The 72,089-nt window shown below is 41.9% G+C and overlaps 2 protein-coding genes across 5 annotated transcripts in view; both read right to left on the bottom strand.

Annotated features, from left to right (window-relative positions):
• ptp4a2b (protein tyrosine phosphatase 4A2b) overlaps nt 1–12,905 on the bottom strand; it is a 22,109-nt gene extending 9,204 nt beyond the window's left edge. The window contains exon 1 of one of the 4 annotated variants that reach the window (XM_020090573.2): nt 12,698–12,905. The gene's annotated coding sequence lies outside the window, so the exon portion shown is untranslated. Of the gene's footprint in view, nt 1–9,799; nt 9,935–12,514 lie in introns of those variants that run through there. The other 3 variants (XM_069516075.1, XM_069516077.1, XM_069516078.1) reach the window with 3 other exon arrangements.
• A 2,702-nt stretch (nt 12,906–15,607) lies between these two features.
• Nucleotides 15,608–62,634, bottom strand: col8a2 (collagen, type VIII, alpha 2). The gene is made up of 3 exons (XM_020090569.2): nt 61,815–62,634; nt 26,744–26,935; nt 15,608–20,892 (listed from the first exon to the last, which is right to left on the bottom strand). The coding sequence occupies exons 2-3, from the start codon at nt 26,904–26,906 to the stop codon at nt 18,989–18,991; spliced, it is 2,067 nt and encodes a 688-aa protein (XP_019946128.1). The 5' UTR covers nt 26,907–26,935; nt 61,815–62,634; the 3' UTR covers nt 15,608–18,988.
• Nucleotides 62,635–72,089: the final 9,455 nt, after the last annotated feature.

The following is a 72,089-nucleotide window of genomic DNA, read 5'->3' as shown; positions in this document are numbered from 1 at the left end:
CAAGAGAGATTGTTTACTAAAGACTTGAAAGCTGTAGTCTTGTAGACAATGTTACTTAACTGTTTCATCACTAACACTAAAAATAAACAACCAACAGTCCAAGCCACATAGGGAGCCGGTTTTCTGTAATGTTTCTAAAAAAGTACCCCAGCAATCATTAAAACTACTATTAAGACTTTTAATTTTCATTCTTAAGCCACTGTATTGTTAATCTAGGGACAGATGCACCAGGCGGAATGTCAGAACACAATGCGATATCTCAATTTCACCTGAAGTAACCAAATAAAATTCCAGTACACAGCCACTATTATCAGGTCAAATGTAGGTATGACATGTGAAAACTGATCTAAAAGCAATGTACAGCATCTTATCACCACCCATCGTATTCTATTTTGATGAAGTTACAGTGATAGGTGCCAATAAAGTCATCCTTTTTTGTGTGTGATGCATTGCACAGCTGTGACCAGTAAACCTCAACTAAACAAGTCAGTTTGCAGGAAACTTCTGGGGAACTTCAATATATTTTTGATCCCCTGAAGTATCTGCAGAATTTGCACTCCTCGCTTTCACACCGCTCTCTGGGGTAAAACCATCCCACTATATTAGAGTCAACATGTCTACTCTGAAAAGATGTCTTTGAGGCGTACGAAATTAACCCTGGTTGAATCTGGGACGGAGGCCCAGTTAGTCTCATAGAAAACTTTATCTTCTGCTTAGAGGTGGTGAATTTACAGCTCAAAGCAACTTAACTGATCATTAGCTGAGTTAGCAGACATTAGCTCAGAGGGATACCTTGGCTTGTTTACTCTATTCTGTGACCTTTGCAGTCACCTGGAAAATACAATCAGGCCCCAGTCAGAAACCTGGCATTCAATAAGGCACTGCTTGATATTGAATATAAAAAAGATTGGGCACACATTGAACCGCCAAATATGATTAAACACCCCCAATGATGTACTTCTGGTAAAGTACATTTGGGCCATTAGTGCATGTCTATGTACAAGTATATATGCTCAACTGGGACAAAGGTCATGGAGTGAAGGCAGAGGCCCGCCCTGCGGCCCAGAGAAAGCTCCCTTGGTGCTCTGTTACTCATCACGTGTTCCAATGTTGGAGTAGAGCTGCAAGTGGAAGGGTGGGTGAGTGAGTGGGAAGGAGGACCCTTTGATAGGGAGACTTTCCCAAATCAGCTGGCCTCTCCCAGAAACCACCTACAGTGACTAAGGAGAAAGAACAGAAGGAGAGAGAGAATGGAAGTGTGAGAGAGCAGAGGGTAGCAGTGCGAGCTGATAAGGACAGCAGTATCTCAGAACAGAAGAGGGACACGCAAACCTAAACAGGTGATAAAGCGGCAAAGGAATGGGAACTGGGTCATGGGTATAGTGTAACTGCTCATGCCAACTCATCATATGAGAATGACTCATCAATGTGTCCAGGAAAGTATCACTTTAATTACGAAAAAATACATTGTGGTGTGGCTTAAGTGCAAGAGAGGAGGCAGCTGTTCACCATCATGTTCATACAGCTGACAAAGTAGCAAAAGGTTGGAACACAGCCACGGAAGGTGTAAAGTGCAGAACGAGAAACTAAACTGCTACAGTGGGAGTGCCAACTGAAAGCCTTTTACTTGTTAAGGAATTCTCTACCAGGGGACTCTAACTGTACTAAATAGGCCGTGGGCAGGTTGTGCGGACACCTGATAACTGTCAGGAGCCTCATCTTCAATCAATAGCCTATAAGGTGCACTATTCACATTATTTGCGATTTGTAAATAGCCACTAGCTGGCTGGGGCAATATATTCACCAATAGGACAACAGGGTTGTTCTAAAATTAGTGAGAAAAAAGACACAGACACAAGAGCAAATGAGCTCCAATGTGTGGATATGGCATGTACAGGGGCACTGTGGCAAAATGTCAGGCTGTTGCACAAAATGTGGAACGTCTTAGTCTGACTTCTTCCCCCATAGTGAAAGATGTTAGTGTTACATCCAACCATGTCTGGTGGTCTGAGGTCGTGCCTGAGTCTTACTGATGTTTTGTCTGGAGTCAGGCTGGGCATGACCAGACTGTACTGCCTTGAAGCAGCTTGAGGGCTAATTTGATGTGTGGGAGCAGAGTCATGGAGCTGGGGGAGTGCCTGTCATCCATGGCAGGATGGACTTTGAGAGGAGGAAGAGGGAGGGAGGGAGGAAGCCCCTGTTCTCCTTGGAGTGAGAGCAGCATGGACAGCAAAAGAAAAGATTAAGGCCCTGATACACTTGCCCCAGATAACCTGCTTGCAACACCCACAGCACACACCTCTCCTTTGAGTTTTTAAGGGCTATTGACTCAGGCTTCACTCTTTCATTAACAAAACCACACATGCATACACACAAGGTGTCTCAAAGTCAACGATAAGAGTTAAAGGGAAAATACTGAAAACCACATTCAAATGTAGAGAAAGCACTATTTGGTGGGAACTGAAATAATGCCAAGTGTCATAAAAGCATTTCTTCATTCCTGCGGCCGCCGTGATTACCAAATAAGAGATAATTGATACACACGGAAATGTCAAGGGGGACAGGGACAAAGGAATTGTGACACAAGAAAGCCGGTAAGATTTGAAGAAAAATCCTCAAGAGGACATAACAATGGATAAGCAAAATCAAACAGAAAATAGCAGCAAAAAAAGTAAAAGAAAAACAACAAAAACAGTCAGGCCAAGAGATCGGCAGTGACAGTCGCTGAGATGCAACAGAGGATCACACCTGCTGAATGGTCCAGCTGGTTCTCTGCAGTGACGTCAATGCTGCTGATGGGCTGAGTGGGTGGATTTCTCAAATTGGAGCCATCCTCAACCCAACTCAGATCTCACAGCAACACGAGATGAAGGAAGCACCATTCATTCATTTCAAACCAATCCTGGTTTATGAGAATAAAAAAAGCAGCTGCTGGTTGAGCAGAGCTTAGGGATTTGGTGACAGATAAAAGTTGAGCAGAGGCCAGCTTTATATTAAAAGCCTTGTTGACACACAGATCTTTTCAGGGTGTTTTTCACACATTGAACAGGGGATGTTCATCTGCGCCTGAGGGCATTTTGCACAGACCTGGGTGTACATTTTGTGAACCTTGTTTCAGACACTTTTCAGACATGACCAGCGGGTAAAATCCAGAGAATTGGCTAAGGAGTTAACCCGCAGGCTGCCTTTCCCACATGCCCCACGCAGCGGGAGGTTGTCTTCACAGATGCGTTCAGAACAGCAGCAAATCCTCCACATTATTCAGTTAAGAGGTGGAGGAGACGGACAGCAGACAGAGGCAGGTAGCAACGTATTAACTCAGCTGCGGAGATCACATGATTTTCTCGACAACACACAGTTGTCTTCCACGTGTGTGTCACTGCTTTTTCACAGGGAGTTTGTTTATTTTGTATGTTGTTGTTTTTTTTCATTTTTAGAAGCATCATCAACCCCCACCCCCCAGCTCGCTCACAGAGAATCCAGTGGGGGATCCCCCGCTCTGTTCTCACATAGACTTCTCCTGGATTTCTAGGGACATTATACTTGGGGTCAGGGAGATGAAGTCCACAGAGAATGCAGAGCGCCTCATTCCTACATTTATGTTTACACATGCACCTCCTCCAGAGAAAATATGGAGGAGCTGCTGAGTTTAGTGCATGTCTGAAAGCAGCTTTGGTGTCAATCTTGGGCATTGTGCCCTGCAAGCAATTGAAGAGTTGTGTGTGTTAGTATTTTGTGCTCTAAACCATAGAGGATGGTAACCAACAAAGGAAAGGCACAACTTTATAACATGCAACTGTCTTACTCTTCAATGACAACAGATTGGTGGGCTCACCAGCTTTCCACCCAAATGAGGCAGCCCAGGAAGCAGAAAAAAACGATCACTGAGTTGACTTTCACAGTCTGAATACAGGCCTCAAGACCACAGAACAAAGCACATGTCATGTAAAAGCATTGAAGAAGAATCTAGCCTTGTGTGAAGGTGCAGCTGCATTGTGAAATGACACACACCCACAAGCCACACTGGTTTCCCTCCTTCACAAATTCAGTTTGACTTCAAGTATTTGCATGTGAGAAGCCCTCAGTAGGTCATTAGATAAGATAATTAACTGTGCTTAATAAAGACAAACGCGTTCTCAGAATTCCCGGGACACAGTCCAGGACCGAAGGGGCCTGTCAATAAGGGGTATGGTGACAGGTCACCACAGCATTCCGCAAACAGTGCACACATAAAGGAAATAGTGTGCATGCCTCACTATTAGGCATACTTGAAAACGCAAAAAGACAAACAGACGAGCAACAGAGCAAACACACACTCAAAAATGATAATACGGTGCACTAGTTAAGCCTCTGCCCTTTTTTCTGAGCCTCACCAGTTTGTCTAGTGTAACAAGTGAAACACTGAAATCCCTAGGCATGCCTGGACATGACAGTATTGAGAGATGGAGAAGAGATGGCTTATATGCAAAAAACCTGAACTCCAGTAGCAATCCCAAACTGTTGCTGTGCCTCCCTCTCATGAACTGCACACTCCCGGGATTCGCAAACAAGAGCCTCAGGCTAAAAGTGATACTTTAAGTCACTAGATTCTGTGAGGCCTCATGCTTTGTTGACTGAATTCTGATAACGTGCCCGTCTATGGGTTTCTGAGAAGAGAGCCATGGCTTAGGGAAGAAGTGATACATGCTCATTCAAAACTGTTCTAGGAAAGGCATCTTTACTTCACCTGCTGTGCAGGTAGAGCAAGCAGAATGTAGCAAAACTTAATTATAACTGTGTGGGGAATGCTGCCACAACTACAAGCATCTTGACCAAGAATCTTGACTTCTAGCCAGGATAGGACTTCACTACATGAGGAGCTGTTAGAGTTATTATTTTAGTCATTTTAAGGCAAAAATATCAATCATTCTCTGGTTTCTTTCCTAAATATCACAGTAAATTTAATATTTTTAGTTTAAGGGCTGTTGATCAGACAGCAAAGTAAAACTGAAGGTATCAACACATGCTTGGAGAAAGCTAAATGCTTTAATTATTTTCATATTATGATGAATTACTGGCACATTAATTGATTATGGAAGTAATTGTTAGTTGGAGAACCTGCTGCCTGTATTTTCTTTCTTACAAAGGCTGTGGAGAAAAGATTTGTTTGATAAAGAAATTAAAACCAAAGCTTAATAAAGTATTTTAAACCATGATTAAAGTAAATGTATCGCATGTTGTCTAAAAAGTTTCCCCTGTCTCTCCACACATTTTGCATAAACACCCAAAATTATCAAGAACAATCATTAGTGGAGTAGGTACATCTTAGTGGGTCTATTTATACATTTCCAAAACAAATGTTGTAATTTCTTGTCCCAGTCTAACTATGATTTAAAGTGGCTGTGCTTCCTTTCTAAACTGGAAATGTCATGCATTTTGATAGAAAGACAGCTTTAGTCATGGACAGAGTCACAACTGGTAATGTCTGTGTTTACATGCGTCAAGGTAGAACCATGCACAAACACTCTGGCTCAGGCTTGTGGTTGTCTCAGGTTGAAATATAACAAACCTGTGTTTCTCACAGAACTATTACTGCAGGTCCCTAAGATATACAGCCTACCCACTGTGGGCAGTAGTATTTTGAAATTGACTCAAAAGAAAACCACAGGGCAAGACATCTCTGTTGTGGAAGAGACAATATTAATGTCCGTCCAAATTTCAAACGTAGCATTGCTGACAAAATTTTACCTGAAATGGCAACACTATATTTAAAAAGAACTTTATTGAGACTCGCTTGTAAAGACAGAAACAGTCCTCCTGTTTTAGTTAGTGTGAGGGCGGACCGCGTTTGATCGAGTCTAGAAATATGTTAGGTGTACAGTATGACTCTCTGTTAATGCAACAGTCCAACCCAACAGACACACAAAAACCCTGAGGGCTGCCTACAACTCAAGTCCATCCAGCCACAGCAGACCTCTTTGAATTAATAGATCTACCACAATGTCTCACCTGGCCATGCAGTAAATACAGACAGATGATTTCTTTGCAACAACAACCTGCCTCCGATGCAGATGTTTTAATTTGACAGGCTAAAAATAATAATGTGCTTTACACTTCATAAGAAGTGTAACTACTAGATTGTTCCCTGAAGAAGGATTAGTTATACTGTCCACTAGGTTTGGTTGAAATATGAAAACAGTAGAAAGTAGGATTGGATCCAATTTTTTTGTTTCCAGAGAAAACATTTGTTAGGTATAGATACTGCAGTAGTGACACACCTTCCAGAGAGCACACTACCACACCTCAGCCAAAAATCCCTTCTTTTTTTTTTTCAGTTGGCTAACCTTACAGAATTTTTTGGGCTACAGCTTTAAATAATTGCAAGCAAAAGCAATTATTATCTAAAGATGACAGATTTTGTTTATCTACCAGTTGTGAATAACACAAAGGTACCAACTATCTACAGAAGAGATTATTATTAGTATTAAAAGCAAATTACTAAATAACTTGACGGTTACGCTAATCAATTCTCTGTAAACATTTAACTATGTCAACAAACGTGTTTGCAGTGTTTGTCAAAAACACAAGGAATGTCATTTTATCATTTCATTTTTTCCACTCATCATGTTTGCCTTGTCAATGGCAGCACAATATGTCATGTTGTTGTGAGCCTGTGTCCACCTAATTGTAATTTACATTTGACAACTCAATGTCTCAAATTAAGTTGTCAAATTATTTAGCTGAAATAGGTTCAACATGCTAATATAAACACTAAATCCATACTACATACCTAGGGAGTCATCCTGTTTGCTGTTTACTGCCCCCCTTCAGCAATGGACTGTGACACCATGCATTCTGTTGCCTTGAGACTCAAAACTAACAGCTTAATCTCCAGGGACATAGAGCATGTGACAGTGGACACATTACTGTCTGCACATTTACATTTGTTTATTTTTTTATTCATTTCCTGTGTGACTAGTATTGCTACAATTTAATACTTGTCAATTGTTACTTCTTCTTACCCAATTGTATATTGAGGAAGTGTAACGCAAGCATCTTGACCAAGCTTCTAGCCAGGATAAGTCTTCAGTTATCATTTTAGTCATTATTAAGCTAAAATACCAACCATTCTCTGGTTTCTTTCTTATATATCACAGTAAATTTAATATTTTTAGTTTGAGGGATGTTGATCAGACAACAAGGTAATTTACAGACTAAAAATGGATAAAGTTTTTTGAAAACCTGAGAATTGGACATCCTCATTCCGTCCCCTATTCAGCACAACGGGTTACCTCTTCTGCTCCCAGAGGACAGGAGCTGATCTTCCTGTGAAGTACTCGGTATTCTGGCCTCTGCTGTCCATGTAAAGCAGCCTTGAGAGGGGAGGAATATGTAACCCCCCCACACCACCACCTCACCCCATACACACGCCTATTTCCATGAAGAGACGAGCACCAGCTACATGCGCACCCACACACGGCGAAGCCCACTTATCACACTGCTGTGCTGCCTCTGAGCGAGCACAGATAAACAGTGTGACCATCAAAGGCCTCTGATAGCGCTCTGGGGGAGGGCAAGGGGGGACAAGGACTGATCCCTCTCTGGAAAAGACTGAAAGAGACCAGGGCTTGGTACCTTAGAAACGGGACTGAAAAGGGGAAAAACATTTCCTGACAAAGGCCCATTCTCTCCTCACTGTGGCCTAATTGCATTTTTAATCACACTTAACAAAAAATTAAATTCCAGCACCTGAAAAACAATTACATTTGAAAGCAAAACAAAGCCAGATATAACACTGACATTTGACTATGATTTAAATAAGGATTTAGAGTGACGACACAAACTGATTATCTGCTGACAACAGAGTAAAAAATGAGGGCAGGTTCTCAACACAAACAAGTGCTTGGGCCGGCAATGTGGTTCAAAAAGGTAGATCAAAATATTAACTATTCTAGCTCATTACTTTTGTCAACATATACATAGAAGTGCAGTTTTATGATTAGGTAAATATTTTTTTAAACTAGTTCAGAGGTTTTTGAAAAATGGGGCAGTTTTTTATTGTAAAAATCACTGACGACCACTAAATGCTTTGGAGCAATTTCAGCCTGGAAATTGTCACCGCTGATGAGAATTTGCCAACAGCCAAAAAAGACAAAAGAAACAACATTCTGTCCTTAAATTTGCACTGTGATTTGAAGGCAGTAAATTATTTTATGCTACGCCTTTACAGCTAAACTATTGTGAAATAACTTGAACATATAACAACCAATTAATAACGAGAGCAATAGTTCCCTTTAAGTCGCACTTTCTCAAACCGATTCTCTCATTCACCTAGCTTGAAGTGTGTCTGCGCAATCAACAATGAAAGATGATGATTCTTTTGTTTTACCTGGTATAAAGCTATGGGGGGGTTTGCCCAAGTAGCGGAAATGGTGGTTTCCAGTAAAATCTGGGATCAAATTTTAAAACATCCGACTGGAGGCAGACCTGGCTTGTTAAGAATCACTTTTCACAAGTGTATGAAAGTACCCCCTTTAAAATATCTTTCTGTGTATCAAGATTGTTGATTATTTTTTAGTACTACTGCATCTTCCCAATATGATAGTGTTCTACTTTAATCTGTAATATGGTCGAGGGATCTGAGATCAATTTTTTTTACTACTGTGGTTAATCTCATGTCATAATGGCAGAGTCACACCTCTACCTGTTGGCCAACACACCTCTACCTGTTGGCCAACACATCATTGAAGCTGAAGCCAGGACTCAAAAAGAAAGTGAAGCACAGATTAGTCAATCACATAAGAAGGTTTTCTTGTCACATTACAATTCACCCATTCTTATATTCTAGCAAACAACATCCACTTACACTGAAGTAAAACCAGATTGTCTGTGCCGACAAAAGCTACTTGTACGTAGGTGTGGATTGTTGTTTGTCAAGTTAATTCTTCAAATGTCTGAAATAAGTTTACGGAGGCAGAAACTGAACTGCAAAATTCCATGACAGTCCAAAGTAGAAATAAGTTTCGATGCAGGAGGCAAGAAGACAGAAGAATGTCTGATAACATTCCCACTGTGACATCAATTCTTCTGACATTTGGAAACTAACGTGGCCTTCTGACAGCAGCACAGGGGATACCTGTTGCCATATCAACAATTGTCCCAGTGGTAGCAACAAGTGCTCCTGGGGGAATTTTGGTGCTTCTCGTGAAGCGATCAGAGAAGAGCAATGGTGCTCTCTTTAAACATTCACAAAGCCAAGCTGAAGAAGCGGCAGGAGGTACAGCCTTTGAGAGGGTCAGGGTTCAGAGTAGATGGCAGCACATATACACTAATCTAGGAACTTTTTAACCTGTGGAAGCCTGCAACTTTACCAGAAGCTTAAAGTACACCCTCTGATCTCCGAATAGTTCCTTTAAAAGATTATGGCCACAGTGAACACAAACGTTCGAGGTCATGTTGTGAGAGGTACCCACACATTTCATGCGTTTACTAAGCTGCTTAAGAAAATTAAGGAAAAGTCAAGCTCCACCGAGAAACAACACAGTTCCCAGGCAGTAGGAAAACACAGCAGGCTTGTTTATGTATAATAACCCAGCTTTTTCTGGACTGTAGTTGCTTCAAACATGGAACATTTTCTGGATCAGTAAAGGTGAGCATACGCCTAAAAACAACAGCTCTAATAACAACAACACAACAACAACAACAACAACCGTCACTATAGCGTGTTTTGGCAAAGGACTGTGTTTTCTGAGGCTCTGGGAGCTTTAGCCAGACTAGGTGGCTGAAAACACTAATAACAAAAGGTAAATCCTATGCCTACCTGTTGCTATAGTTTCAGTAGGCAGCCTTGCAGCAGCATCTAGAAGAGGCATCAATCCGTCAGACACGACCAGCACTACAGAGCTTGTGCCTTCGCCTTTATCCCAGCACTGTGGCAACAACAGTAAACGAACACCTTGCCGACCAGAAAATGATTCATTAACAGACACAAGCACAAGCAAAGGAAAAACACAAAGTGCCCATAGTGACTGGTGCATAATCATATAGGGTTTTTTCACTTAAAATGCTTAAAATGACAAGAAAAAAGTGTTGGCATTTAATCCAAGCTTTCTTCTTGGACTGATTCGGAAAACAACACAATTGCTTTAAAGCCAAGAATCTTGAACACAACCAAAGCTTTTGTACTTTATGCTCATCACAGCCAAAGACCCAGGGGCATAACTGGATTTTAAATTGTCTAAATCTGTACAGCTGGTCACTGTGGAGCGGACCCCAGCTTTCAACACTCACAGCCGCCCTGTGGTGAGATGGGCTGAATGCCAGCAGTATACAACATAGGTGTTCCTCTACCTCAATAATTCTCCTTGGTAAGTTGGTGTCATGTTACTGTAAACTGGAATCACCTTTCACAGTTACGGTAACCAAGGCCAAGAACTTCCTCTCTTGTCACATAGCCCTTTTTTAAATGTTGCCTGTAGACAGAGGAACCATCCATTTGCTGGGGTAAAATCGAGCTATATTAAAGCCGACTATTACACTTTAACTCTAACAGGAACAAATGTATTCATAAGCAGAACATAGCAATGTATATCTAGACGTAGCAGCTGCCATCAGCCTGATTCTTAATAAAGATCTCTTAAATGCTTTTTTTGCAAACACAAAGACTACAAGGCCAAAATTGACAATTATATTAGTTACAATTTTCTTCAAACAAAAATATTACAGAGTGGCGTATGATAATGTTTATTTAGGAGTGTTACACAATGAAATTGTGTGTTTTGTATTTTAACACTACTCAGAGACTGGGCCTGGGGATGATGGGGGTCTCACTTGAGGAGTGGCATCTCGTGAATGAGTGCCTTCCACTGTGCGGGGCCTGCCTTTCACCACAGCCTCTGCTCTGAGTGGACCGAGCAGAATTATGCTATTTCTAGATTGAGTTGTGCATCATGTGTCAATTGACTATAATATAAAGCAGGTCACTGGTTCAAGTGACCTACTTCGTTGATAAAAAAATGTGAACAGAGCATAAAGACTCAAGTGAACGTCGTTGTTAGCATTAAACAAAGTGCTGTAATTGTCATTTACATCATGAATACACTAATTACAACAAGAATCTCAAATGTCAAGTCTGCTGTACGTTGGCATGGCCTCAAGTTTGTTTTGATGACCGATGCATCCCATGTTCTTCGCTCAGTAGCTGTAATGTGGGTCACCTTGCAGTGACTCATGAGCAGGAATGTATAATTAGCTTACCTGTTACTCCAGTTAATCATTGACTCATACACTAATGTGGGTGGGAGTGTTCGGAGCTATTCTTTTGTGATAGCCACCCATGAGAATTTACTACCGGAGAGGAGGCTCAAACCATTGGAAGGTCATAAATTGAAAACTGAGAGGCATGGGAATGTGCTGCGGCCTTTAGTGTCACAGCTGCTCCAGTCAACTTCCTCCCTGAGTGCGTTTCCTCATTTCACTCCAGCCCACATGGCTAAAATGGGGTTTTGGGTGCTTTCTGTTATAGGGAAGCAGACAATGCAAAATTATAGAACTCACCTAACCCCGGTGTTAGCGGCATTTCCACATGGTCAAACCGCCTGGTAGACAATGGAGGCAGTCTGACTTATCAAATCATGACACTAAAGTCAGCAAAACAAAGACCACACATTACATAGCTTGCCTGATTATTGTTATGTGTTGACGTCCATGTGTTAGCTTAGCATACGGCTTCGTAATAAAAAAGTAGACCGTGCTGTGGATCCAGATTTGTCACAAAGGGCGGAAGGCAGCTCGCTCGGTCGCCATCTACCTTTAAGTCAAAGCTTCTCCCTGCTACCGACGCCTGTCGAGACCACACCGTGACCAACACTGTGACAGAGCCGAAAATGCTCAAGTAAACACGGGCACTAGTTAGAATTTAAACCCCCTCGAACCACGGTGCTAAACATTAGCCAAGACAGCTGTTAACATGTCAACCACGTTGTTCGTTAACGCGGAGCTAGATGTTGTCCAGGAGGAATGCTACCTTGACGGATATACCCAGAGCTCATTGTGTAGCTAAGGGTTAGCTCTTATTTTACAGGATTGCAGTCGACGTCAAGTTTAGACAACACCGCAATACTAACAGACACACAATGTCGCTGTGTTTCACGACAACACACAAAGCAAACAAGAGCATGTCGGGGCAAATCTACGTTCGCCGTGTGACATTTTCTTGAGCTTCTTCTCCATCTAGGAAATAGCCCTAGCCCTGATAGCAAGCTAGCATGGCTACATCAGCTAGCAGGCTAGCTCAGCTCCGTACTTTGCATTTCCCGGCAGCGTTTAGCAACAAGCCCCAACATCAACTATCGTTAGTTTACACATAAAAACACACGAGTGACTGATAGCAATGTGCTAACGTATGATTTATAATACGAATAAATGTCAACACCATTTTTTTAAAGCGTATGTAGCCCAACACTACCGCCCAAGCTTTGCTCGGTGAGCTAATGTTAACGTGGCTACACACAGACACACACACACACTCACTCACCATCCACTTTATCTGCCCCTGTGTTATCATAGCGATCATAATATAATCCAACAATATGGAAGACAACTTTTAATCGTCGGGCTCCGGCGGGTTAGTGTCGCTGCAATCGCTTCCGATCGCACGAGAGAAGACAAGCTCCAGCATCTCGGTTAGTTTCAGTTCGGGGTCATTCGTGCTACTTACAAAGAGCAGGTTGAACATTGAAATCCCGTGACTGCCCCGGAGAAAGTGGAGGGAGAGTGGAGAGCTGTCAGGTCGCTGTTTGTGTTCCTCTTCAATGTGGCAGCTCCTCGGCGGAAGTGGAGAAGTGTTGTCGAGGAGGAGCCTCCTCAGCCCGGAGACTCCCTCAGGGCCAGTGGGAAATGTGGCTTTCAGGGGGGCCATGTCCACACTGCGAGGGGGGGGGGACATCTTCCCTTGTAAGATTTGTAATTGTGAAAATGTACAGTTTTTTTGTTCATGAAATGTGTAGATCTGCACAATTTAACAGACTAGCTGCTAACTAGGCAATACACAATGTCATCAACACGAGTTGAGGTCTCTTATTTAGACTACTGTCCTGATCTGGGATTTAACTTGAATTTCTTTCATTTTTAAGGTTTTTTTTAATTGTCAAAATTTGTAGTTTTGGCAAAGTTTTTTAACAGGGATTTTTTTTCATCTGTAAAAATGTTGTGTGTCTTGTTGATGAACATCTTCAACATGAGTTGTTGTGTACACACCACTGTCTTATTACACTGAATTTGTAAAAATGCACACAGCGAGGTACAGGGTTCACTACAGTGCTGTCAACATGTGTGTGAGGCCGTTTGAAACGTTTGAGCCATATGCACTGTATATGAGAGAAGAGTTGTGCAATCAAAAATGTAATCAGAAAGACAGATTTTAATAATCCTAAAACACATTTCCTACGCATTTGTTCAATGCTTTTGTCACTCCCTTTGCTCCCATGTTGTACAACAACTCCGTTTATTAATTATAACAACATAACTAAACAGCATCTGTTATTTCACTCTGCTACAAAAGCAGATGTATGCGAGTCAACTCACATCCTCAAGCACCGTGAAGGCAAAGAAGTCGAGTTTCCGGAGATCAGTGAACGCAGCACGGAGGCTCTGGCGTCAATACTACGTAAGAAGAATCCGGGTGCGTGATGACAGCTCACCATGGTGACGACAGTTCCAGAAAATAAGCGCACAATATTATCCCTGCCCTCGTGGCTTGTTTTGTAACATACATATTTTAATACAGTGTCTCTGTCAAATCACATGTCGAGTAGCTCTGTTAGATGAATAGATACAGAATCTATATAGAGACAACAACACCATGGTGGGTCTACTGTTTATTAAAAGTTAATTTATTTAAGATATTTCAATGTGTGTGTGTGTGTTTGTTTGGACTACAAACTATTACAGATGGATACCACTATCACAGTAAAACCTCATCAGATTCAGCGCACCTAATCTAAAACAAGACAATCCCGTCAAATGGAACAGAACATAGCAAGCACAATAAAAACAAACAAACATTTTACCCTGTTCCAAAGGTTTCTCTCTGAAGTAATGTGCCCTGACTCGTCTCTTTGCCTTGACTCATCTTTTTTTTAATGTTTACACATTCTAGCTATTGGTCCTATTCTGAATAAAATATTATTCTGATTATGTTTACATAGTTGCTAATAGAATATTCCATTCAAATTCACATTTACATGTTACAGAAAATTGTCTGATTATGTCACAAAATGCTGTTAACCTCCAGCAGGATGTTGTAATGCAAATAAGATATATACATGTCCACATAATGTGACTAAGGTCAGAATGCTATTTAATTTGAGCTTTGCTTATTCTAGGTATGACCTCTTTCAGGTTCAGGTCATGAGATAATGCTGTTTACATGGCAGGATCTTATTCAAACTGTTGTCTCAATCGGGTTTATATCAGTTACTGTCCACATGAACACAAATTTTAATTGAGGCATAAGTGTTGAGAGCAGACAGGCTGGTTTCTGAAACTGTTGAACTGAGGTTTTCACACATACTCGTCTTTAGAGTTTTCATACAATGGTGTGAAAAACCCTGTTGACAAGAGAGGTCAGTGAAAGAAAGATGAGATGACAGAGAGGCTGCGCCAGTCGTTTATCTACCTTACACAATTTCTGATGGATACGTAATGTACCATGTCACAAAGCAAACATTGTCTCAAACCGTTTTCATGAATATGGGAGTTCAGCGGCTTCCTCACTCGTCAGATCTGAATCCAGCAGAACACCTTTGGGATGTGGCAGGAGCAGGAGATTAGCAGAGTGAATGTGCAGCTCACAAATGTGCATACATTATGTGACGAGGTTACGTCAGCATGGATCAAAATGTCAGTGTTTCTGCCATCTTGAGGAGACAGTGCCATGAAGAGTCCATGTATAAGATGAACCCATGTGATGTTATTTGCAAAGATTTGATATCCCACGTGTCCGTCTCAAAGTGATCTGAACTGATTAGCAAAAGCTTATCTGAGCTCAACAGCAGATCAGATATATCAGAGGCCTGACACAGTGTATCCTATAATTAAATATCTCCCTCTAGTGTCTTTTCCTATCACTTGCAACAGAAATCTTCACCAAAAGTACCACACAGATATCTTTACCCGGAAAAATTATTGTTTGACATATTCCCTCAGAATACACCAAAATAAAATTTAAAATTCTAATTCAGTATGTGGTCGAGGTGGATTGACTTTATCCAGTTCTTAAGACAAGATTTTACATGAGAGATAGGTGCATAACTGATAATTGATTTCTGCTATTCCTCCCAGTTTTCTTATTATTAGTATTTTGTGTTGTTGAGCTTTGGACCATTAATAGTAATATGCAACTGTTTTTGTTGTTATATGATTGTAAATACAGGCATGAAGTAAAACATTTCTAATTGACTTTTATAAAAAAATTTGACTGCCAATAAAAAGCAAAATAAACAACAAACTTTTAGTGGCCACTGAAAAAAACACTAATCTGTATGGTAGTGACTCAGTGCACTTCATGTTAAATTCATATTACCAACATATAGATGTAAAGGACAGAAACAGGAGCCGGACACCAACATACAAGAAGGTTTTTATTGATGTGGTATCAATACAATCAAGTACTGTAGATTTTGTATAAGCAGACAAACATTTTTCAATCAAAAAGAGTGCATTTTATACCCAAATTCTATTGCATAGAGTGCACGCAATAGCCTTGTATGACAAAAATCCTATACGTTGATACATTGTAAATGACACAAAATAGAAAATAAAAGTCCACAAAATAATCCTTCACAAACAACACTAGAATGCTAACTAGAAAAAAGTAAATGCTCTTAACTCATCAATGCCGTTACATACCATTTTATACGTTCTAGGCTTCGGTGGTCGGTTTTGGCATCCCTATTAAATTATCATAAATGTATAAATACATCTTCATTAATTTCATGTGCAAATGGGAATGACCGTTTGTGTTACTTGAAACTAAGACAAACAAATATCCCTTAAGAACCGAAGCGAGGCTGGGGTTTTTTTCTCATATTTTTTGTTCATTTTTATAAAGAAAAACAAAACAAAAAAACACTTAAAAGCAGTTTTGTGATTGAGACGGTACACTGATCTTACTGACACTTCACTATGATTTGCACACGGGGCAAACTCTGCAAGCAAGTGACATTGTCTATGAAAACATAAGGACAGCGAGTAATAGCCATGTGTAACTCACATCACCATGTCATATGTTAAAAAAAAAAAAGAAAAGAAAAAAGGTGACAAAAAAAAGGCAACATACAGTACATAACGAGCCTCGGACTTCCTTGTAGACCCACGTAACAATAATGACACATAGCAGTTTTAGGTGTGTTCGTGTTAGTAGACGGAAAAGGGCGTGAGCGAGTGCATTGTCTGCATTACATAAATGTCAAATACTGATATGGCCTCCTCCTGGCACTGCTTTCCTAGAGCAACTTTAACTGTTTACATGTAGTGATGCAGCATGATTTGGAGAAACCACTGGTAATGAGTCAAACAGTAGACATTCATTTTGATTGCAAAGCTAAGTTTGGCACAATCCTTCCGCACATTGACATTCCCTCCATCAGGGTGTAAGGTAGTCAGAATTCAGTGTAATGATAGGGTTATTGGGCGGCACAAGTTTGATCGCAATCCTGCCTGAGCTTAGGCATGTACAGGTACAGATATGATCATATAAGCACTGGCTTTTCATCGTTTGATCACAGCAATGTTGCCCAAATCTCTTCTTTAATGGCAATATTGAATAAAGAACTCGCAACACTTCCCTTACTATCTTTTTTTTTTGTTCATGACTTGGTAAAACACAGAATTATTGCACACCATTGGAGCAACATAGCCCATTCAGTGTTCACCAGTATGTTATTTTCTTATCTCATTGTGTAAATTTAATTCCAGGTTATTTCTGTCCCCATCATCTATCCTTTACATTCATCACCTGTTCCCTTACTTTGCAAAGGCACTATTAGAAAGCATGGAATTTCCTTAACCCCCCCCCCACCACCCAAAAGGATGCAGCACCATTTTAAAGTCAGATTTCTTGTGGAACATTAACAGGATTGTGAGGTCTTCCTAACATTTTGTCACTTTGTTCAAGTTTATTATTACCTTGGCCGATGTGTTCAGGACCTGAATGCCAGGGGCCCAATGTGACAACACGACACATACACAAGCACACACATACATACATTGACAGGGTGACAGAAAGGTACATCTAACATACGCACACACACATACATGCAGCGTGTATCATTAACGACTTATCCAACAGAAATGAGTGAATACATAGCTCTCACCTCTGGCCTACCACCTCTCCCAGAAATCTGGCAGGGATTTGTTAAATGTTACACAACCTGTGTTTCACAACCTGTGGGCCTCATTCAAGTCCCTTTACTTATTCATCCAGTAAATGCATATCCAATCTCATTTCCAGTTGTATGCTTTGACATTATTCAGTTCTGACACATCCTGTCCTCGTAGTCACGGATGTTCCATTAAGCTAAATAATAATCCGTCCATTTCCGACACAATGGCTCGGGAATTAATAGAAAGCTTTTTCAACCAGAACTACAAATGATTCAGAACTGCTCTCATTTGCACGGGAACAAGTCACACGGACCACTTACCTCGGGGGAAGAAGTGGATCTATTTTATTTATTATCCTTTTGCCTCCTTTCTTATTTATGAGCAGTAATATGTTTACAGCATCTTCACATGATATGTAATACATGGTCAGAATGGGATTTTCATAGTATGGCAGCACAGATTACTTAATTGGAATGTTAATGTTACACTGATTTATTAGTAGGTAGTATACCAATCGAAAAGTGACGTCATGGATAGAGCATGTGAAGATGATGCCTGCCACATGGTGATGGGGAAATCAGATCCATACAAGGAAGCGGGCCATCGTTCAATCTGTAATTTAGTCTTTAAAATCCATTTGCAGTTGCTCTCAGTATCTATTCTATGGCATGTAAACACTGACTGTATACATACATGTAGTCCTCAGTTAGATGTCTTTGCATGATGGTGATGGTCCTTTTTACAAGGGTGATTTATATTAAATAATACCAATATTGTAAGGCCATTTTTTTCCTGGATTGTATTTCTGGACAGTTTAGTAAAAAAAAAAATACAAAGACCCATCATTTAAAATCAGAAAGATGCAAAGAAATCAGCACCAAACAGATGCCTATACCAACTAAATGTCAACCTATATATATCTCACGCTAAAACAAAGATTGAATCCCATTAATACTTTTTTTTACCAAATAGGTCAGATAAAAGAAAAATGTACTAAATGCATTCTTTTTGCTATTGTTTGCAACAATACAACATAGAAAGCTTTGTTGTATTGTTGCTCTTTAAATCAGTATTTGCGGTTTAAATAAGAGGACATGGGGAAAGTAACTGCAGCCTGAGAAACCAATCACCCCTCCCCCTCCAGGGTCTGGTGATGTCGTTCTTATGATGTCAGAGCTTTTGGGCAGGATGTGCAGTCACATGGGAAGATCTGTTACTAGCACATTACAAAGTAAGGCACTTAATAGTCTGAATTCAATAACAACAACAACAACCATGACGATGAGGACCAAATAATAACAATAAAATTATGACAATATAATAATTAAAATAATATAAGCTAAAAACACCAACATAAAATACAACCCAAAACACACATTTGAAGGACACTGAAACAAAGAACACAGTATGAAATTCCATCCCCTGCTTTTTTTAAACTTTCCATTTCATTCACAAAGTTTGTTTTCTCTTTCGCTCATGTTGTTGAGGGTGAGATATTTAAAGATGATGGCAATTATTTTGAGAATCGTATGGGTTTTGTGTTTCTATTATGGCTGCAGGTAATTTAGGTTTAGGGCTGCTCTGAGGTGCCAATACAGGAACATATTTGAAGGAGAAGACAAGGTTATGTAGGACAGAGCAGGAATCCTGAAAAGGAGGAGTGGATGTACTCGGTAGAATAGAGGCCGTTTGCCTGATCCGAGGGCATCTGGACCCATACCTGGTCACCCTCCTTCAGCTCGAGGACAGCACTACCAGACGCCTGGTCCATGTAGCCTTTCTTGTATTCATCATATGTGTAAGTGGCTGGTACATTGTTCTTGTACAGTGCCACCCACAGGCTAGTTCCCTTTACATGCATGTGGTACGCAAAGTAGTAGACGCCGGATAAAGGAGCAGTGAACATGCCAGTAGCAGGGCTGTAGGCATTTTGCCCATTGTATAGTGTCCTGTCAAATTTGATTGGCATGCCAGAGGGAGGAAAAGGTGTGGTGAGGATGGCTGTGAATGCTGGTGCTACAGAGGCAGAGAGTGGAACTGGACTGTACACTGACCCCTTCCTGTCCCCTGGTACTTCATCCCCTTCCAGCTGTGAATCTGTTGGCCCTGCAACAACTGTTTGGCCATTTCCTGGAGGACCAGGGGGCCCTGGAGGCCCAGGAGGGCCAAGGTTACCATTAAGCCCAGCAGGGCCTGGTTTCCCTGGAGGACCTTGTGGACCTATTGATCCCTTCTCTCCCAGCTTACCCAGTCCTTGAGGCCCTGGAAGTCCAGGTTCACCCTTTGTGCCAGGAGCACCCTGTGGCCCCATGGGACCCATTGGCCCCTGAAGACCAGGAATGCCTGACTGGCCCCTGGGGCCTGGAGTCCCAATAAACCCATTCTCACCTTTAGGCCCTGGACCACCCATCAACCCTGGATTTCCAGGTAGGCCAATATGCCCTGCTTCACCCTTGGGTCCAGGTTTTCCAATTGGACCATTCAGCCCAGGGATGCCTTTTTCCCCAGAGATGCCAGGTTTCCCAGGGGGTCCACTGGAGCCTTGGTCACCTCTGAGGCCAGGTAGTCCAGGAGGGCCCTGGGGCCCCAGCTCTCCCTTCTGTCCTGGCATTCCATATTTTCCTGGAAGTCCCATTGGGCCTTGAAGTCCTACTTGCCCTGGTTGTCCATCAAGACCTGGCTCCCCAACCGGGCCCACCATTCCTTGCTCTCCTTTGTCTCCAGGGAGACCAGGCAGGCCACCATGACCCTTTTCTCCTTTTATCCCACTCAGACCAGGTTTTCCATAACCGGGAGTCCCAGGAAATCCAGGGGGACCCCTGATTCCTGACTCCCCTTTTGGCCCTAGTGGACCTGGTGCTCCTGGCAGTCCATCTAACCCAGGCTTCCCTACCCCGACTGGCCCCGGAAGACCTTGTGAACCTGGAGTGCCAACCTCTCCTGGTTCCCCACGATCCCCTGGGAATCCGTGATCACCTTTAAGACCAGGCAGTCCAGGCAAACCTTTTAGTCCTGGTTTGCCCACACCTGGAAGACCAGGTGGTCCTGTACTGCCTTTTAGCCCGGGAGGACCCCTTATACCTGGAGGCCCTGTCTTACCATTTCCATTCTCGCCCTTAAGCCCACGCTCACCAGGTTGGCCAGAAATACCTTTGATCCCTGGTTCTCCCCGTGCCCCAGAGGGGCCTCTGATGCCTGGAAGCCCAGGTTTCCCATTCAAAGAGAGGCCAGCTGGACCAGGAAGGCCAGGCTGACCTGGAAGACCTCTTGGACCTGGTTCGCCACGAGGGCCAACCTCACCGGTAAGCCCTGCCATTCCAATTGGCCCAATCTTTCCTGGAAGACCTGGAAGACCAGGCTTACCAATTCCTGGAAAGCCAGGAGGCCCCTGTGGGCCGGGTTGGCCATTGAGGCCTGGCTTCCCCAGTCCGGGTTTTCCTGGAAGTCCTGATGGCCCAGGTGGGCCTCTTGGTCCAGGTTTTCCTTGAGGGCCTGGTTCCCCCTTCACTTCCATCATGGGTGGCATATCTAAAAAAGAGAAGATGAACATGTGGTAAAATAAAGTATATTTCGAAAAGAAAACAGACAAATAAGAGTAAAATGAAGTTGTTTGTGTGTAGTGTATGTATTTTAGGGTTGGGTAGTAATAAGGTAATCTGGTATCCTGAGTAGATTTAACAATAACAATAGTGTCTATTTAATTACAGTCATGAAAAGTCTGCTACCCAATGTGCACATATCATAAATCTTATAATAATGTGATCTGTCATGTGACAGATTTGTTCACTTCGTGACAATTTTTACTCAGGAAGAAGCATTAGCAAAAAACAGACTGAGTAAAAGTAATTGTATTTACCATTTGACTGTTTACTTTTTTATTACTAGATATTGTTAATATTTTTACCAAATGCCATTCTGTTGCCAATGTTGTTCAGTGAATAAAACTGGAAAATTAATCAAAATGTTCCCATTGTATTTGCATAGCACATTTCATACAAATGATGATGATTTAAAGGAATCACATAGACTGAAAATAGACAAAATTAACATAGAAACATACAAAATATTCATTAAAATAAGATGTAAAATGCAGTTTTGTTTGTTTTTGTTTACTGCTGCAGCCATCTTGTGGCTGGAGATGGTGTAGCAGAAGTTGGCAGTTGATTTTTGATTGTGCTACTGTAAACCACTAACACTAAAAAAGGTATTTAAAATTCTGTAGGTCAGAGAGATTACAAAAAAATAAAAAAACGCAATTCATATGAACACAATACAAAACTCTATCACACAGCTTCTACACCATTCGAGGAAAATTCAGGAAACCACTTGTTTTCTACTCAGAGGGCAACGTGGCTTTCTCCTAATGAAGCAGTTTTCCTAATGAAGCAGTTTGCATGATACGGCCACCTAATGACATTAGCATGAGGCTGTTAAAGGGGTCAAAATGAAAAACAATGGCTGAAATTCACCAAAAATTATTATTTGAGTCTTTTAACCACGCATCACACAAACATACACACACACACACACTGAAGTTGTATGCTGTTTACAGTCACATTGCTCCATAGTCTTGGCCAGATGCACTGGTGATCATATAATGTCGACAGTAATTGGATGGTTGTTAAGTGAGCAAGTTTTAGAAGGCACTTTTTTTTTCTTTACTGTTCAATGTGGTTTACTTGTGTTTCTGGTGCAGCCTCTTCATTGAGTGCCATACGACATATGGCCTTTTACTGACACCTGGTGTCAAGAACAACACATTACAAGTGAGAGACTGCTGTAAGAGGAGATCATATAAGTCTGTCTCTGTCTAATAAGTGTTGTAACTTGTAGTTTGAGTAGAACTCAGGAAGATTGATTTGACAATGCTTGTTTTGAATTCCCTGCATAGTGTGACACCTCAGTATCTCTGCCTTGCTTGTGAGCTGTGAACCAGCTGATCCCTCAGGTCAGCTGGAACAAGCCGGCTGGTTATTCAGTCTCTATGAAAACTGGAGAACTGTTTGAGGCGCTTCATCATCTTTAAAACATAACGGATACACTTTTGTCTGCACCTCACAGTTGTCTGGTTAGCTGGTTTTAATTTATCATTTTTATTGTATTTCTATTTTTATCCCTTTTATACTTGTATTTATTACATTAATACTATGAATTGTATTGGTCAAACAGATATTTTATTTATTTTAACATATTTTAAATGTTAATTTTTTCACTTTCGTTCTGTAGTGACGGATACTTCCATGTTAGCTTATGCACATTGTGCCTCCACCTGAAATGAAATGTGCTATATACAACAAATGTTTTGCATGCGGTTGATTGCTGAATGTTTCTGATTAACTCCTAAAGATTACATTATTAATGTAGACATGTGTAGTTTTAGAAAACATCCTTCAGTACTTGTTGAAGATCATTTGTCGGTGATGAAGCTCCAGCCTGTAAAACCACTGTACAACCAAAAGTTTCTGAAGTTTGAACAAAGTTTAGAGTTGGATGTCGTCTTTGTAGTGATGCTGTCACAGGCACTACAGGAGACCATCGTAGTTATATATAATACATTTAGCCTAACTATATTTTTTCAGCATTTGGATCAAATAAGTCATTCAAAGATTAAGTAATCTATTGCTGTGTAAATTAAGTACATCAGATACATTAGCTGTTCAATCAGTATTACATCTAAAATCTGTATCAGCAGATAATCAATATTAAAGGATTCAGATTTAGTATACAAATTTATTTTGAAATCTATAAACGTCAACTCGAGGGTGTCTGAGTAAATCTGCATTGTGAAGGAAAATCTGCAATGTGGGAAAAAAGGAATCTGTGAAAAAAAATATGGAACTCCATGAATTAAGTAGATACATAAAGGTGATATCTGACACCATAATATCAATAATAGGAAAATGAAAACTTGAATTTCACGCCTTTCAAAAGAAAAACTAGAAATTGAAACTTCTGGATTCATTTTTATATCTTTTGGGAGCATTCAGGTAATGTATTCATTCTTTTTAATAACTGCTCGTTAAGGATTGGATGAGGTTACAGCTTTCCCAGCAGAGACTGGGCGGAAGGCAGAGTATACAACGGTCAGGTCGTTAATAATTAGATAATGTTTCTGTTTTCCTACCGACAGACATGAGAGGTCTTATTGGGTTTGAGTGTGTATGTAAAATGCACATGCTTTTGTTTGTGTAACAAACAAAGAACTCTGGACTAAGGAAGGATGCAACATAAACTCAGAAACGGTCTCATTATTCTTTCCCAGCAAAGTGGAGCAGAGAGCAGGAAAGCCAGAGAGAAACACTAGCCTGGTCTGCAGAACACAACAACAACCCTCAGCTATTCAGTTTCTGCTGACTTGTTGTTCCACTGCCTCATCTCAGAAACACTGGGCCTGAATGTGACTCTTCAAGGCAGCTCACACAGCCCCGACGGAAATCCAGGCCTGCTCAATCCTTCAGTCGAGTGAATAATTCCTCTTAAACTTTTATCCATATCAAAATAAACGTGTCACAGTTTATCACATTATATTACTCCTAATATAAATGCTTTTTGGAGGGCACCTCAGCGGCAATAAATTAGTTACTCTTTCCATTTCCTTGTAATAAGCTTGCAAGGAAAGTTCAAATTCCCACTAGATCCCTGAAGGTAACCACAGGCCACTACTCCCCTCTAGTGGCAGTTGATGAGACTTGTAGCCTTTCAAGATGCAGAAAAGCGTTAGTGATCCTTAGCAGAATACAATAATAGTACTTTCTTTCTTTATAGTTATGTTGTAGGTCATGTGTGTGAACAGCATCAAGTTGATTTGATCCTGGAAATTATAATAGAAAGTTCTAGAGAACAAAAGCACATTTAATATAAGTGGTTGTCTGTGTCTCTACACTGAATCTCGCTTTAAGGGTTGAGGTCATTCTTGCTATTATGTTTCCTTATATTTTATTCACTAACTTTATTGCTTGAATCTGCAAAAATGCTTAAAAAAGCAGAAAAAATTGAACCATCAGACAGATTATAAACAAAACCCTTAGAGCGGAAATGTGTCAGATATTAAAATGAATATCCAACATGTGCATCGTCAGTATCCATGATATAAATTACAGATCGACTTCCAGCTTTAACTTTTACCCTTTCTTTCATTTGCTGCAGGTTTTATACAATAATGAGATTTTGGGGTCGCCTCATTTTAGGTTTCACTCCCACATACATGTTTTACATAGCGTGTCTAAACTTGTGGTTTGTCTACATAAGTGAGGGTGACACCTTCTGGCCGAACTGCAGTTTTGCACCACATCCAACAGAAGCTTTTCTTTTTTTTTGTCCAAATGTGCAATAAGCATTATAGGCTCAGTCTTGTTTCCTGTTATGCAGCTCTGTGCAAAGAAAGGTGCTTAGAATATAAAGGCTTCTTCATTTCTTAAGTGAGTAAGTAAGTAAAGTTTAGTTAATATGGCACCTTTAACAGGTACAGTTGTTAAAATTCAATGAATACACTAGGAATCTGTGCTATATGAATGCAACTGGACTTGCTTGTAGCTCTCATGTAAAGGAAATGGGAGGTGAAACATCTTAAAAAACTCAAGTTAAGTACTCTTGCTTTCGTACAGCAGTTGGAGATACTATGATGGCTGAGGATCTGCATGGATGTACAACATTAAACATCAATATCCTGGGTAGTATTTTGTCTAGTATATCTGTCTGATAGCACATCAATGATTTCCATCCATCTGTTTTATGTAAAAACATGAAAAATCCCTAATTTCTGTAAAAGTGAATAAAAGACCATCGCAGGAGATTATTCTTACACCTAACACAGTCAATCTAATGACAGTTGTAAACTATAAAATATATAGTTAAATAAAACAAGCTGAAATCATATATTGAATATGTTTTTTCATGCAGTTGTTTTCTTGGGGGCAGCTTGTAACGGATGCTACGTACTCCAACAAAAATGTTCTTGGTCATATGATGCAATGTGCACATATGACCACTGGGTGGCAGAGCAGTGCATTCATGTCAAGCATATGAAGTCTGAGTTGCACTCTGCCCAGAGTAAATCTTGTTCCTCTTTGCTCTCCACACTACAATTTAACAGGGTGGAAATTATTTTAGCAGATCTTTGATGTTTCAGTGGGATATCTAAATCTTAAATTTCAACAGTGAACTTGATCTCAATCCACCATCAAACATCGTTTTATTAGGCTGAAATAATCATTTGCTTTGCATTTCGCTTTGAAGAAGGGGCCTTCGATAACGAAAAGCACATTTCATACGATCCAGGAATCACATTCACAGCTTGAGTCAAACTTGATAATGATGGCAATGACAAAATGCACATTTTTTAGGGATGATTATTGCCACACTGCTTTTCTCCCAGTTGCCTTCCCTGACTTTTATTGAATCTATTTTTATTTCCTTCACACCCTCTTCTCTTCTTGCAGCTGAGGAGCATGTGTTAAACAGTGGATTAACACCATCCAGATGGCAGGAGGAACAACTGGCCCAGTGGGCACTCAGGCCTCCATTAGGACCCGTCTAAAGCTACTGGACCCACACAGGAACGAGTCACACTGTTTGTGAGCCCTTCAACTGCCTGACAAGAAACTCTAATCTAAACCTGTGGCTTTAGTGCACAAGTCTGTCCTGCTCATGGGGTGGACTCTATCAGTTACACATTAAACTGTGCTGATGGAGACCTCTTTTGTTCGAAGAAGGTACTTTTCCTGTCAATATTTATCCTGTTTATTGTATAGGTTTGTAGACTTTGTGCAGACTGATCATTATCATATGATAATTATCATGCTCACTTTGGTGCAAATAGCTGGAAAAAGATCTCAGGCTGCTGCCAACAGGATGCTGCATGGAAATATGCCGTTTGCAGAAACAATAATTGAGATGATATTAGAGAGACACAGACACAGGGTTGTATCTCACAGAATCAATGTAAAGTATTAGTGCTTCCACTGACCCAGTGGACTGTTATGAAGTTTCCACCAAGGCAGTTCAAGGGCCAGAGAATAATCTTGAACCAGTTCTTTGTGTTTCAACAGCCAAAAGACTGGTTCTTGGCCAGAAAGACAGGTTAGGTTCTGTTCCAACATTTTGCTTGTCTGGAAGAAAGAGCCTCTTACGTCAAGGGCTGAGGGCAGGATCATGATCAACAAGACCAATAAGACTGACTGAAGCAGTGTGACGAATATTTAAAAAATAAATCAGATCTGTAATCTGTGAAGAAGAACTCAACTGGTTCTTAAAAGCACCAGGTTCCCCTTGATCAAAATATAATGGAATTAAGTGGACCTAGTGACCTGCAGAGTTGATGAGTAAGACCCTCAAAGTAAAAGAGATACACAGATACTTCACACCCACAGGGAGGACTTACCAACATAATGCCCCTTGCCCTCTCGAAACGGGGGTCCAATGGGTCCTTTCATCATGGGCTGCATGTACTTCATGTGTTGTATGGGGGGATAGCCTCCAGCAAGAGCACGCCCCCCCAGCATCAGTAGCACACAAACAGGAGCCAACAGCATTGTCACCAGCATCCCAGGCTTCAGGAGTCAAACACAAATAACTGCAGGAAACAGAAGAAAAGGACATTGTCTTTACCTGAATTTTTCACACAGAAATAGCAATGCATTTGTAGATTTCAGATTTCATTCTCTGTGATAATGAGTTACAGAGCAATCAAGATAACAGTTTAAAATAACACCATGCAATATCACACATTTGTGTAAAAACTCTGGAAACATGTGTTTTAGTTTCAACAGCCGAAATCATTGAACTTATCTACTTCTCATTCTTTTCTTACATTCTCTCTACATCCTCTGCAAAAAGAGTGTGTCTGTGTCAGCCAGCCACACACACTCAGCCAAAGCAAACCGAGGAAAGCAAAGAAAACATTTTTCTTGCTCAAAAGCATAGAACATGCTTGATATATATGTCCAACTATAAAGGGAATGCAGACACAGCCTCCAGCTCTGATGAAGTATAAGTTGTGTGATAAGTTGAAGTGATGCCTAAAGTTTTATATGTGTAAAAAGATGCAAAAACACACAACTATGACATGTAAGAACACTTTACATCCCTGCCGCCACACAGGTATGGAGCAGGATGTGGTAAGTACTTGGCTGGGGCAGTTGTTTGGTCTAGGTGGCCCTAAGAAGCCGTGACAGGCTGATGTGTTGACTTTAATTTACCCCAGGAAGAAGTGACCACATAGTCCTCCACCAAATATTTTCACGAGCGTGGTCAGGTGCGAACAGGAAGCCATCAGAGGATGGTTAGTGTGTTTGTCGACCATAAGTGGGGCACTGTACGTTTTCCAGAACAGGCTTTAACTGGTGAAATGATGTGTGAAGCGTTAGGGTTAGGGTAAGCTCTCTCTAGACTGATGACCTGTCAGGAGTTGAAGCCAAAAATGCCACAGTAACTGTATGTGACGCATGGAAACTGTTCACTGCAAGTTTCTCTCGATTAACCTGCCGAACAGGACGAAAGAAAGTCACAGAAATAAGTGGGATGGATAAAACACAAGAGATAAACTTCATCACTCCGGCATTTTCAATTCTTTACTGTTACCTTTAAATGATTTTATATTAGAATAAAGCAGAATTAAACATATAAGATGTCACTTTGGCTATTAGGGGTCTCTCAGCCAAAACAATAACAAAAGACAGAGTTTGATGACGTTGTGAAACAGTGTGGGATCATGGGAGATGTTGTCTTTGCTGCCATTGCTGATGTTGTAAATCATGTTCACGGATGAAGTAATGTATCAAACGTTTATTCATGGTTCACATAAAACATTTCAATGGGAATTTAAATAAATGTCTTACTCAGAATAAGGTAAATTATTTTGGGTCCTTGTCTCTCACTACTTAAACAGTATTTTATTCAACCATATCAAGACCGTAACTTGTTGATGTTTGCAGATCTGATCACATAAAACACTAAACTATTCTTAATCTCTCCTGTTTTATATAATATTCATCTTTTTTTGGTGTGTTTGTATGAGGTAGGGTTGGGGGGGTCAGGTTTAGAGAAAGCCTCTGTTGAGGTTTGCATTATGTTAAGGAGAGCTCTCTCACAGAGGTTATTCAGAAGCATGGGAGTTAAACAAGCACCAGTTGACATTTTTCTAATTTGCCAACGATCTGACATCTTTCCTAATTTGAAAATGACATGAAATTACCCTGCACAGTTAATTGGAAGCAGGGATTGAGTGTAATCTGGGAGCCCATAGCAGAAATCCAATCTAAAGTACTCAGGAAAAGGTGTGTTCATTGCCACCATGTGTGCTGAGCTCAGGTCTGTTTTACAGCTCTGCTCTCCCTGCCGTGTGTGACTGCTCAGCAACCGCATAGCTAAGCAGTCAGATTCTTGTTTTACAGCCATTTACCAAAGTGTTTCTTTTTAGCTTTCTGAGTTATTTTATTTGTAATTACTCATAAGTGTGTGTGTCTGCGGTGTCTGTTTATGCCTGTTTATGTTGCTGTGTTGTCTTTGCCGCCGTGAATCAAATATCAGGATTTTCCCACTGAGGCTTAATCTACGAAAAAACGAGAAAGCGAAGATGTTAAGAGAAATAAACAGGCGAAAGAAAAAGAGAGAGCAGGAGGGTAGTGTTTGGTCATTGGCCGACTTGCCGGCTGGCTGGCAGGGAGGCTCGTCTGGTATGGGGGTCTGTGGTTTGGGTGCAGATGTAATTTAACAGGCAGCTGGAGATGCCCACCATTCTGCAGGCGTCAAAGTCTCCCAAAGAACCATAGCGATGCATATTAAGACACAGAAGCTTTGCATGAGCCGGGCTCAGACCCAGATGGGCGGTTCGTAGACCTCCACAATCTGTTTATCAAATATTTTTGTTGAAAAGCTCTGCAGACGTTGTGAGACAAAAAAAAAAAATCTCAAGCAATCCTCTCTGGCTGGACACCACTGCTGGACCCAGACTTGCACAACGCACACACAAGAACACTACATGAAACAAAACACGCACTCTTGGTATGCAGGGGAACACATTATACCTCTGGTAAAAGTCTCGTTAACGTTCTTTTCCCTTTTTCACAAAAGATCCAGCCGTTCAAAACAAACCAGAACAAATAAGCCCGAGTCTGAAAGGAGAGGAGCTAATGGCGAATCAAAGACTCCCTCAGTCATTAAACGTGAGCGGCATTCAAAGTTGCTGCGAAAAATCCTCGTCTGGCACGTCGAGTGACACTTTATATGAAACAGATTTTTTACTGAGAAATGAAATCACCACACAGACACACTACAGCAACAGATCCCAAAACATTCACAAAGAAAGAAATGGCAGAACAGAAAAGCAGCATTAATAAGGAGTCTGAACAGAGGGTGTAAAAGGCCACCGCCAGCTCCACCATTACATTCTTAAAGTCAGGACTTTGCTGTTTCTAGTTCCAGACAGCTGTCAGGTTACTGAACACTATGTCTGATGCAGACATCCATAGCATGAGATGGCCCCCCAACCCATTACTAGCACAAACTAAAGAGAATTGGATGATATGGCAGCTCCCTAAAAGTGTCTTCATCAGCCCCTGGTGGCTGGCAGCAGTATAGGTCATAACCCCTGACTCCTCCATGTTAGGAGATGGGATATGGTCAGAATACACCTCACACTAATGTATGTCCAAGTGTTCATGTTTCTGATAACTTTGGTTATTTGATGCTGTAAAAACAGGTAAACATGATGATTGACAGCTGAGAGTAACTATTGATCGAGCAAAGGGATGGGAAACCACCACCTCGATACCAAGGCTTGACTCTACAATCATTATACTGCAGAGACTCTTGTTCGACACTCAAATACTATGAAAATACTAATAAATAGCCAAAAAATTGCAACATATAATTTTCCTGTTTGAAGTTATCATGTCTATGAATTTTGCATTTCTTTATAATTGTTTTACATCCCATTCAGTGACATTTCGCAGTCCAACCATAATCAGAATTGATGTGTGTAATGTCTAATGATGACATGTTCAAAAATATACCTGAACCTCAGTATCTTGTTTGCACTTGGAATTAAAAGAGGCAAAGCTTGTTGCCACAGCAGATTCACACTGACACTCCTCTGTACACATAGTATACAAATGACTACAAATATCATAGGAAACATCCAAGAAAGCTTGAAAAGCAAATCTTATTTGTCCTGATTTTAATTTCTTTGCTTACTCTAATGTAAATGTATTTTGTATTGTTATTGGTTGCATAGTATAAAAAGGGCCTCCTCAGTCCTTGGTCGTCTAGGCCTGTGCCTGGTGGGCCTTTTCAGTAATCCATCCTTGCCCATAACAAACACAAAGACACATGTTGGCAAGTGCAGATGAAGAACATAGACAGACATCCCACTTTCCCACACACAGTCCGCCTTATAGATCTGTCTCCAAACCACCCGGTAATCTGATTCACCAACACAAAACCGAACTTGAAACTTGCAGTCGTCACTTCTCTTGAACATGTTGTTGGACGCCATTTTAGCAGAGCCCAAAACGCTAATCTGCAAAGGCCGCGGGCGGTCAGAGCAGACTCAACAGTCTCCAAAGCCACACTCAGCAGCATCTCAAGTGGCCTTCTCAGACAGGCAGAAGAGACATAGACACCGCAGCTGAGCCCGAGCCAAGAGCACACTTCCCCAACAGCTATGTCTGCCCGCTAATGAAATCAACAGCGTTGGGGAGGTGAGGTTGAAGGTGCCTTAATTTCCCTAAAGCGGCACATGTGTGAATTCAGATTGCCAAGCATTTCCTAAACCACGTGCCACAGAGCGTAGACTCAGTGTGAGGTTTCAGTGTGATGAAGGGAAGAGGAGACGGTTGTCTTGAGCGGAGGAATCGTCACCTGAGCATAATGAACCACAAAATACCAGCTTTTTGTGATAACAGCAAATAGTTGAACAACAACCACAGTCCATGGTTATGTAGGTTTGGTGGTAGCTGCAGGTCACAATTAAAACCCCGACCGCACATTTTCGCTGACTCATACAGCTGTGACAAACTTTAACCACAACCACGACCATAGCCTTTGCTTACTGCAACCGCCTGCGGTCCGCTGGTATTCACCCACAACCATTCTCCTTTTACCAAAACTCTGTCCTTTCAAATTCAACAAGCGAATGTTGGAAACGTCCCTTTCACAACAACGAGTTCCCAGCACTGGAGGGGGAGAAAAAGCACGCTTCAAAAATAAATTTAATTTATACATATGTGGTTTATTATTCAATCTGTAGTCTAGACGTAAGAGTATTAGCAGATTTCACAGATTTGTAGTGAAAGACGTGCACCTGCAGACATCAGGCGAACGCATGAAACATACACAAACAGGCCCAAATATGACTCACTCCAGATATATCACTCCAGAGCAGCACAGAGCTTCATTGACCGGTGAGTACACCAGAGAGTGAGGGGACGACAGCAAGGGGAGAAAGTGAGCGCAGTAGTTACCCAACATGTAAACAGACGGTTTTAAGTGTGCGTGTGGGGCTTTGTTTAGAGAATTACCTTCTTTTCAATGAGTGAATCTCTCCTTCAGCCTGAGAGGCACCTGGCCCGTCACACTTTTTTCAGGCGTCAGCTCACCACCACATAATACTTAAACTGTGCTCATAGGTTTTTTTGGGGCTTTGAATGCACACTGTTTTACCAACCCTAACCCTAACCCTTTACATGTCTGTGCATGTGTATAACACACAAACCTCATGCATATGGTGAGACATCAGCATGTGTCATGTCAGTTGCCACGCAGTGGAAAGTGCAGTAAAGATTTTGTTTCGTTGCTTCTCAGGAAAAACTTGTCCTGCTCTCCCCCGCCACAATAAAAGCACCTATGTTCTCTTATAAGTGTTTCCAATGAATCATCATGTAAATTAGAGTCATTATAAAGACTGTAAATTATTATTATTCAAGTCAAGACGTGATGTCTACTGTTTACTTACGTGACCACATCTAGTCACATATAATTACAGTATGTACAATCCCCCCATATACAGAAACATAAGAATTTCCATCTTAGTCACACCCCCATTTATACACTTTGGTTTGGGGCTGTTCATAGTGAAGCCATTTAGTGCCAATGAAGGCAAATCTCAATGCAACAACTAGGACTGCAGCACTCATTAATCAATCTTTTGCTTGATTACATGATAAATAATTTCTTTAAGAAAATTATGCAAATGCTCTTCGCAAGTTCCCAAAGCCCAAGTAGTCCACGAAGCAAATATATTTAGTTAGGTATAATATAAGGGCGGCACAGTGGTAAAGTTGTTAGCACTGTCCTACAGCAAGAAGTTTTCCTGGTTTGAATCCCAGTTTGGCGCAGATGAAGAAAAATAGCAAAATGTCATAAATTAGAAACTGGAATAAGTGTTAATTTTTCAGTTTCGTTTTTTCTTTGATAAATAACCTGAACAATAACTCTACTCAAACATATATTCCTCATTACTTTTCAGATGACATTTAGTTCCAATAGTGCCACAACAGTATGGGGAGGGGCTTCTCCTTTTTCAACGTGATACTGTCCCAATGCACAAAGGGAGGGCCATAAAGAAAGGGATTTTCCAGTTTGCTGTATAACATCGCTGGCCTACAATCCTAATCTTAACCTCATTAAGCCCCTACAGGATCAACTTGTTCTTCACGCCCCAACATCAGTGCCCAACCTCACTAAAGCTTTTGCAGCTAAATGAAGGGAAATTCTTGCAGCCACTTCCCAAACTCTTATGGAAAACCTGAAAATATTAGAGATGGTTATAGCAGCATTACAGTTTGTGACACGTTCATTTATCAGAATGTATCAGAGCAGCAAATATGGACATGATGGAGAATCAAAGATAGTGTTCATGCAACAAACAGCCACTAACACACTTCATCCATCTCTCTCTCTCTCTTCTTTGTGGATAGCAGTAATGACGATATTCATCTGAGTAGACACTTAACGACAAACTTACCTCAAACACTTGCACGCTCGAGTGCAGGATCATGTTTACTCATATTTTGTGAAACTGTCATGCCTACCTATACGTCTATAGTCTGTTTTACTTCTTGACTTCTATTGATCCCTGGAATTCCCCTGAAATAGTTTAACAGATTGTGCAAACGTTATTGGAAACACTCCTGCACACTGTCTGTGATGCAGTGATATATTTATTTGTGATGTTTCAGTGCTAGCTCTTCATCTGGCAAAACTGATAACTGATTGTGCACCCTTGGTTTTCATCTGTCTTAACCATTATGGGGAAGACACAAAATAGAAGATGACAGTCAGAAATCGACCAAAACTGAACTGTAGACAGGACTGCAAAATAGCCCAGTCTTGCTTCAGGTAAGAAAAAAGTTAGTAAAACAGAGAGGATGACGCAAAAGAGCATTGTCAGTTCAGGAAATGGTGCCTGTGGAGCAGGGCTGTGTTTTCCCAACATCCCGGAGGGTGTGAAAAGGACTGGGAGGTGTTTTATGCTGAGTTTATGCCGATGGAGCGGTTAAAGAGGGTAGAGCAAAAACCAAGCAGAGGATGTAGTTTTCTGAAAATGTGCAGCGCGAGACAGGTTAAAGGGGTGTGAAGAAAACGCTGGGAGGAGGAGAGAGGACTGAAGAGGTCAGATAGAGGGTTTTCATTTCTTGATGACTTAATCCAGAGGAAGCCGTTTAATACCCCTGGGCCCGGGTCTAAGTGCAGAAGCAGATGTGCTAATCGTAAGATGGAGGGGGGAGATGGAGCGTGCTTTTGAAAGTGTATGCTTCCACTCAAGGACAAAGGGTGAAACAGTCAGAGTGAGGCTAATTTGATTAGTCACTTTTATTAACCTGTAGGACCTCACACATGTACAGTTGGCTTGTGTGGTTTAAGATGATATACATACATATATGAATATGAGATAATAATATATATGATATTATGGCTTGGGGCTGAAGAATAACTGATGGTCATCTTAAACCACACATGGCAACCGTACATGTGTGAGGTCCTGTAGGTTAATAATAGTGACTAATTAAATTAGCCTCACTCTGACTGCTTCATAGTGCAGTACGGGGGAGCAGAAGATGGGAGAAAGCAAGGGTGTGTGGGCAGACAGACATGGCTATACCTTTCGTTCTGACCCGTCGGTGCACCTCAAACCCAATATGAGCGCTTGATTAGGTCATCAAGAGGAAAGAGTACAAAAATAATCTTATAAAAGCCGATGTACTTCCACCTTTCCAGGCCAATAAATGTTCTTCTTATTAATGCAGAGAGACAGGCCACTGAAGGCACACATCCACACTCCCAACAACTGACGTTACTGACCTAGTATCATTTTCCCATCACATGAAAAAAGTTGAAATTTAACACAAACACTGAGACTCCAGTATTGGAATATATAACCGCACAGAGGATTGTGTGTTAGAGGGCACTGCGGAGATGACCTCACCTGAAAAGGGAAAACTTTGAGGACCCCTGGTAACATAATCTCCTGTAAATCAGAATCACTGCGTCTCCACTGGCAATCTTCCCCCTATTCTCTCCTGCTTAAGCCTCCAGCTTACTGCGACACACATTTCTGGTGTGAATACGTTTATTGTTTTCTGCCAAGCAAGGCATTTTTCCCCCCTCTGTAAGTCCACTGGTACTGACATATACCCAGCTCTGTTAGTCTTAATCTACAATAATGGTAAGTGGTGAGCAAAGTTAGCACCCAGGAGAAAAAAGGAGTGAAAGCAGAAATCAAGGCAAGAGGAACATTGTTGACTAGAAACTGTCCCACCCACTAACATGGAGGAAGTAGGATTTATGACCTATACTGCAATCAGTCAGTAGGTGGCAATCAAGATGCTTTGGCTAACATAACATAAGATAACATAAGTTTATTTTGTAGGTTGTCAAGCATTGAACATTTGCAGCTTATGTATAAGCAGATAAACACAGCTAAATCTGTTCCTTACACCTTAAACAGCCATACTCACAACTCTTTGTACAATGGTCTATTAGAGACCAATCCATTTTGGCATTTGGTGATATGTAAAACTTACTGTATCTTTATACAGCATCAACTGATAATCTCTGTTTAGGGGGCAGGGTTAAGTGAATGGTCTGTTGCTCGGTAGTTGGATTGGATGTGGGATCCTGTGGGGCTCTATAATGTACTAGGTTTTGTTTGGTCTGTGTTATGTCTATGCCATGTCTCCAAGTAGCTGATCCCTTGTTCCCTTCCCTGGGTGCGTGGCTTTGCGTCTGCCAGAATGGGGGCCTCTGAAATGTGCAGTCCGCACACAGGCCAGGGAACACAAAGAAAAAAGTAGAGACAAGGGAAAGAGCTCAAAACAAGCCGCCACAATTTTCTCCAAAACAAGTTTTTCAGTGGACTTTTTTGCAACACAGCTTTGTTATTTCCTGACTGTGTGTCAAAATATCCATGGTGGCAGTTCATTCCAAGGCGAAGCTGGCTGTGGCAAGGAGTCAAAGCCCATGTGGCGAGGGAACGCATGGGTCTTTTCAAGATTCAGCTCTCTGAAGGTAAGAAATGTTTTGGGGCACTGAAGTAACGGGGCTAAACCATGCAGGAACAATCGCACACCATCAATTGTTCCATTCTCTTTTGCCAGGACTGGAAAAACTCCCAAGTTGCACGTAGCTGGGGCCAACTTCCAGGAGGGAAAAGCCCAGAAAAGTCCTCTTGTAGTCTGCTTCTACCAAAGGATTCCACAGTTTGACACTCCATGAAAACGCTAAGCTATTACAGATCACATTGTCAAAGGCTACCACTGGTGATGGAGGGAGGTGGAAACTTGTGTCAAGGGGTAGGGAGAGGAAGACGAAAAGGAGGGAAGCGGATTAAGACCTTAATGAGATCGAAGCAGTAGAAGGGGAGGAGAAAGCAAGAAGCCATGAAGGAGACATGAAATCATTACGACAGGCAGAAAGAAAAACAGGGAGATAGACGAGAGGAATGAAAGGGAGCTGAAAGTAGAAGCTTTAGCTCTTGATCTCCCCGCTGACCCACTTCAGATGCATGCCCCGCCAATCATCTCACACACTCCTGCTGCTGGCAGCTGAGGCTGCTTCACACGTACATGCACGTGTCGCACACGCACAAACACACTCATCAGTTGGCAGCGAAACAGAGAGGGAGGCCTCTTTTTCTGTCCGAAGTGGAGGGAAGGAGGGAGGGAAAGGAGAGGTAGAAGGGAGATTATAATTTAATAAGGGGCAGGAAATCTTTGTCAAATCCCCCTGAAGGAGCTGAAATGCCTCCGTGCTGGAGGCTACTGGACTACAGACTGACTGGGCTCCATCTGAATGGGCTTCTCTGGTACAGGCGGCGGCCCTGACAACAACAAAAGCAGACAAAAGACCAGGAAGAGAGGAATCCCTCTTGACCACAGTTTGGAGCCATATTCCCTTATGAAATATCAAACCAACAATTTGTAAATCCATAGTATCAGCTGCGTACTTTCTGCTGGATACACACGGATAGAGGCTCAGTGCCCAAAGGTTTAAAAGTTACTCTTCCACATTTTTATATACCACTTTTTTAACTGCTCAACTTTTATCTAAAATTTTGTATTTCTTTATATTTTGATGCTGGTGACAATACAGCACCCAATCACCATTTTCTACTTTTACTTTATAAACTATAACTACAAATCTTCCGTCAAACCTATCAAGCAGAGCAGTGTTAAATGTCATATTAACGCAAGTAGCCATTGAATAATTTTGACTAAATAAAATCATTCATAAATTTGTCAATATTACATCTTCAGAAATATCTGTTCATAGTTTATGTTAACAACACATGGTTTTAAACTCTGTGAAGTGCTGTAAATATCTGCTGCAAAAACAATGCTGCAGTTACCACTTGCTACCACTGAATTTCCATTTAATAAGCGAGGCTACGTCACTACTGAAAAGCCACCTTCGCCACAAGAAAGTGGCAGTTACAAGTTAATAATAATAATAACACAAAATTTCCATTCACTCTTATGTTTTTCTTAGGCCAATTGCTAACTAACATTAGTCACCATTAGCTGCCTATACCAGACCAATTAAGGCTGCGGTTGTAAAACCACCGGGTGTATCGGAATGACCAAGAGTGTGTCTCATGATGTATGAATTTTTCATTTAAAGAAGAAAATGTTTGTCTTTACACAGTCTGACTTGAAAAAATACACATTTGGGAAATCGTTTAATATTATCAATGAAGTTTCTCTGTTCTTTCTTCTCCTCAGGCCAAAGTGTGGACTCTTAAAATCAGCAATAAAAGGGATTGAATGAATGCATTGTGAGCTTTAGAAAACAATAACGCAACTGCCAGGAAATGAGCTTGCAAGTAACCTGTGATTGTTGCTCCAGGTTTAAGGCAGTGTGACACAGGACAAAACATAAAGTGATGGGCTGCCAGTTCTTGGACACCATCAAAACTATGTTCCCTTCAATCTAAGAGTGTACAGTTGGGATAAGTGTACTACTGATTTACAAGTCTTTATACAACATGGTTTAGAGATTGGATCAGACAGGCAGTGCATTGAGCAAACCACTGGTGCATATGTAACACGTTGAGGGGTATTCTGAAGCAAACTTTCCCACTACTTCTCCGGAGGGCTCTCTTTTCAGAAATAACTTGTTTCCCCATCCACCTCAAACTATGTTTTAAATGGAAATTCATTGGATTGTTTGAATCCCAGTTGTGGACCATTAGCTGTTCATTGGCCTCCGCTTGACTGATCACTCACTTAAAACACCACTGACCCCAGCTGGGTGTTTCAGTCTCAAGGGCTGGCCAACAGAAAAGAATCCACAGAGTGCCTACACACACACACACACACACACACACACACACACAAATGCATGCATAGTAACCAGACCACCAGCATGCAGCATCGCCTCCTCTGACTGTGGTCCTCCCTGAAACCCACCCCACCCATCAGGATCAATGCAAGTCTTTATTAGCTGCTGGCTGCGAGCCCTGGTTGTGTAAAAGGACCCTGCCAGTTCTGGCCACCTCACACCTCCCAAAATCCACCGCTGGGCTGGATAAACATCGCTCTATGTGTGTGTGTGTGTGTGTGTGTGTGTGTGTGTGTGTGTGTGTGTGTGTGTGTGCATACAAGGTCTGTCTATACAGATGTAAAGATTGTGTGAAGCTGAAAGGTTCAAAGTAACAAAGAAAGATTTATAAAGCATATGGGAGGAGTTGACATTGAATAATGAGAATAAAATCTGAACTATAGTGGAAAAAAACCCATTTCATTAAACAAAGCCTGAGAAGACATTAAAAAATGCAGTGAAACAATGTAAAACCACCAACACATATGTGGAGTGCAGCACAGAAAAGCACAGTGAATATCCAGTCATCCCTCATATGCAAAGCAATAACTTTGAAGAATTTCCATGTACTTCCTAGCAGGGCTGCTGAAACAACAGTGCAGTGTCAGTGGAGCAAGCATGTGATAAGTGGTATTTTTACTGTGGCTACATCTGTGCAGTCATATTCAGTCTGCTTTTCTAGTATGAAACGCATAAAAGAAGCTAGTTGACTGCAGACGTGCTTCCACGGGGGTCATGTAAAAACAGTAAGAAAAGCCAAGTGATACTTCCCATCTGAGTTGTGTATTGTGGGCCCATGCTAGGTCCTATGAAGGCTATAGGAGCCACCAGAGAGCAGCACAGGTCAGACAGGACACTATTAGAAGAAGCTTTGGGGAGTGAGAGACACTCAGGTGAAGAGGAGGACAAGTGGAGGGCTGGGATCATGTCTGCTCCTATTTCACATGACTCTATATGACTGATTGTCTGCTGTAGTTTGTGATTTTATTAGTTAAATGCAGTATCAGGTAAGTCAAGGTGACCCCAATCAGTCAAGTAAATATCTTCTAGGTTGACTTTGTTTGTGATGTTTATTAAATCTAATAAACATTTGACAAACAGAAAAATCTTCTCTATGCAGTCTATTAAATTGTTATATTCATGAAAGATTATTCCGTCACAAAAATGCACATGGTCATTTTACCTTGACCTCTGACCTCAAAAGTCTGAATTCCTGTACCAGATAAGTGCTCCCGATGTATCAAATTTACAAGAACATGAGGTCATGGTGACCTTTAATATTCGTTCATCTTTGAGTCCAAGAAAACATTTGTACTAAATTTGAAAGAATTCCCTGGGGGTGTTCCTGAGATTTTGTGTTCATAAGGCAAAACATGTGCTTAGTGAAGTCACATTGACCTTGACCTTTGACCACCAAAATCTAACCATTTCATCTCTGAGCCAAAGTTAACATTTGGACCAAATTTGAAGAAATTCCCTCAAGGTGTTCTTGAGATACAGTATATGTATGTCTGTCTGTCACCATTGCAGAGTCGTAAACAGCTGAAATGTATGACTTACAGTTCCGGTTCCCAGTACCTCCTACTGAACTACAGGGGGAAGCTAATAGTGCTCATGTTTATCATAATGAAAGTAGTAGTTGTTTGCCGTAATGTAACTCAACAATGGAGCTGGATGACAGAGAAATACATCCGGAACAATACTCGTTATCAAGATCAATTAATTGTTGGTCTGATAATGAGATACAGAGCATCACCAGACTTATCCTTTGCACAGACAATTCATACATCTACAGCCCTGAGGGATGTGGTATGTGTTTTGTAGTCTAAAACTCCTTGAAATGAAGAATGTCATCCAGCTACTTCACAGAGGTAACAAAGACATTTCCCTGTTCTCCAGGTCCGTCAATTAGAAACAGGCTGAGATGTAAATTTGGCAATATCCCCACAGTAAAATTTGTAAAGAAGAAGAAGAAAAAAACCTGGCCTGCTACAGCTTGCAACAGCAGACATGTTCATTTAAACATCTGAAATCATATTTGGATTATTTACACTCATTAGCTGAGATATTCCTGATTCTAGACAGAAGACAAATTGGGCTTGGTGTTTGCCAATTTTGCTTGTGATCCAGTGCAGCTCTGCAGATGTATTTGTTAAATATCAAAGACGGAAAGGAAGACAGAGACGTGCTGGTTGGCCAGAAGCATTGCACCTTGTTTTAATAATCATAGTTTGTACACTGAAACAAAAAAAGGGCTAAATGAGATGCTGTAGATTTGCAGTAGAGCCAAGACAAACGAAAAAACACAGCCATTATACAGGACTCACTTTCAAATGCATAGGCATTGATGCAGTTCACATTGGCAGACAGGCCGTAATGTGTTTTCTTTGAGAAGTATGTGCTTGTTTTTTTCAAGTGTCAATTGTGTGTACTTTCATTCATGCAATAAGGTTCCCGATTCGAGCCACGGTTCGATCCCTGGTGGTGTCTTTCTGTGTGCGTGTTCCCCCCTGTGCCTGTGCAGGTTTTCTATGGGTACTCCAGCTTTCTCCCACAGTCCACAGACATGCAGATTGGGGTCAGTGTTAATTAGAGATTCTAAATCGACCATCAGTGTGAATGTGAGTGTGAATGGTTCTTTGTCTCTGCACGCTGTTGAAATGTCCAGGGTGTACCTCGCTTCTCATCAAATTGCAGTTGGGATTGGTGCCAAAGCTCCTAGCAACCATCAAATGATAAGGAGTATAGATAATGGATAGATGGATGGAGCATCAGGATCAGATGTATCACCTCCACACAACTACAGCAAAGACACTGTGTAACTTCATCTGACTGTCCCTCTCATTGCTCACGTCTGTCCATCTGTCGGTTAATCTGAATCCAGGTGAATGGAGGAAAGAAACTGAAGTGTAGATGTTGGAGTGTGGGAGTTGAGACAGAGACAGAGGAATAAATAAGTCCAACTTGGAGCAGGACAGACGGAGCATGCCTCGCAGATAGGTTAAGACAATATTTCCTCCCTAAAACCTTAGGATGCAGATGAGGAGGAAGACATCCGTTTTATTTCTCTTTATCTCTCTGTCTCACTCTCTCTTCCTCTCTGACATAGTTTCCTCCCTCAGACCTTTCGTCCCGCCCTGTCAACACCCCTCAGCTCTTTTGACACTAATCGCAATCGGGGTGACTCCCTCTTCAGATCCCGTTTGAATGATTGATTTCATCAGCGCTTGTTTTTTTATATTAAAACCAGATCTCTTCATTTTCCCTCTCTTATCTCTCTGGCCCAGTCACCAGGAGATGCTCAGACACAAAATGTGGGATGTTTGAGCTATATAATGTGGATATGACTTCAAAAGTCCTCTGAAATGTCTGATTCCCACACGTGACATGATTTAATTTAGTGAAAAGGAATTATTTGCACATCTGTTCGACACAAAAAAATCACAAATCTTTTGTTAATGGGCTGTAAAAGTGTCTGGTCTCTTCCACAGAAGGTCAAGTTTGAGCGCGGTTCATCAGGAAGGAAGGAGGAGAAAAGACGAAAGAGTGTTTAATGACAATAAACATTCACATAATTGTGTAGTGTTGAATGAACTCTGTTTCCTCGTTCACCTGCCTCATGGAATTCCTGCAGGACTGCCAAGAGCCAATAAAACAGCAGATTCAATGCAATGCTAGATGCAATAACAACCTCCTCATTATGCTCTGTGTAGAAAATGGTTGAAAGTTAGTGGAAATAAAGAAACATGGAATAAGAATTTTTCCTGTGTTTGAACAGTGGGATCTGTGCTCTGTGCTTCAGTCAGATTATATCAGTAAATCCACAACAATGGAGAACACTTACGATCACGCTGCAGGAGGCTACATGAGTCTGCGTGCATCTAATGGTTCATTAAGGCTGATTCTCCAGATCAAATACAGTACGTGTTCATCTCAGAGCTGGCAGCCAGAAGAAGGGGACATTCTTGAGAGTCTGGAGTTAAGATTGATGGGCCCTTGCTTAGATAATCACCAGACCAAAGTAAGCTGAAGCAGCTTCTTTGTCTCCACTTGGCAGCGAGGAGGGACGGGAGGATTGGTGGGAGCAATATGAGAGTGGGAGAGGAATAAAACTTAAACCACCGACATGAGAATGAGACATCCTTGGACACTGAAGGAGCAGTGGGGGTTGGAGATGCTGAGTGAGGTGACGAAGGACAGGCTCCCTACACAGAGTCTGTATCCAAGGCAAGCAAATCAAAAGAGAAACAGAGAGCTGTCCTGCAAGGTGCATGTGTTCTTAAAAAACTGTTTGTAATATGAGCGATGCAGCAATTTTTATGTATGAAATCAACAAGTTCTACTATCTTTAAAAATTAAAAGGGCCAATCTCAAGAATCATCATCCATTGCCTTGAGTTACTCTCAGGTCACGTCCACAGTAGGTTTTAGTTTTAAAACACATCACGGCTTTTTCTGTAGCTAATTCCTGAGAAAAAGCTGTGAACTCGCCACCCAAATGCTACCTGCCCAACAATCAACAGATTAAGTTAGTGACTAGTTGTTCTAAAAGCTCACATACCCACTTCAGTTCTTCATGGAGCTGGTGGAGACTTGAATTCAATGGATGGCCAAGTCCAAATCAATGCTTGTTTTGCTCTAACTCTGCTGTGTAAACATGCAAGAGCTTGCTACCACATCCAAAAGGTGATAAAATGATACTGTTATGTTCACAGCTGGTTTGCGCTGCCCCCAAGTGGCCACGAAATCAGTTTTAACAGATTTAAGAACCCGCAAAAAGCTTAATTACTGTACTTTCAATCCAGCATAATACTCCTCTGTGTTCCCAGTATGACACATAGAGGGTCACATGAAGAAAATTAATAAGGAAGACAGCGTGAAAGGTATATCTTCATGAAGTCATGTTCAGTCCTTCCAGTGAACTAAATTCCTCTAAGGGCGGGAGCCTCCGCAGTGTTATTACTCCAAACAAGCCTAAATGACAGACCCCGCCAAAATAAGGAATGATGAGGATGAAGAGCGGATTTGAGGGCAAAGTGGTCCGTCAGTGGCCTCTTTCACCAAGGTTGTTTACATGTTGTCAGTTTTGCAAATAAGTGCAAAGTGGAGAAAAGGGGCACCGGGCCAAGTGCACTTGGAACATGGCGGGACGGCCCTGCCCAGGCAAATGCCTTCCAACTACGTGTGGAGTGAGATCATAGATCTGGGAAAATGTGTCATTTCCTCTGGGATACTCCCTCGTTAACAATGTGTTAAGTTTTATACACAGTGGACTTTATGTTCTGTTACACACCTGATACGTCAACAAATACAGAGAACGAGTCAGTTAGTGGTTTTTATGATGAAAAGAAAAGGTGGTCTTTCTATAGAACTCCAGAAAGCATACTGACAAAATTGGGTAGATGGAGATTTTGTCTTTCTCATGTGAAAAAAGGCAGCAGGAGATTGTCGGGGTCAGAGACGTTCATGACAACAGGAAATCCTCCCTAACAGGTGTAGAGCATGCAGGAGGCAGGATATAACGTATGAATGCAACTGCAGACATCACACATATTTGTTTAGAGCACATCAACACCGGTGTTGGCCAACAGCTCTCACATCTCATGGTCTCTCTACTAACTCACATACCCAGAAAAATTACAAGGAAATGTTCACTGCCTGTCATAAAGCAGCATATTTCATTCTGAGATAATACAAAATAAAAGGTAGTGGTACAGATCTACATGTCAGGCAGGTTCAACAGTCACTTGAACTCTCGGAAGAAAATCGTGTGCAGACTAATGAAGCGACTTGAACGACTTACATCGAACCATGACTTAATGGCTGGAACTGGAGAGACAGTGGAGGGAGAAAGAGAGGAAAGAGAGGTAGAGAAAGAGAAAGGGAGAGCTGCTCGAGTTCCTCAGATGACACAGAGCAGGCCGCTGTGGGAAACCTCAGCTCCTTCATTCACTGTGGTCTGCGAACATAAAAAGCACCACCACCGTTTGATCTCCAGACTTGAATACAACTCTCAGCTTCACAAAAAATAACACAGCTTTGAAAGTCATATTCCTCAATTATTCCCCCATTACTCCCCTCTATTTCTACCTCTCTCCCCCTCCCTCCATTCCTCCCACATTAGTGATTCTGTCTTTGATATCAAAGTGGGAAGAAGATTAAAGTCTGGGTGAGGAGAAGGAGTTGTGTGGTGTGGAGCAGCACCGGCACTTTGCCACAGCGGATGGAGTAATTCGCCCTCTGTCTGCCCACTTTGAGCTCTGTTCTAGTGACCGAAGGTGGCTGAGAAATGAAGGAGGGCCTTTGTTTCGTCTCATCCGTGCTGACGTACTCGATTCAATTTGACGGCTCTACATCTGCTTTCCACTCGACGCATATTCACTTGAGCAGAAAAAGTATCCATTATCCATTCACACCTCATGTTCCAGCATCTCTGGAAGGATTTAAAAGTCTGTGTCTGGGAGGAAAGTGACCCGACAGCACTGTAAAAATAAAAAAACTTTGAACTTCTTGCCTGCTCTCTATTTTTACATTTATCAACTAGCATGTGTCTATGAGTTCAGCTTCTGTCAGTCAAAGGCCACAAGACCTTCCCCACTTCCTGGCTTCCAACTGTGTATGCACTGTGACCCACCATGACCCAGAAGGTGTATCACCAATTATGAAGCAGTTCAGAGAGTCACAAGGTCAAATCTCATGTCAGTCATTCTTAAATTACTCTACGTTTGCCTGCGTGGGTTCTTTACCACAAAAACATGTACTTTTAGGTATTGAATACTTATAGAACAAGTAGTTTTGTATGACTATTCAGGAGACTATGAGCCTGAGCTTTCTTAGTCTTAGTCCTATGAGGACAATGCACATGAAAAATGAGTCTCTTGAGGCTGCAAGATCTTTTAACTTGATGATTGAGTGGCTGCCACTCACATTAATGTGAACTAATCATTCCTTTAAGCAAACAACCAAAAAAACTAATGGATGTTCATTATGGTAGAAAAGTCTTATTTCTTTACATGGTTAGCAAATTAACTAGTCCTCCTACCCACAAACCCTCTCCCCCTTTTAAAAAATTGTAGTTTTACTGTAGTTTTTCTCTATGCCAAGGATGCAAAATAGATGAAGAAATTGAATTTAACCCATCATAGTGACAAAACTGCCCCACAAACACACTTGAGTCTGCATTGTCTCATTCATCATTAAGAAGGTATTTTTTTACGAACAGCAAAAAAATCCAAAACAGGTTTCATAATTCTACATAAATTGGGGGAGAAAGAACTTATGCAACATGGAAAAGGAAATGTAATAATTTGATTATTTGTAAGTATATTCATACTCAAACAAGACCATGAGAAGAGAAATGCGTGCAGCTCTATATATGAACTGGAAAAAATGCTGACAACCTCCAGGTTTAGCAGGTTAATATATAATTATCACCTACTTTTTTCAGATATTTTGAGACATTTCAGTGTCAAAACCAAGAAACATTAACTTCATTGCAATGCTGGAGGGGATCAATCCATCCAATAGCTGTTGCAATATATAACTTTGGAAAAAGTGGTGGACCAAAGACACTGCCACTTTGAGAGCCATGTCACTACAATGGTTTTCAAGGCACCCTTTCTAATGCATAAATGATCTAAGAATTTTTTAAAAACAGCCAATGGTGCGAGAGACAAGTTTGGCCTTATTTGGAAAAATAACTCACAACATACATATTTTGCAAAGTAAAATCCCCAGTCCAAGGACTCCCACGTTGTTAAAGGGACTTGGGAGCAGCATCATTTGAGATAACTATAACCATCACTGACTTCAAAGAAAGAAAGGGGGAGCAACAGGGGGAGTATTTGCATCAGTGCAAAGCCTCAACCAATCCCCTAATGCTACCCGGACCATTTCCATACCGCATTCTGGCTTCCCATCATCGCTGACCTCATAAAACCCTTGTAGAGATATAACTGTTGTTGGGTGAAAACAAAAAGAAGAAAAAATGTGTTTTAGCTTGAAAGCACTCAGATTTTTTTAAAGTAATTTATTTGGCAATAAAACAGTTTCACGCACTCTGAGGACACATGTTGCTCAATCCACGAAACAGCTTTGTAATAAATGTATTTTTAATGTGTAAATATTCATTCGACTGGATCGTATGTGCACATCTCCATGGCTAGTGATGCAATTTCCACAAACACACTGTAAGAATGGCTGTGTTAGGTAGTCATTGATTATAATTTGAAGAAAGTGGAAAATGAGGAACAGCATTCCCATAAACAGAGTGTTTTTTCTCCGCAGCACATGGACGTGAGTGCTTCCACGAGAAACAGGGACAGAGGAGAAGGGGTTCAGGCTGGAGACTCTGCTAGAGCAATTATCTTGTTCCTCAAACCTGCCGTTTAATGGAAATCCTAGGTCTTAGCCAAACTACACGCCTGTCTTTAGGTATGAACCTCCGAACTGGTCCACGCCCCCCTCTCCTGCTCTCTCATTCCACCAAATATTTTCATAGGACATCTGACTTCAGTGGCACGCTATTAGTTCCACAGGTGTGGAGAGACAAACTCCATTAAAACATCCCAGCGCATTCCACGGCTGCACTTGCCACAGGCCCAAAATACATTTCTGACCCTCTGTCTCGCCATACAATTCACTATTCAAATGTATTTTCCATCCATCTGCCATTCCCCTGAATGTAATCAGTCACTTTATTTTTAAATTATAGCAATTAATAGTAAAACACTTGAGTTTCTCCGTCTATGAACCTTTGTCCGTATGGGTGAGCGTGTGTGTATTGCTACAGTAGCTGGAACAAGTCTTCTCGACTGTGAACTGTTGTTGTTCTAAAGCCCTTGGAGGTCTCTGTATCACAGCCACTCGAACTGGCACAGGATACAAGTGCGACCAGATGGAGGATTTCTGCCATTGTTTTCCAGTTGAGCAATATCATGAGGGAGGGGGATAAAATCTGAAATCTGTGCTTTAAGGCCATGCAATACACAACTGGAACAGATTACATGTCAACTCTTTCTGTCTTTTCTCTTCCTTCTGATTATTTGTGACTTCCTCTTTTTTATCTCCTTGCAGATGCAAAAATGAATTTCTCCGTTTTCCCTCCTGATGTGTGCCATCGCAACCGAGTCGAGAAAGGGCACGTGTGAATAAAGGCCATACAGAGATACGATGGTCCATCAGAGCCTGAGGAACGGCTGCCTGCAGCACCACAAACGACCCCAAAATGACTTGAGGTCCTGCCATGTAAATTGCCCACAAAACCTCTCTTTCCTTTCAAATCATTCATCCACTGCTGAGAAAGCATAACCCCAGGCCCCGTCTGACACGACTCTTTAGCACGACTCTGTATGGTTTGGAAGCCAGCATGTTTACTTAGGTCTGGAGGGGTAGGGAGCTAAAACTCAAAAACTCTTGGTGTGAGTTCGGTGTCCAATGCAAAAGCAAAACTAAGATGGGGGACAGGAGACATCGATTCATGTTGTGTTGGAGGTGGTGCATGTGGAGGCTGAGGTTTGTTAGAGGTGGATTTAAAGGAGAACAAGCCAGTGTGTGTTCTGTTAATCAAGGGTAATGGCTTTTGAATGGTCTGTTCAAATGTTCTGGGCCTTTAGCACGTCAGTGTGGGCGAGGATGTGCATACGTGCCTCGATGTGTGTGTGCATACATATGCATAACGGAATGCGAGTCAAAATAGAGAAGAATAAAATTAAATAGTGGGTGAAAGGATTGCTATTGTTAATGGTCTGTATCTATATAGCAGTTTTCTAGTCCTAAAGACCGTTTTGCCATTCATCCATTAACACAAATTCTTACTGTGTGTCTATGTGCAGCATTTTATGAGAGGGGACAATTTTGGGGTTCAGTATTTAGCCATAGGACACTTCAGCATGTGGAATGGAAAAGACTGGGCTCCAACCATTGACTTTCTGGTTAGAGGACGACTGCTCTTCCCCCTGAGTCACAGCCATGATAGACTTCAAAACCCAGCAGGGTATGGCACTATCTGAAAAAATAGTGATATCTAGCTGAATATAAATGTCAATGTCAATATTTTTGAGATACTTGTCAATGAGATTTCTGCTGACACCAAATACAATAGAGGTAAATAAAATATTATTTGAGCTGCTTAAAATGTGAAAAAAATTACTTTTTAAAACTCATCATCAACATTACTCTGGATAATCAAGAGAAGTTGCTGTGAACAGTTTTCACTGGTGCTACTTTCAAACAAATGAAATGGTCCCCATGAAAACTGAATGAAGTTGAGGTCTCCTGATTAACCAGATTAACAGGCTGGTAGGACAAAGTCATTGTTTTGAAGGTGACAAACACTTTCTAATTCTTGTCTGTGAATTTCCAGGTAAACACCCATAAACCAAGGAGAACTCCTTAACTTTGTATTTCAAGCCCTTGTAAGTCATCATTTGTTTTCTGCAACTCCACCGTGAACACCTGTATACACTTCTTGCAGCATGGTTGTCTGCTGTTTGATTTATAAGTCAGTTTTTAGATGCTCTGCACTTTTTATGACATATAATCTTTGGGCTTGGGGAAAATATCAAGTCATTCCAAGTTAAGAGGCTAAAAGTCATGAATCGGTCGCGCCAGAGTCAAAGTTGAGTCACAGGTCTTTTGTTGTGTTTGCTGAATCGGGTCCAAAATCCCCAGACATGTCACCAGAGTCTGGCTTGAATCCGAGTCACACTGCAGAGGATTGTATTAGAAGGGGGGGGGGGGGCAAAAAGATGGAAAGAAGGAAAAACCTTGATAAAAAAGGATCAAGACACAAAAAAATGTAAGACCACAGCCGAGGAGCAGTGATTATCCGACATCTCCCTCACCCTTCTCCATATTTGCACTCAGTCGGCTATGCTAACACTGGCTTGGATCGCGTGGTATGAGAGAGCTGTGTTTAGACGGCTTCTCATAGCTCCTCAGTTGAGAACAGTGCAAATAGACATAATGCCGAAATAACAGTCGTTGGAATGCAACGCTGCATATGTGGCTGTTGGCCTTGGATGGAGATTTAAGGTTGTGAGGCAGACAGATAACCCCCCTCCCCACACTTTCCTGCTAGATGTTGAGGTTGTTGTCTGAAGGTAGTCTGGGGTCTTAATGGGAGGAATGATTAACTGAATCAAACAATAGCATGTTGGTGACGGGTTACACACCAGGATAAATAAATAGGTATGAACAACTAGCAAATGGTTGCAAAGCACAACCACATGGTCAGACATCCTGTGAAATGTTTCTTGGCTACAAGCTGCTAACATGGGGTCGATATCTGGCTGCTGTGATAAACACAGCATTCAAGCCAACCGACACATAGACCGGTGGGAAATATCACACATTTAGCTACAAGAGGAACTAAAATGATTACTGATAAGACTGGCAGGAATATAAACCCTTCACACCTTCCTGCTATTACTAAATGATTTTCCCAGACAGGAGAACTTGCAGGGCGGCAGAATGACATGAAAAACATCCAGTGCAGACTTGAAAACAAACATTGTCTGACTTTCCCTGCATTTTCTTTTTCATACTAGCCCTCATCCCCGAGCCTGGCCTGGCCATGCCATAACTTTCTCTCCCTCTATCTCCCTTGGACATATTATAACATATTATAATGGCTGTGGTTTTTGTTGGAATGACTTAAATGGCCCTTAAAATGCTGTTTGAATGATGGGTGCTGGGTCTTTCCTCTTGAGAGTGCATGAACTGTATGTGTTTATGCGCTAGTGTGTGCCGGCTCCAGACCCCGTTTCCATCGGCGATGCCAAACTTTTTGCACCCACCCACCTACCCACGAAAATCCTCCCTTCCCTAGACCTCCACCTCTACCCCCACTTCTTGACGTTCACCACATCTCCCAGAGTGGTCACACTCATTTTTGCTTGTGTGCATATTTGTCCTCCCCCTTCTGCCTCTGCTTCTTTATCCACACCATCAGGAAAAGCACAATGGCCCTCTCACACTCTCTTAAGGTAATGGCTATAATTTGCTTATCGCACAAGCACAGATGTGTAAGTAAGTGGAGTCTAGACTGATAGTGGAGACAAAACCCTACCATCTGGGTTGAAAAGTTGCTTCACAAAGCATCGTAAGTCAATCGAACAAAGATGTTTTTTGTTCTGAGACACTTTTAAGAAAACAGTCCAGCCCTGTCCAGTCCTAATTTCTATATCTGTAAATCACATGATTTCCTCAGCTCACAAACGTCACCATCCATTACTTTGTCTGCCTGTCTATGCTGTCTGCATCTCTGCATAAGCTCCCATCTATCACACACTTTGTGTTACTCTTTTGAGGTTCCCTCTCGCTGAAAAATGCACTGAAAACGATTACAGACACATTCCGCACGCCCACTGCAGAGTGAATGATGGACCAACTGAGGAACATGAAGATGCAGAGAGGACATAGTATGAAGTGCATCTGAGGTTACAGATTAGCCATGTCGAGACCCTTTCCTCCTTGGAGCTCAGAATATTTTGAGACATAAAGTTTGAGTGTCTGCATGGGAACATGACTTATGCTTGCGTGTGTTTTGCAGCTTATCCACAAGAGCATCAACACTGCAATGCCATTTCTTGACAATAGACAGACAAGACATGTAGGCAGTATCTTAGCAAAATGCCAGAATTGCTAAAGGACACAACAGAGGGCAGAATCAAAATGTGCCAGATGGAATTGAATCCACAGACAGGCAGAGACTGTGAATATGCTGTTGTGTCTGGCAGGCCTGAGAACTATTTGGACAATTTGAACCCTGGCAGTGCTACATTAATGCTTTTCTTTTTCCTCTCCTCCCTGAATAATCGTATTGAGAGCAGTGTAATGGGTACATGTCACATGGAGAAGATTAGCAGATTAATCGATGCAGACTCCATGGAGTGCATACCTCAATGTTGTTCGTCCATTTGGTTGATATGCATCAGTGATCAAGAAGGAATGGAGCAGCTTCTGTTTAGCTGAGGTTTGGTTCCCCTTTAGTTCCCTTACACAATCTTTTCACAGCCATTGTGATCACTATACGTTTAACAATGGCACTTTTAAGGCTAATAAACCTTCTACTTTTAAATATGTTGCTATTTTCTTTTCTAACCCTGTCACCATACAGGAATGCTAATATTGCTTTTAAGCACCTATTCACCTATGCAGAGATGTTGCAGTGTTTCTGTTGGTGCGGTAAACTGACGGTAGCTGATGCTGTCACATGGAGACGAAGAAAGTAGATATTTCTAGATTTTGTAACAATTAACAACCCCTATGTTTGTGAACCACTGTTTTAAAAAATATCTCTTACAACAATTTCTTCACATGGCACCTCTAGTATGGGTAAGTTTAGGGAAATATTGTGTTTGTAGGTATGTAATGGAAAAGTTATTTGAATGTCTGCAATGGCACACAGATTGGGGTCTCCCACATTAAAGGGATTCTTCTCCTCACATAGGATGCTGTGTACAACATAGCCTACGTATAATATGTGTTTGAGAGAAGCTCTGTATTATTATATCACTTCCTTCTCCCTGGGAGAAGTCTTTTGACAAGCAAAACTCCAGAGAAACCAGCAAGAGGTTACATCAACAGAGTTATGCAAGGGAACATAATAAGACACAAGACATAGACAAATGTTAGAGAACCTGGTTTTTGGATCACACACACACTATATACTGCCCATTGGGGAAAGACCCACAATCCATCGGGGCACTGTTAGTGTGTATTCTGCTGACTTAGAGGGGGTCTATGTGCTTTCCCCACAAGTGTTGAAGGCGTCTGGATTTGTCGTTGTCTCATGTGAGTGGACGGCTGTTTGTGCGTTTCGCTACATCGTTACACCTGGTTTGCCTCAGCTGGCCTTCCTCGGCATCCCCAAAGACGAGATGTCCTGGCTGATCCACTCACAGAGAGAGATTATGATATGTGGTTCTACTTGCTGATATTTTAACCATTTTCACACAACACAGATGTCTGTTTTTTTACTGCACATGATGAACATCCACAACCGTAGACGAGGCTCAGTCTTAAAACTTGAACTTGAATTCCTCCATATCTGCATACCTTCTTGTTTTTATACAATAACACCATCACAAGAGGTAATTTGCAAAATTGTCCTAATTTCTTAATGTTGTGCAACCTGGGTTAGGTGTTTTTTGTCCTTTTCAATTTAATTTAAACAAGATCCCTCTTTGGAGGGATCAGCTATCAATGTTTGTGTCATATTATATTGTGGAATTAAAAAAGTATAGAACATTATTAAAAGGTTCTCCTGTGATTTAGGATTGAAGACATGCAAGAAGTAAATTAAAGAGTTAGAATGGCACACAGCCCAACAGTTCCCTTAAATTCAATCAGGCTGGAACAAATTGCACATATTTGTAGATGTCAGTCCCCAAAACATGCCGGACTTTTGCTCCTGCAATGAGAAAAAAAATCTGGCTCAATCACCTTAATTGAATATGCTCCAAAAGTTAATGGGGTCTCCCTTGGCCTATACCCCGCTCTTCAGAACAAAATCAGTTCAAGTAGTTTTTGCGTAAACCTGCTAACAGACAGACAACAGCAACGATAACAGCTTCACTGGCAGACTTTGAGCACTTTGCACTGGTCAAACACAGGAGCCAACTTTGATAACATCTCTACAATGTTCTCTTGGAAATTTGCAATTTTTGCGAGACCCAACTGAATATGACCTTGATGACATCATTATCTTTTCAGACTTAAGAAAGCTCTGTCAAAGGCCAAGGTTTTGGGAAATAAAGCCAAAGCAAGGAGCTTAATGATGTTAAGAAGGGTCTACAGAGAGCAACAACAAAATTGGGTGATCACTCTCTGTGGGGTTCGCTACTATGATCGATCAATTTCACATTGCACAGTCATTTGACCAATTTTCCATCAGGTGCATTTTTAAAAACAAAAACGGTTTCTCTCTTTGACATAAGACATTATCTGGATGGACATTGTTAGCAGACTAACCATGAACAAGCCCCTAAGTCTACTGTCTCCTCACTGTCTCTCTGCTCCCAACATGAGGTTTGAATCAGTACGCTGTCATATGGCAGAGACACAACATTCAGGACACATCCTCTCACTATAACGATCTGGCGGACATGTCTGCATCCTCGTCTTCCTCCTGCGCCTTCTTGTTATCCCTCCTTCTTCCTTCCAGACTACGAGGGATACAGAACATGCCTCGTCTCTCTGATGGCAGACTGAAGTGGAGTGATTTGGATCCTGAGCTCGATGAGAAATGGCTCTGTTGCTGCGTAAACTACAGAACATAAAGGCTGCACTGTGTGAATCAAATATATCTTTACAATCTTCAAAACTACACAGATTTTCTCTTCCCCCTAGAGATTAACGCCATTGAAAGTTTTGCTGATTGCAGGAGCACTGGGGTATTACTGAGCTTGCTTGAGGAATGGGCCCGGGTGTTCCCGACAGGGTAAACAAACATTGGAGTAGTAAAGAGGTTGTGGCAAACTGAAGCAGTGTAATTCATGGAGGAATGATCTGGGTCTGGGAGCAAACAGACGGCCCCTGCATGTTTCTGTTGACACTGGTTCAAATCCTTGGCCAGATCAAAGACGCCACATGGTTGCAACAAACTGAGCGCTCCTCCGACTAAGCTTATTTTCCCTTTTCTGCTTCTTCTACCTCCAAATCTTTCACCTCTCTTTGCCTCTTTTCCACAATAATCACCGCTCCCTCCCTTTCTCTTCTTTCCCTATTTTCATCATGCCCTACTTCAATCTTTCCCTTCTTTTCAAAATGGATCTATTGCCATTCCTCTTCCCTAACCCTGCCTGATATTTCCTATCACACTTTCACCACATGTCAGGAAGAGGGGTTTGTGTGGTTTCTGCCCAGCTTTGGGAGTGCTCCAGCTCAGGCTCCACTGGGCTGGTTGTTGGTTCGGCTTGCGGAGCAGACCGGGGCCCACAGTTAGGAAATGACCACTTCTCTGGTTCAAATTAGCACTGAGGCAATGCAACAGGGCTTTTTTTTTTGCTGGCGGCCCGCAGAGGAAAGAGCAGGAAGAATGGGGGAGAGAGAATGTGTAGCCATCTGCAAACCACATGAAAGTGAGTGGTAATTGTTTCAAAGCCCTCTCTAATTAAGTATTATGTTGGTTGGCCAAAGAACATCCTCCCAGAAGTGGTTGTATTTCTGTAGAGTTCACTGTCCAAACAATTGCAGACTTGCACGGTTAACGTTCAGTGGAAGATGTTTCTATTCTGCAATCTATCATCCATAGGACATCAAGGTTTTAACTCAGCTTATGTCAATCTTTGACCCTTCCACAGTTTTTAGTTAGACACTTTACTTCTGTGATGCTTCATGCTACAGCTGTGTTCTTACAGCTTCCAAAAGCTTTGAGTCAAGTTCTCATACATGGAAAAGGGTAAAAAGCGTGCTTGAATGAGATGAATGAGCCATATTTTTAATGTCATCACTATATATGGTGAATGAGGCACCACTATAGCTTAAACGCCAGGTTTCATGTGTAAATCTTTCCGTACTCTCTTGCATGGATACTTATGTTTCCTACTTAAGTTGACATTGACAGACAAAACCAAGCAAATGCGTGATGAAGAGGCAAACAGCACGGCTGTCATCCAATTAGTCTTGTGTTTGTTTATCTTAGTCTTTGCACCGCATCATCTCAAATGTTCTCCATAAAACTCTGCTCAACTTGTTTCCCTCCTTAAATTGTTACCGGAGAAAGAGCAGTAACCCTTCCTGTCTTATGAGCATGAAACAAAATAATTCTTCTTCAACGGCTTCTTTAAGCACATAGGAATGTTGCCAGACTCCTGTGCCTCTCCTGTCTAACTTCAGGAAGCATTATATATATTGCAGGGATAAACAGAAACAAGAGAACTGCAGTTAAGACCATGTACATACACACACACACACACACACGCACACAAAACTCACTCAGCAAAGCAATGCTCACACAGCATTCACCTAGAACGAGTTGGAATGAGCACAAAGTCGCTTTTTCATTTCATCGTTTCACTACTTTGCTGCTGATCACAGGAAATGATTAGGACAAAATCCTTGAAGGACTGGTTGCGTTGTATGCTGCCTAATGCCCCTGAGCATTGCATTATGAAACACATGTTGCTCAATGAGCTCAAAGTCTGTACCGAAAAGATTATGTCTCTAAGCCAAGGCCATTCAAACATCAAGTCTGAGCGACCAGCACCCTGCATGAAACAATCATGAGATAATATAATGGCTCAAGATAAATTAGGTTTTTTTATTTGGATGAGTTTTTTATTTATTTACTGTCTTTACATGGGATTAATATGGTGGCCCTGAGAGCTCAACACGCTACAAGTTAAGAAAACACATGCAAATACACAATACATGCAAATGGTGAAAACATCATCAAAGTGATATTCACTGCAAATACTAACAATTGTTGTTGTGTTTATAAGGTGAAAAAGTGAAGAACGGGGTGGAAAAACCTTAGCCTGACGTTACCATGGTTAAATGTTTTGCTAAAGAAATAACTCTGAAGTCCAGGAGGGTGGTCCACTGCAGGGGATAAGTCCTCTTACATCTGTTTTCGTATAGGAAAACTGTGAGCCAAGCTAAATTTCAGGTGTTTATCTGGGCAGAAACTGGCAGCCCCAGTCAGTTTGTTTAAGGCTGAAGGAAAGAGGGCTCACAGATCTCTGTGGCACCTGTAGTCCTGCCAGCGACAGACGGCACAGTGATTAAGATGTGAAAGGACATCAGACACACTGACTGATGTTTGCATGTCATGTTATGCTGAGCAGGATTTAATTTATCATCAATATATCACATATTAATGATACATGAATATATTAGCATTATAAGTGACATGCAAACAATTTTTCTAAGCTGTTCGCGCCATAAACTCTCATTGTCAACTTTTAAAGCAAATGTTGGATTAGGTTCAGATGACTGCACTTAATCATAGCACTAATCAATGTTGTACCATACTACCTGTTTTATTTTATGACAAGGATTCCGTCTGGAAGCTAAACATGAAGCTACTTATCATTGCTGGTTGGATTGGCCAAATTGAGGTAAAATGAAAGTGGAAATGTCTAGTACGACTCTATTTATTTCTCATAAAATAAATCTAAGAACTAATTGGAGCAACAAAACTTCTTTGTGCATGGTAAATATTACGTTACTGTCTGAAGATTAGGAAAAAAATCCACTGTGAGTGAAATGTATGATGCATGTGTCACCTAGTAAGACTCCAGAAAATCTGTCTCAGTGAAATAAAACGTCTTTTATTATCCTGCTCCGAGGGGACCGTAACAACACAGTAACCCTGACTGTGTTTTCTTATTTTTATTTTTTTCACGAACACCTACACACACGTCTAAATCACCCTCAGACTGAACAATAACAACGTCTGGAACTTTTCAAATGGTCTCAGAAGAGATGTTTCCAACCCCTTTTTTTCCAATATTGACCCATCAGAGAGAAAGAGAGAGAGAAAGAGAGCGAAAGAGAGAGAGAGATCCTTCCTGCATCTGAAGTGAAACAATAAAAATGAAGAGTTGGCTTCTGAAGTGTGTCTGTAACCAGATGAAAAGAGGGATAATGGGAGTTTTATACTAAGGAGTTGACCCCTGTTAAGAGTTGGCCCTAACGTCCTGCTTTTGGACGCCCCAAACAAAACTCTTTCTAGATGGTGAACTGCGGAGCAATGAAAGAGAGGCAGGAGAGTCAAAATTCAAAAGCAAATAAACCTACACACGCTCCATACGCACATGCTCATTTGTACCTAAACATACAAATGTTTGTGCTACACAGCCAACCCAACATCAGACAAACTACATTTGGTTTCGTTCAGTGTGATGGATTCCCCTATTTCTTTCCCATAACTGAGGCTGGTAAGTGGGGAGGTCGTACACATCCACAGGAGACATGGGGAAACTCTTGCTTCCTTGCATCCAGAGTTGAACCAGGGAAAACTAAACCTCGACGGAAGAGCGCAAGATGTCACATCCCATTAACTAGGAACAGCAGAGTTGCTGGATGAGCAACTGGGCTCTTGTTCCTGTTTGTTCCTGTTGGATTGTCTTTGAAAACACGAGCTGCCGTCCCCAAAAACTCTGACGCACCACTGGAAAAATATACATTTGACTCCAGGAAGCATTGCTTAATACGTGTGTTGTCCGTGGTTTAGTCACTGCGCCTTGTTCAGGCCTCACTGACTAAAAGCAATGTCTGGCGTCGGAGAATAAGGTTGCTTTACCGCAGGGGTTTCAGTTTGAGCCCAGTAAAGAGTGAGGGTTTGATTCAAGAGGTTTTGTATACTACACCAGTAAAAAATGATGGAAACGGTTGAAAGAAGGCAAGAAGCAAGGGAACGAAATCAAGAAGGAAGAGGAATGTTATATGTTCTGTCTCATGTGTTAGCCTGCGCTAAGTTCCCTGTGATAGCTGAAGAAGGCACATTGTCAAGCTCATTTGTGCCTGCAGGGTCTTCAAAGACGGCAAAAGTGCTGACAGAGTCAACGGGAGGCAGACGAAAAATAACCAGGGACGTCTGCCAAGCCCCCAAATGCTCGGTCTCCCTGTCCCTCTTCCCCCGTCGCTGCCAGCCCAGTGGAAAAACTCCCATCGGTCCAGACACAGTGATGAGAAAATTAAAGTGCAAGTGGGAGACAAGCGAATGAATCAGACAATGACAGAGAGCAACAAATATTAACACATGCAAACAGAATTCAAATAATAGAAAGATTTCTTTTGTTTTGGTCTGTTTCTTCACATCTTATACAAAGCTGAGGGCCAGAACAAGGTCCTTTATTGTTAAGATTAATAACTCGCTGCTTCATCCACAATTTAGGGCCTTGTGTTTGTGCAGACTCTGAATCTGCTATATAGCTGACTGACTTCCACATGTATTCCTCTTACTCTTTTTCTTCACCCCTTTTAAGCTGAAAAACAAATCCGGTCAATTAATCTTAAATGTTGTGGTCCAGGCAATGATCAAGAGCAGGGCCTGTATTCTGTTTCCAGCTCCCTTCACTGCAATTCCTCATCCAGAATATCAGCAGCTCCAGTTAGCAAGCTTCATAACACATGCTGATGAGTGTGTGCATGTAGAGTATATGTGTGTGTAATTGCAAGCAGAAAAGAGGACCATGATAAAATACACTAGCTATTGGATCCTGTCTTTCCTCTTTATGTTTAAGTGTGTGTGTGTGTGTGTGTGTGTGTGTGTGTGTGTGTGTGTGTCTGTGTGTGTGTGTGTGTTCTGAAGGTGTTTGCGTTCCAGAGAACTAACGGAATAAGTGGGCGTTTACTTTTCCTTGAGAATGAGTGGCATTCTCTTTCATTTCCTGCTAGCATGGCTGATCCAAACACACACACAATCACACACACAAGCACATACAAACATGAAGTTAAGGAGAAGTGGGGCAGAATGGTAGGTTGGCCAATAGAGGGCAATAGGGTGCCGCCCTACCCCTCCATAGAGACCTCTATATATATATATATGATATATAATATCTTATTTAGCAAGATAAATATTACAAAGTTAAGGAATAACATATATAATCTGCAATCAGGTTGTAGATTAAAAATGTCGATGGGCAACAATCTTTGATGGTACATGCCACAGACTGTATATAATGATGGATAGCATGTCAGCTCCCCAAAAGTGAAGCAAAAGTGGCTCAACCACCACCTGGCAGCTGGCTGCAGTAAAGGTTGCAAATCCCTCCTCCACCATGTTAGTGGATGGGACATGGGCCAAAGTAAAAAGTAAAAGTACTCTCTGGGATGTTTTCTGTTATGTTTGATATAGTTCTTATCACACTAAGTGGATCTATCCCCTAAATATACAGTCATAAAATTCAGTAAGGTTGCTGAAAATGATGCAACATTGCAAGAGAAGCTCAGGGTTAAAGAGCTTGGACCAAATCATCGAGCCAGCACAACTCTCTTACCTGTTACCAAACACATTGAAGACTTTTACACATTAAGAACACAAATGTTAATTTACACACAAATGTTCAAATAAACGCCTTTTCATTTGTTGTAATGTCTTGACTCACAATAGAAAGGTGTGTATTTTGGACTTTGGTGTCGCCCATCCTGGAGAAAAGTGCACCAATCGTCACTGTTTGAGAGCAGTTCATACAAGTGACGCAAAAAGCTTGAGCTGTGTTTTAATCTGTGTTTGACTGGTATTGTGCCTCCTTGTGGCCACACAGATTATTTTACAAGCCACAGAGTGATACAGAGAAGGCATTAGTGCAGTAACAGCTCCTAACAGTCCAATTAAAATCCTGAAATGTTGTGAGTATAAATCAACTCTGCCTTGCTCCCTGTGACGAAGTAGGAATAACAGATTTTTAAGCAAGAATCAACCTTGGCTGAGCCATCCAACTCTCAAGAAGGAAAGTTCACCGAAATGCTTAAAAACCCATAAAGAAGACCTTGTTCTTTCACCTTGACATCAGAACAGGAATTAAAGTCAAGTATTTTCAAAAAATGCAAGAGCCGATGTTAACCTTGGAGTTTTAAGTCCCAACTTCAACACGTTCTGGCCGATAAAGTAACTGCAGTGGGGCGTGTGAGGCTCTGAGCAGGCGGTTTGGCAGCGGACAGTGTGAGTGTTCATCTGTTCGAATTGTGTGTGTGTAACTGTGTTAAATCCATGTTTATATTGCACAGGGCATAGAGTTTACATGTGTGTGTCGCTGTGCATCCACTGTGATTGTTGCTTGTGTATGGTCGGTCACGCTTTGGCAGAGACTATCAAAAGACTGAAGAGTGATCAGCCAGTTGGAGGATGTTAGCTGTGGTTAAACAATGTGCCACACACATTTCAGGTGCTTGTAACCAGCCAACCAACCACTGACCAGTAGCAGTGGCACAGCAGTCAATGGCACAGGGTTGCAGCCGTCACAGCATAATGCTGCCATCATCCTTGTTCCAGGCATGGGACTACATGCCATGAAAAAAGCAGAGTGATGTTGGCAGAACCTGAGAGGGATATAAATCTTCTCACCTTTAGGTACTTTAATAGAATCGAAGAAAGGGCGGGACGCTGCCTGGAAACCACTAAACCTATACGAAAGGCCCTGAAATTTATGAGCAAATACTACTTTGAACAGTAAAGCAGACGCTGCTGCGCACCAGCAGCTCCGTCCGCCTCTGAACGTCTGTTGTAGCCCGCTGCCAGGGGAGGGAGAGTTCACACTTTAATGCGTATCCATTCACCCGCTCCCCTTGAAGATTGTGTAACGCACTTTGATACGCAACACAGATTCAGTCACCTAGGAGCTTGCATGTGCGGCTACACGTGTACCAGCAAACACACACACACACACACACACATACACACACACACACACACACACACACACACACACAGGTACATATTCATTTGACTTTTCTTGCCATAAACCAGTGAAATAAACGGATGCTGCCAAATGTTTTTGGATTTCAGAGTTCCAGTCCACTGTCTTTTCCAGACTCGCTCCCCCCTCCTCTCTCCTTCTCTTACTCTCAAGCTATACCACTCTCCCTCTCTCTATCTCTCTTTCTCCCTCCACCTCTCTCCCTCCTCAGAAAGCCTGCTGTCAGTGCACCGAAACACATGTGATCGATAAATGTATCATCCCAGCAAAGCATGCACTTCGGAATCTTCTCTTTTATTTTTTTGGGGGCATGTTTTCGTAGCTTCACTAATGGGTTCCTTTCACTCTTTTATTTTTTTCCTTTTTAACTTTTGCCCTTCTCCTTTGTTTCTGTCACGCGGAGTACCTGAGGACTCACGGTCGCAACCATCCCTCCTTCTCTCTGTTTTGCGACGGAGGGATGTCGTTACAGTGGAATGCAGGATCGCTTGCCAGAGGCGTCACAGTAGATGGACAGAGAGAGGAGAGGAGAGGAGAGAAGAGAGGAAAAAATGACCATTTGCAATATTCGGTCTTTCTCAGTACATTCCATTCACAATACAATATGTGTGTTTACCAAATCTATCAAAAAAAAACTATAAAACAAGCTGCAGTCTATGCCAACTGCACGTGACAGTGAGTCATGACAGTAATCACCCATGATACAAACACAACATCTCTGTACATTGAGGACGCTCCTCAGCATATCTCTATGTATCCACACTGCCCCGCCTTGATACATCCTCCTAATGCACAGCACGCCCACTTCAACATCATCAGCAAAGATCCCAGATGTACAGAATGTGGGTATGGATGTATCAACACTGTTTTACCAAAACTCCTGGAGTTTTACATACACAAGGTAGAATCCATAATCACTACCATCGCAACATCTCTATTTTCCAAAGCAGATCAATACAAGTTATAAAGCCAACATTTCTAAATTAAAAATCTGTGTCCATATGTTAGGGTTAGTTTGGGGCTGGGTGAACAAACTGTACCAGATCTTTTTAATCTGCATGTTGTGCACTAGGACTGAGCAGAATTATGCTGGTCCCATGACTAAGATATACCAGCGTCTGTTTTTATTTATTTTGTTCCTTTCCTGTTTTCTCCGTCTGTTTCTTTTGGCCACTCTCCCTGCAGCCCCAGGTGAAAGAACAGAGATGATAGGACAGGAGGATGCTAACACAGCCACAGGAAATGTAAAGGCAGGTATAGGGCTTACCTTTCTCTCCAGAGAGCGTTTAACGGTACAGAGGGATGCGCAGGTTAGTTCAGGGAAGCGGTAGGTGCGAGCTTCAGGTGGGTTTCTCTTCTACCTCCCTCCTTGCTTCAGCCACGCATGTCTCCCATAGGATGCGATGGCATCAGATATTCAAGGAACATGCAGCTAGAGAAGAGGAATGCTGTCCTCCTAGGCAAAGAGCCGGCACCCTGAATTGGTCCAGTGCTGCTCACAAGTGCAGGGGAAGGAAAAAAACCAAAAACCAAAAAGTTAAAAATTGGATATTTTCAACTGCAAGTGGAGCAAATTGTCTGTTCAAACTTTTTTCTTTATTTTTCTGCCTCCAGCAAAAAGCAAAAAAGTTCATCCATGTGCTTTGTGGCAGAGGTGGTGGAAGTTAGAGAGGAGATGAGAGAAGAGGGGAAAAATTCTCTCTGTGCTGTCTTCAAGCTGTCCAGACGCAGGTCTGAGGAGCACCTTCCCAATCCGTGCACTCTCGCTCTCCGGGGTGGAAAGTAGGAGGGAAGGAGCGAGGGAGCAGGACAGAGAGGGAGAGAGAGCGAGTGAGTAACAGTGGAGTGAGTCAGTCAGTCAGTCAAGTCAGTCAGGCAGTCAGGCAGGCAGCAAGGCAGCGTATATGTGTGTCCAGGCAGGCTGCACTCCCACTCCCAGGACTTATAACCAGGGGCTGTGCACCTTGCTGCTCCAATCTCCCTGGCTTACTCGCCGATCCCTCTCCCACTGGCTTATTTTGGGAAAAGACAGACTGGATTGTTCATTGGGCTAAACCCCTTCACACAAAAAGCAAGTGTCTGTGGCTGGCTGCACTGAGGGGAGTGATCAGGAAGGGGTGGGGTAGCAGCCGCGCAAAGAGGGGTGGGGTAGGATGAAGAGGAGGGCAGGAGCGAAGAGAGACGGGAAGAGAAGAGAGGAGCTGGGAGTCGACTCTCGCTCATGTTCTGCCTCCCTCCACTGTCCTCTCCTCTCCTTCCCAGACTCACCATCCATGATATCACCTGGCCTTTTATCCTTTTGCTTTTCAAACAAGTTCACAAATCAAATAGAATTCAACAGTGGCTGCTCGCATGACACATCCCAGAGATTTTAATCCTAAAGAGTCTCCAACAAAACTTCTCTCTTGACTCACCTTGTGATTCTAATGGACAATTAATAATCTGAGTGGATGACATAACGCTGGATAAGTGTACAATACATAAAGGAGCATTGTGTTGTCGCCTTAAACCCACTGCAGTCCGCCTGTAGTCGTTACATGATAGTGCTCTTTTGGGGTTAATCACCAAAGCCCAGCAGTAAATGACAGCGGTTCACATTTCACTGCTACAAGTCCAGCCATTCATTTCTAAAATATGTATTACAAGCATCAAATAGACCTTACATTTAAAACAAACCAAGCGTTTGCTGGGAAAAGCATAAAATCTTGTCAACATGAGTAATTGGAAATTGTGTTTTGGGGACGTTAGCTAACAACCTGGACGAACTACAGGGCTTTCTTATTGATCACCTCTTAACTTCCAACAGAGCAGAGGGTTCAGTGCAAGCTTAGCTTTCAGACTTTTAATGTTTCAGTGTGTAAGATTTAGGTGAAAGGGATCAATTGGCAGAAATTGATCCTACTGATGTTTTTACTAGTGTGTTTCATCTAATTTGTACAAATTGTTGTTTACTTCACCCTAGAATTGACCCTATCTACATATATATACATATATACATATATATATGTATATATATGTATATATATATCGGGAACAGGGCCTCTCTACGGAGGTGGCCATGTTTTTTACAATAAGCCAAACTAGACAAACCAAGCATATTTTGAGTTTCTATGACAACTGAAGGCTACCACAGGTTCTCTGTCGTGTTTGGGAGGTGAGGATGAGGTGAGGAGTATTCTGCTGCAACACGCAACTTCACCGCTAGTTGTCACTAAATTCTACACACTGAACCTTTGACTGAGTGTTAGCTGACCCTGTGCTATGGTAGAGGACCATAAAGAGTGAGTTGTGCATGTGCTCGTGATTGGACGAGCGGCAGGAAAGCTGGCCTAGCCTCTTCCTGAAAGAACCTGCTGGGACTGAGCCATTGGCTGAGTCGGCCATCAGATAGAGACTGTTATTCTTAGCCGATCTTGAAACACTACAGTGAGAGGAGAGAGAGGTACAAAGAATTACGTTTATTTTGGCTTCCTTGGTCATCAGGTTGGGACTGATTTATTAAAAGGTCTGCCGTTTCAGTAACGTCCGCTGATTCATTACTTTCAATCGCTGCATAAATTCCAGCAAGTTATCAAAAGCTGGCAGACTGGCTTGGCTCATTTCATTCATGTTTTGCTCATAAAGACTAATAAACTTCTCCAGACGGTGTAATCTACCAACCATTAGAACCAAAGTCAGCCGTTCTTTGCCTGAGAACTATAGGCCACATTTCAATAAGGACATATTTGTATAATGAGTGTCATTATGTCAACATTTAAAGTGCACGTGGGTTTCTTTTGCTGAGTTGCAAAGTGATTAAACATGCATTAGAGGAATAAAGGATGGAATTGACGCAGGTCAGAAACCAGCATGATTGTTGATTGTGCCATTAGGGTCGACTGAAAAATATTTAGTTCATGGCTGGAGCCGGCTTAATTAAATCATTTCTAAAAAATAAGCAATTGCCGTCATGTCTGTAAAAGAACCATGGTGCAGTCGAAAGTTGACTGAATGGCTCTCTGAACATGGAAAGGGTGGAGTGACCAGATGCCAAGCAATGATGTCATCAATAGGAGCCCTGTGTGGTACTCAGGCCTGCCATTCATTCATCCTCCCAGGTGTGTGTTTTTGCGTGAGCATACGTGCGTGTGTTGAGAATCACACCCTTACCGCAAAAAAAGCAAAAGCTTTCTGTGGCTCAATGAGGCAAAAAATTGGTTGGTGGAGTCTCATACCCAAACACAAGAAAGCCTCCGCCTCTTCTAGTCATGGCTATGCTACAGTTCCACTGAAGAATTCTGCCTCCTGGCTTCTTAAAAAAAACAAAAAGCTAACCCTCTTATACTCTCACACAACACACATTCATTCTCACTCATACCCTTTTGGTCAGCACACACCCCTTGAAAAATCCCCAAACCATTCACTTCAGCATCGTACACAAAGTCCCCTCCCACCACTCGCTTGCTTTTACAAGGTGAAACATTCCCGAGACGAGGGGAAAAAAACACCTGGTCGTCATAGGTTTCTTTTTTTTTCGCTACACTTTTCCCCCTTCGCTCTGTTCCATTAGTAAGAGTAAAAACAAACAGGAGCCGTTTACTGACTGGAAAACCGTTGCGTTGCATCACACTCATCACATTAGTCCTTGATGTTCGTCAAAAAGCCTAAAAATAAGCTGTGAAGGGCGCGTTGGCGTCACCGATACACTCCACCCTGCACCACACCTAGCGTCACCAAACATAGGCCCACTATGTGTTCACGTAAAGGGGTCTCTTCTCGTTGGAGGCGGTGGTGGGGTGAACTTGTATGGGGGTGTGTTGAGCGTGTATTTTCCTTGACTGGGTTTTGTGAATGGCTGGAGTGTGTCGAAGGGTGGAGTTGTTTGTGTTTGTGAGCTTGATTGGATTTAACTTTTGGGCTGTAATGTGACCTTGTTTATTCAAGTCACTGAATAAACTGAGTGAAGTATTGTATGGTAGTAAATGCATCGATAGCACAAGCTAAAAATGCTCTTAATCTCAGTACTCGGATGCACAAAAAACCCCTTTTTAAACTCACAAACACGTCGCCTTTCAGCGCTGGATTGGAAGTTTGCACCCACACAACCAAGCACCTTTCTTTCAGCTCAGCCCCATTTATACAAACAAGGCATCACATATTAAAGGTGAGAGTTGAAGGTTCACACAAGGACAGCGAAGGACAGGTGTTCGTCACCTCCATCTCTCTTTTCTCCTCTGCTTTTCTCCTCCTTCTTTTCTTCGCTATCAGCTTCTATCCACTCGGCCGATGACCCAAAAAGGGCTGCTTTCTCTCAGGTGATGTGGTCCACCTTTGTCTGTTCTAACCTAACAAAGGAATGCCTGGCATTCACCGAGCTGTGCCTACGCAGGGCCGTTAAGCAGAGTGAAAAAAGGTGGAGAGGGAGAAAGGGAAAAAGGCAAAAGGAAAGCGAATTTAAAGAGATAAATAGTTGAGGAGCAGGGCTACTGTGAAGGAAACGGTAAAAAAAGAGGGGAAATGTGGAGAGGACAAGCAGAAAGGGAGAGAAACATTTAAAGAACGCAGCAGACAGAGAAGAGGGGAAGGAATGGAAAGTGAATGCTGGAGGGAGAGGGGAGTTACAGTTTTTCACACGCTGGGGATAAAACTTGAGGCCTCTGAAATTGATATAAATTTCAATGGAGAAATTCTTTTGAGATGGACTTGGGGCTCCGCCATCACACTCGCCTGGCACATGGGTGGGGCGATGGGATCGCATGAGAGGAGGAGAAGGGGAGGTGGATGGATGGAGTAATGGATGGGAAAGGATAAAGGTACAGGAACAGGTAGGGCAGGAGATGTTTTTGGCCGCACTCCCCAATGGCTCACCTGACGCATATTGTTGTCAAGCTCGGTTTCCCCTCGGGTAATCATTTGACACTGATAAAGAGGGGGAAGGGGGGAACTATGGAGAGAAAAAAGGAAGGCAGTGTTTCCACCCTGGGAAAAAGCTCTACGGAGAGATTGGAGGACAGCTGGGGCAATTCTTCTGTCTGTTGAAACGGGCCAGAGAAGACAGGGAGGAGAATAGAAAAGGAAGACAAGGGCAGAAGATGAATGTGAGGTTATGCAGTTTGAAAGGTGTGAGCAAAGTAACCTTCCTCCCACTAATGATCAAAGAAGTGAGAAGGTTGACTTTTCTGTCCACCATTCTGCACACTTATGCGCATGCACACTCTTATTCATGCAAGATGCTTCAGGGGCAACGTGCAAATCGAAGAGTGGCGACTGAATGGTAATTTACTGCTTCTGTATTTATGGCAAGTTGTTCTGACCCTGGGTGGTCCCTGTTGAAAGACTTCGAGGGTCATTAATCATCGCTCGGGAATCAGATGTCAGGTGTGTGTGTGTGTGTGCGTGTGTGTGAGCGAGCCTGAAAAACAGAGTGCACCTTTGGCAGTGACCACAGAGGGAGCGGGAGCACCTATACCGAACTGTACAGTAGAAACAGTAAATGTGCGAGCATGTGTTAGCGTGTTTGAGGTTAGCAGTGAATATCCCAATCAGCTGAGCTGCTGGTGGGATGAAAGAATGTGAAGATTATTGCCGGGGTAATTGTTTCCAGAGTGCAACAGCGCTGCTATATCCCAAACAGAAGGACTTTCACTACAGTGTGCATGTGTGTGTGTGTGTGTGTGTGTGTGTGTGTGTGTCTATGTGTGAGTCAGTACACAAAATATGCATCTACTGTGCCACAAGTCAAGGTTATAAGATACGTGCATTAGCGCTGGCATTCCTCTTCATCTTTCATTAAACGATCTCAAAGGTGCATACCAGCACAAACACACGTCTCAACTGCAATTTCCCTGTGCTGCTAACTTAACCCACATCCTGCCAGTCTTCTGCGAGCACACACTTTCATGCAAACAGTAAAAACAACACACCCACAGATCTGCACCCAGCTGATAAGCTCGTCACTCTACCGGCTTTTTTAACAATTAAATATTCTATTTTCTTTCTCCCTCGCGATGACAGATCCGTCTCGGCGGGCCGGTCCAGACAGGGGTCAATGAGAACGAAAAAATAAATAAATAACAGAGAGAGACAGACACGTTAAGGTTTGTTTTACAGTTTCAGAACCAGCAGCTAGGAGAGCAATTTCCCTCACAGCGGGAGCAACAGATTCTCAAACCCACACAATCAGCTCAGAATAAGTTAAGTCAACTGCTGCAGTTTACAGATCTCAGCGGCACATCCAAAACTCTTGAGATATGAGGTATAAAGATATGAGGGGCTGGAGCTGTGGTCCAAGGATGTGCAAAATTCACCCTTGGGTGTTTTAAACCTCAGGAATGATTGTTAAGACAGGAAAATGTTAAGCCCTGTGAGTGGAGTACAGTAGGTTCATTATTTGAGGTAAAAAGTGGTAACGCCCAGAGCAGCTCCAGGCCCTTTATCTCGGCTTCACATGTTACTTTATCTCATTCACTCTCATAACGAGCTGTTTCTCATAATCGTGACCTAATTATCTCATTATGTAGATATAACAGGCTGCAGCGTTGCCGCGTTGCATTTTTTAACCCCACACGAATCAAAGTGAGATGTCAAAGATGTTGACAGGACAGAAATGTATGTTACATTTATTGCCTGCAAACCTATGAAGTAGCACTTTGTTCATTTTCTTTTCAACAGATACTTGACAAAGATCTGTGGTGTTGGCACTAACAGAGTTTATTCTGTCAGACTTTAAAAAAGCAATCTTGCTAATTTCAAATTATTTGACATATTCAGGCCATAATCATGAGACCATACTGTTTGACATCTCAAGATAACATTTTCTCAGGAGAACTGACAGCATAGTATAAGCATATCTATTCTTTAGATGGCTAATTTCCAGACATCAGAATACAAACTGATATGAATATGACGATAATTAGGTGCTAAGTGATTGTGTGATAAGAGGCCAAACAGCTATGATAAGCAGACTGACAACTGACTTCCTGTTTTGAAAACAAAAGCAGGCACAATAGGATGTTACAGTAAACTGTCAGAGAGTTGAAGCAAGGTGAGCTAAAGTGGCTGTAAGTTCTTACTGTCTCTAGACACACTAACCCTAACCCTTTCAATGACAAACTGAGAAGACAGAATAAACCTCTGATCCACTGTTATTCTTTAGCCTAAACATGAAACATTCTTACGGCACTTCTACTTTGAGTCCAGTTTCTTTTCTTCACTAGAAAAAGAAACACAACTAAGCAACTTTACAATAAACATGTACAGTGTATTTTTGAGGTTCAACTCAAAGGCTGGAGAAAAATCTATCAGACCTAAAATATCTTGGTCACAACTACAGTTAATTTAGAGTCTCTGTGTTGACCCAACCTGCGTGTATCTGGACTGTGGGAGAGAGAATACCCAGACTCCACACAGACACAGGCCCTGGTCGCCTGCCAGGGAAGTGAGGAAGTGGTGCTATGCTAACCACCGCACCATCGTGCCCCTTATAAGCAATAATGCAAAACCTTTAGATTTTCAGTTTAAATCACATAAAACTAGCAAAGCAGCAAAACGTTTGCAATTGGAATGGTTGATCTAGTTCATCTGAATAATAAATAAACTGTATTCATCAAAAGTACAGTGCCTGTGCTCTGCTTTGGATGCATATCATACCAATGATTTAGGCATATTTATACTCCTACACTGGAACCCAACTGAGAGCAACTGATCATGAGAAGAACAAGGTGTAAAATATACATATTACTGCATTGAATACAAATATTTCCTGTGTGATTATCTCATTTTCTGGGTGTAGCTGCAAGCTGTGACCATAAACCATTTTTTAATCTAAAATTAATGATAAGAGATCCCAGCTTTCATAAAATCTGGATTTAGATTTAATAATTTTTCACATTTCACTGTAAGCAGCATATGTATTACACTTGTAGGTCCTTCTCTCTTAAGCACTATACGACAACCTGGGTTGTGACCTTTTGAGCAGCAGCAATTCTTTCTCTAACCTTTGCCCTCTGCGTTCAATCTAAGTAGCTTCTGTGTTCCCACTGCAAATGCCTCAGGAGGTCACTGCAGTCCTCTCCAACCCACTGTGGTAGGTTTAGTCCTATTATAACAAACTAATTTACTCACTTGACCACTTGCTGACCCTAGAGAACTTTCTAGTATTGTTTGTGTTAGAGTCCCTTTACAGCTAAATATCCCTACTGAGCTTTAACTGTGACGCTGTCAATGGTGCACACACAAACGCACACACACACACATGCAGTGTAAGTGGCGTCCTGTCCCACCTGGCTTCCTGTCTAGCTTTGTGAATGTGTCCTGACCTTGATGCTCACAGGAACCTCCTCCCTAAACAGCTGTTTCCACGTGTCCCACCATCCTCCAAACACAAGGAAACGGACCAATGACACTGCAGTTGCCGTCTCAGCGCTCGGCTCACACACACACACACTCACAGCAAATATCACATCATGAATTTCAAATTCTGCATGGGTAATATGGCATGATAAATGTATCTGGGAAAACAGTTTGAATAACACCAAATCGGCTCTCAGAGAGACATTTAGAAATATTAACTGTCGGAAGGGATCATTTTTCCACTTTGATCACTCTGGGAGTATAAACAGGGAACAATATGACCTTGTTCAGTCGGTGGAATTAGCCATAAAGCGCTGGTGACTGAGTGACTGTTTGATCCATAACACACCCTTTGGGGACGCACTGTTTTTTCATGCAAAATTCATTAAGTTGACTTATTCCTGTGAAACTGAGAAGACAGGGTGGTGCGAGGATGGAAATACATGTGTGTGTATTACACAAAACAAGCTGTCAAAATGGAGTATAAATAATGAGGCTGTCAACATGTGTGCCAGTACATTGCCAACAAACCACAGTTTATGTCAGTGGAGCGAGGCTAAAGCCGACTCCCACATGCACTTGCGGGGAGAAATGGACAACTTGGATTCGACGGCAAAGCGTTTTTGTTTTTCTGCCTTTTTTCTGCCTCTCTCCGCTCCTTCTGTTTTTCTGCTTTTTGTCCAGTTTTGCCCTGAGAAGCCGGTAGATACGTAGCTTTGCAAAAGAAAACATGCAGCAGGCCTCCGGCTTTGGTTAGCATGGAGAGACATGCCAGAAAAACAAAGACCTGTGAACTGTACAAACAGCACAGCAGGAAAACTGCAGCAAAGGACCACCCATTGAGGTGGCAAGTGAGCGACCAAGACCAAAACCAGCTTCTTGGATCAGGACACTACCAGATAAAGAGCCCGACATGCATGAATGGCTAAAGAGTTAGATGCAGATGTGCCACAAAAACAACTGTGATGAGAAACAAAGGGGGGATAGAAGAGGGAGCAAATGGAGATGTGGTCATGTCATAATGCTGCCCAGTAGCCCACGGATTTACCATGTTACTATGGTAACAACAAATGTTTACTACTACTGCACTCGATGAGAGGGTGTTTCGTCAGAGGCAGAAGTGCAACAGGTAAACTTGTTTAACAACCAAACACACTGTTTTGTTTATTCCGTGGTAAAAATATAATTGCAGACACAAAGAGGGGCTCAGCAGTTGGTGTGTAACCAGTCCCTTCACCTAACAGCTCACTACAGACAAAAAGTGCAGAAAATTGTTGCTTGACAGTAGCTGTCAATCAAACTGTATGCACGCCACAATGCACACTGAGCATTGCCTATTTTAAATGGCTCATAATTTACAATATGAAAAAAAACAATTAACCAATTAGCAGCTTCCTCAGTTCCCATTTTCAGCTGGCAGCAACAGGGTTGGGGCTGCAGCCTGTGTGTCTGTCTGTCTGCACACTTACGATAGTTTACGTGCATGAGGTGTGGGCATGGACATGTGCAGGACTTTTACATTTTATCTAATGGATTTCCTGCTTTGACTAGCTGCTCGCAGCAAGCGTGTCTTTTCTTTCCTGAGTCAGACAAATAAACATTATTGTTGGAGCTAAGGCCAGTAACTTCTGTAGGGCAAGGTCGTGACTTCTGGCGTGTGTGTGTGTGTGTGTTTGTGTGCGTGTGTGTGTGTGGGTGGGCTGTATTGATGCATGGAATAGCAGAAAAGTGAAAATAAGTAAGAGGGAATATAGAAGAGACATTAGTAAATCAGGCATTACATACATTAATAACAGCAGATGTCTGAGACCCTGTGAAATTTTTGTTACTTTATGTTGCCAACTAAATGTCCTCAACAACAGTTTTTTTCGGTGAAGCTTTTTCCTGCTGTTCCCTGCTCGGAGACTGCAGCGGGTCCCGGCACAACCACTGTTATCATTATGTTACACGTGGCCAAAATCACCAGGAGAGTAATCCAGCCCAGTCAAAATTCCAGAACAAACAAACGTTCACACTTTGCATCCAACACTGGGCAAATAACTTGCGGAGGGACGTAGCTGGGCCTGTGCTCGCTCACTCTCTCTCTCTCTCCAGGCCATTTTCTCGTGGGAAGAGAAGCCGAATGTGAATTGCAGAGCAAGAGCATTAAAAAAACAAAATAACGATTTGTTCGTGCTGCAATTACGATTCAATTGCGCACAATTGTCAGAAA

The sequence above is a fragment of the Paralichthys olivaceus genome, chromosome 20 (assembly GCF_024713975.1).
Source record: "Paralichthys olivaceus isolate ysfri-2021 chromosome 20, ASM2471397v2, whole genome shotgun sequence".
In the NCBI taxonomy this organism is placed as follows: Eukaryota; Metazoa; Chordata; class Actinopteri; order Pleuronectiformes; family Paralichthyidae; genus Paralichthys; species Paralichthys olivaceus.
This window is presented reverse-complemented; position numbering and strand designations above follow the sequence as displayed.

Excerpts from the sequence above, each read along its gene's own strand:
- col8a2 (XM_020090569.2), bottom strand. The coding sequence starts at position 26,906 with ATGCTGGTGACAATGCTGTTGGCTCCTGTTTGTGTGCTACTGATGCTG. Across the intron at positions 20,893-26,743 it reads GGGCAAGGGGCATTATGTTG|ATATGCCACCCATGATGGAA; the intron begins GTAAGTCCTCCC and ends TCTCTTTTTTAG.